Here is a 72,089-nt window from a genome sequence, read left to right as displayed (position 1 = left end):
GCATACACTATGCATGTTTATTTCATTCTAGTTATTTTTATTTTATTATTGGCACCACTAAGCAGTATTGCTTAGCACGTTGCTTTTGCCATGCGTAGGTACTGGAGATACGGAGCAGGAGCCCAGTAGACCCCATATTAGGTGAGAGTCAGATTTGCTAGTGTCCTGTGTCACCTCTCATCGACAGTGTATTTTGGGTAGGGCACTAGAATTCTCTTTTGTATTTTTGTCAATTGTGTTTTGTATTTAGATTTTCATGTTATCATGTAAATTATAAACACTTGTATTATTTTGTAAATGTGTAAATTAATGAAATTAAGTATTGCCTTCATAAATTTGAGTTCGAATTTAATAATATATGATATAAATTGAATGAATGAAAATTGTTGAGAAATTGTTGAGAAATGTTGAGAGGATGTTGATTATTTGGAGTTGAGAATGATTGGGAATATATTTGGAAGTGTTTTCTATAAGTTTCGAAGAACTGTTTTCTCCATTTTTAGCCGGCATTTTATCGAATTTTCTATAAAATTTTTGGAACCTCAATTTAAATTATAATTTCAATAAATGATATAAATTTCATAAATTTTACTTGGTGACCCATAAATAAATAAATTAAGAAATAATAAATATCAATGAGATAAAATGTGGTGCTTCGGCATACTGTGGCATATCTTACTCGGCTACTCTGTAGACGGGTAAGGGGTATCACATTTAGTGGTATCAAAGCATGGTTTAGTCATTTCTGGGTCTAGATAGAGTCCATACCATGCATTGCATTTGTAAAAGTCGAGGTGACACTAATACAGATCCATTTGTTTTCTTATTTTGATTAGGATAGTACCCCACATTGTAGAGAACAGTCGATGAAGAGGTGAAGAGTCATGCTCCACCAGTGGTTGAAGCTGGAGGCAGAGGGGAACCTACTCCACTAGCACTAGAAGTGCCTGTACAGCCTCCGCCGGCTATGTTTCAGCAAATGGCGAAATTCTTTAGACAAATGGTCGGAGTTGTGCCACCGCCACCATCTCCACAGCAGAAATCTCACCTGGAAAAGCTTAGAAAGTTTGAAGCTGTGGATTTCTTGGGTAAGAAAGAAGATGACCCAGTGGCAGTGGAGAATTGGCTAAACTAAACCATATGGGTACTAAAACAACTCCATTGCGCCCCAGAGCAGAACTTGGAGGGTGCTGTGTGCCTGATCCAAGACGATGCCTATCAGTGGTGGGATATAGTATCCAACGAGGTGCAGCCAGAGTAGATCACCTGGGACTTCTTTCTCACTGAGTTCAGAAAGAAGTATGTGGGTAGTGTGCATTTAGAAGAGAGAAGAAGAGAATTCATCAGTCTGAGGCAGAGGCAGCTATCAGTGGCTGAGTATGAGAGATAATTCATCACACTAAGCCCCTACGGAAGGGAAATAGTCCCCAATGAAGCTGAGAGGTGTAAGAGGTTTGAAGAAGGACTAAATGATAACATCAAGATAATGATCACTACTTTGGGGATTTCAGACTTCACAAAATTGGTTGAAGCTGCATTGAAGGTTGAAAAAATTAGAATAAATGTGACGCCCCTTACCTGTCTACTGTATAGCCTAGCAAGAAGTGCCACATTCGGTGTCGGAGCACCCTATCTTGTCTTATCATATCCATTGTGAAATTTGTAATATCATTTAAAAACAGGTATTCCATATATGGAAACTTTTTTTTTTTTATAGATAGCTTATTTCTATGGAGACCCGAACAGAGCCTCCTTTGTTTTATTAGCATCTGGCAGGTTTCACTAATCACCTATTAACATGTTCATATTCATTTCATACATTTTCATATCATATTCTCTTTTATCATATCATTCACAACTATTTGTGAGATCTCAAAATGAAGTATCATCTATTGCATTCATATAGAAATTCATAGATAATAAATTACAAGTTTTCATTATAATCTCAAAGTTTAATTATAAGTCCAAAATGAAATACATCATAAACTAGTAATTACATCGTGATTTGACATAACGAACTAAAATACTAGTCTATACATGGGCGCTACCAAAATACAAAAGACTGGTGAGGTGACTCTGGATGGTGGCAGATCTGGTCGGAGCTCTGTCTGAACACTACTGTGGCGGCTGCTAATCTCCAGTACCTACGCGATGGAAAACAAACGCTAATCATAACGCTTAGTGGTGTATAATTTATAATAACAATAACTAAAAAATTTAAATAATAATTCTATATATGGCAAATTTCATAATTTCTAGATATTTTACATTTTTAATTTTCACTTTGGAAACAATTTAAATTATCGAGATTTTTTCTGTTTATTTATTGTATATTCAGTCTTAATTAATTATTATCAGTGCCCAACAAACCTATAACAAACTATAAAAGCTGGATACACGAGAGTATGCGAGTTAGACAGCCATATGTCTATCCTGTATGCATCTGTCAGGCACGAGGCTAGCTGTTAGGCTTGTAAAGCTAGAAATAAAGTTTGGCACAATTGCCAGTAAGTAGGCATATAGCCTGTAGAACAATCATACCAGACATATATTATCAGTTCATGATTTTCTCTGTAGGCAGTACTACTATCTGTAGTCCTTAGTTGGTATACCAATCGATCCAAACTAAATAAATAAGTCTAGGTATATTATGGACAATTACACATTATGACATGTTTATTTGAATGTTTATATCACTTTATAGTGGGAAAATAGATCCCACATACCCCTTTCATGTGGTTTAATGTTTAATAGCTTATTAGGGTTAAATTCCCTACCATAAGGCAATTTATCTCATGGACCTTTTTTTAGTTTCAGTTTTTGTGTCTTAACTTTACTTTTCCATACAATTAGTTTGTGGCCACTGTTTGGCCACACTTCCTTCATGGAAGTTGTTCCTCTATGTCTTATCTTTATTTTCTATTTTGAATCATGTCAATTTGATTTTTATAACTCAAGTTATGGTCGAATAACTATAACTGACTCATTTCTAGATTCTGGTTCCTTAACTAGGCAGCTTTTGGACTTAAAGTTTTCCTAATTAATGGAACATATTGCAGTCACTTTTAGGCATGGTGATCTGCACAAAAATTGTTGCCCTATGTCTTATGATCATTGAGAAATTTGTATCACTTTTAAAGTTTTTTGGAATTATTTACGGCCAATTAATTGACCTGGGCTCATGTACCCTGTGCCAACAGGAGCTCAATTCAGGACAGTGACTGCAGGTCACTTTTTGAGGTTCTTACAAGCATAATTTGAGGAAGGTTTCTAAAATAAAGTTGTATCCCTATCTCTCAGGTTTCTGAAAAGGTATTTTTCATCCCAATTGGATTTTTCTAGTGGGAGATATGACTAAAAGATTATTCTGAGGTCAAATGAAGTTTGGTCAGATTCCAGGTTTTGATGTAGTGATTTGTTCTAACTATTTGACCTAGTTCTCTTGATTTCTGGGTTTTGGTCAGAATACTAATTTTTGTAGATCTGTGTCTTGTGGACTTTCTGTCACTAGTTTCATTACATTTGAGTTCTTGTAGACCAGGTTATGGCCATTTTGCCAAAACTGGTCGGGTAAGTTTATGTCCAGCAGTTTCTAGACAACCTAATTATGGGCAGTTTTGTAACCCAAGTTGGGCCAGCAATTTGGTTTGGTTTTTGGCATTTATGATTTTAGTGGTCTTCATGAAAATTGTAGCCCTATATCTAATCTTTCCAATGGTATCAAATTCAGGTCATTTGGACCAATATAGAGAGAGTTATGACCAAATGAATATGTACTATTCATTTGGTCATTTTTTGGGTTTTGCACAGGGTCATTCAGATTTGGGCAGTATTTAGGTCAAGTTTTGTACAGAATTTAGGCATGGTTTCTTCATAGAAAATGGGCTATTTTGGGTCTAGTTTCACCTCTAATTGGCTTCATATCAATTGGAGTCACACACAATCAGTTATGGTTCAACAAACACACTGGACTCATTGAGTTCCAACCTACAGAAAAATGACACTCCCAAAATTCAATCTCCTCCAACTTCCTTACTTCAATTGGCATGCATAACACTTATATAAGCAACAATCTCAACTCAATAGGTCAATTTCAAGCATTTACATAAAGTCCTCAAATCATGTACACAAACCCTAGTTTCAAAGTTCCAATTTGCACAAACACTACACAATCAAACTCTCAAACATATTAACTTATCAAACATTCTCATGGAACCCATTTTCATCATTTAAAATCATCAAACCTCAAGATTCCATGGCTGCCAAAAATCATGTCTCCCTTTTCTCAAGTTTTTCTTTTGATTTTCATGAATTTTATACTTAGTTTAGCATGCTTCTTATACTTATAGAAGAAAGAATGGTAGTTAGAGCACTAACCTTTTGGGTGTCTTGTTAAACTTCAATTTCCTTACTTCTTATGAGTATCTATAGCTTCCTTATGAAGTGGGGAGGGATTTTTGTGAAGTGAGCTATGGGTTTTGTCTGGAAGAAGCTTGGAAAATCAAGCTTGAAGCTTGGATAATAATGGTGGAAGGGAGAGAAGCCAGCCGGCCAAGAGAGAGTGTAGTGGAGAAGAAAGGTTGGTGGGATTTTGTCTCTTGTGGTATTTTTGTATTCTAATTTTTGTACTTTAATTTTTTTTTTAAAATTTTCCTAAGCCTTTTTTTCTTTTCTAATTTAATTTATAAGTTTTAATTCATATTAATTATTTTAATTCTCTCAAATTTCAAATTTTTGACACTTAGGTCAAAATTCACCTATGGGGGTGAAATGACTAAAATGCCCTTCAAGGTGCTCATCAGGTTATTATTATTATTTTATATCAATCAATAAATTCTCTAAATTTTTATTTTATTTTTCTTAACATTTATTCCATCAATTTATGCCTCCTCACTATAGTTTAAGTATAGTTCCATATCTTTTGACTATCCGACCAGACATTAGTTGTTGGAACCATAAAATGTACGGACTACCTATGGTGAGGGCATTACAATTCTTTCCCTTTAATAAAAATTTTGTCCTCAAAATTTACCTGATGTGAAGAGCTGAGGGAACTGCTGCCTCATCATCTCCTCGCTCTCCCATGTCGCTTCTTCTGTGTTGTGGTGTCTCCATAAGACTTTTACTAGTGGGATCCTCTTGTTTCTGAGTTTTTTCATTTCCCGTGCCAAGATTCTGACTGGTTCTTCTTCATATGTCAAATCAGGTTGCACAAGTATCTCCTCTGCTGAAATGAGATGTGAAGGATCTAATCTGTATCTCTTGAGCATTGACACATGGAATACATTGTGAATCTTGTCTAGCTCAGGGGGTAAAGCTAGCCTGTAGGCTACTGGACCCACACGTTCAATGACATCGTATGGACCAATAAACCTAGGGCTTAACTTACCCTTCTTACCAAACCTTAGCACTTTCTTCCAAGGTGATACCTTGAGAAACACCTTCTCACCAACCTCATACTCTATATCTTTTCTCTTCAGGTCGACATATGACTTATGTCTATTTGAGGTGACTTTCAAATTGTCTCTAATGAGTTTCACTTTTTCCTCAGTCTACCTCACCAAGTCTGGGCCCACTACCTTTTCTTCACCCATTTCTGTCTAGTATAAGAGAGTCCTGCATCTCCTCCCATACAATGCTTCATATAGAGCCATTTTTATGCTGGCTTGGTAGCTGTTATTGTAAGCAAACTCTACCAAAGGAAGATACTTCTCCCAACTTCCTTCAAAATCAATGATAGAGCTTCTTAACATATCCTCCAATACCTATCATATCATATAATTCATATCATTAATGTTAGGTCATTATTATCATTCCTTTAACGATTATAGCAATTCATTAAGTTCTAAGGGTTACCTAAATCACCCTTTCTGACTATCTATCTGTCTGTGGATGAAAAGCCGTACTAAAGTATAGTTGAGTGCCTAAAGACTCCTGTACCCTTCCAAAATCTCAAAGTAAATCTCGAGTCTCAGTCAGATATGATCGATGTTGGCACTCCATGTAGCCGGACTATCTCATCTATGTAAATCTCTGCTAACCTCTCCAGTGAGTAGTTGGCTCTAACTGGTAGGAAGTGAGCTGACTTGGTCAATCTATCCACAATCACCCATATAATATCATGCTTCCTCTGTGTCAATGGTAGCTTAGTAACAAAATCCATTGTGATGCTCCCATTTCCACTCTAGTATGGATATAGATTGCAACAACCTTGATGGAACCTGATGCTCAGCCTTAACTTGCTAGCATGTCAAACATCTAGTCACAAAATCACCAATCTCTTTCTTCATTCCAGGCCACCAATAATGTGTCTTCAAGTGTTGGTACTTCCTGGGTGCATAGCATGGAAGCCACTGTGTGCCTCTTTCAAGATATTTTTCTTCAGTTCCTCATCTCCTGGTACACAGATTTTGCCTTTATAATACAAGCAACCATCTCCTTTCAACTCATAGTCAATCTCCTTCCCCTCTTGAGTTTTTCCCATAATAGTTAGCAACTTTTCATCCCTTAGTTGTGCTTCTTGTATTTGTTGTAACAAGCTTGGCTTCACAAGCAACTCAGCCAAAATGTCCCTATCCTGTGGTAAAGATAACCGAGCATTCAGTGCTCTCAAAGCCATCATGGACTTCCTGCTCAGTGCGTCGGCTACTACATTTGCCTTCCCAGGATGGTAGTCGATCACATAGTCATAATCTTTAAGGAATTCAATCCATCTCCTCTGTCTCAGATTGAGTTCCTTCTGGGTTGGCAAATACTTTAGACTCTTGTGATCCATATATATGTAGCATTTCTCACCATATAGGTAATGCCTCCATATCTTCAATGCAAATATTATTATCGCAAATTTCAGATCATGAGTTGGGTAGTTCTTTTCATGTGGCCTTAGCTGTCTGGAAGCATAGGCAACTACTTTCCCTTCCTGTATCAGAACACACCCAAGTCCATTGTGATAGGCATCACTATAGACCACATAGTCTTTCTCTGACTCTGGCTGTGTCAACCCTGGAGCTTTTGTAAGCATAGCCTTCAGCTTGTCAAAATTGGTTTGACATTTATCATTCCAATCAAACTTTGCATTCTTATGCAGTAACTTAGTTAGTGGGGCTGTAATAAGGGAAAATCCCTTCATAAATCTCCTGTAGTATCTAGCTAACCCCAAAAAGCTTCTAACCTTTGTTACATTTCTGGGAGGCTACCATTCAACTATTGCTTCAATCTTCCTTGGATCTACCCTGACCCCATCTATTGATACAATGTGTCCAAGGAAGGATATCTCATCCAACCAGAAGTCACACTTGGACAACTTAGCATACAACTGCTTTTCCCACAGTGTCTGTAGTACTACTCTTAGATGTTCATCATGGTCTTCCCAGTTCTTAGAATACACCAAGATATCATCTATAAAGACCATAACAAACCGATCCAAGTAGGGATGACAGATGCAGTTCATTAGGTCCATAAAAGCTACTCATGCATTTGTCAGCCTAAATGGCATCACTAGAAACTCATAGTGCCCATACTGGGTCCTAAAAGTAGTCTTAGGAACATCTGTCTCCTTCACTCAACTGGTGATAGCCTAATTTGAGATCTATCTTGGAGAATACTCCAGCTCCCCTCAACTGATCAAACAGGTCATCTACCCTAGGTAAAGTGTATTTATTTTTCACTGTCACCTTATTTAGCTGCCGGTAGTCTATACATAGCCAAAGGGTACTGTCCTTCTTCTTCACAAATAGCATTGGCACTCCCAAGGGTGACACACTAGGGCATATGAAACCCTTGTCGAGTAGCTCCTATAACTGAACTTTTAACTCTCTTAGTTCAGTAGGTGCCATCCTATATGAAGCAATGGACATCGGTGCAGTACTCGGCATAACCTCTGCAGTAAACTCCACTTCTCTATCAGGTAGCAAACTTAACAACTCTTCTAGAAACACATCCAGAAATTCACATACTGTGGGGATCTCCTACATGCTTGGGCTAGTCTTCCTAATGTCGACACATGTGCTAAAAAAGCCTCACAGCCCTTTCTTATCATTCTTCTGGCTGCTGTGGCTAATATGATAGTAGAAAGACAACCCATTACTTCACCCACAACTGTAATCTCATCCCCATCTGCTGTCTGCAATGACATCCTCTTTAGCCGATAATCTACCATTGCCTGATGACGTGATAATCAATCCATTCCCAATATCACATCAAACTCATGGAATGGTAGCTCAATCAAGTCAGCTGGAAACTCATAACTCTGTATCCTAAGAGGACAACCCTCGTAGACCTTTTTCACCATGACACTATGGCTTAAAGGGTTTGTGACTTGTATGTCCTCCTCTAACTCCTCTACTTGTACCCCTCTGCCAACAGCTGGGGTAATGCACACATAAGAATGTGTGGAGCCAAGATCAATCAATGCACATACAAATAGATCATAAAGTAAGAAGGTACCCCTTATGACATCAGCTAGCTCTGGCTCATCTCGAGCTCTCATAGCAGAGGCACGAGGTGCTACTCTAGTCTCCTGCCTCTGAACTATTTTTGCAGTAGGCCTTTGTGATGTACCAACTGTGTCCAGCCTCGCAGGTCTTCTACCCCTCTGTGCTACTGGGGCAGACCTCTCTATCTGGGGTGGAGCAGTGGGAACACTAGCATTCCTTTGTGGACAATCCTTCAGGAAGTGATCCGTAGACCCACATCTGAAACATCCATTAGTCAACAATCTGCACTCTCCTTTGTTGGGCCTGCCATAATGTGTGCAACCTGGTGGTGGGGCTGATCCCTGTGTAGTTGAACCCGAAGAACTACCCACTGATGCACCAGACTGTCCTCCTCCTCTCCTTGGGGCATATCGGGATCTCTGCTTCTTACCTAGACCCTGAGTCTGACCCTTAGACTCCTTGGGCCTTTTATTACCCATGTCTGCTGAATCGGACTGACCAAATCTAGAACTCCTCTTGTGTTGCTTGTCCTTTCTAGACTGCTCTTCATTTCTGACTCTCTCCACATCAAGGGTTGATGCTACCAACAGAGAGAAATCAGTGAAGTGATGAGATGTCACTATCATCCTGATGTTATCATTCAGTCTGTCCTCAAAGCTTCTGCACTTATCAGTTTCGGTGGGCATCAACTCCAATGCATATCCGCTAAGTCTCACAAATTCCCTCTTTTGTTCGGAGATTGTAAGCTGCCTCTGTCTCAGTGCCAGGAATTCTCTCTTTCTGGCCTCCAAGTACACATGACTGATGTATTGCTTTCTGAATTCAGCTAGAAAGAACTGCCAAGTGATCTGTGCAGGTTGTACCACTTTAGATACTGTCACCCACCATCTATATGCATCCTCCTATAGCAGTGACAGAGCACACTCCAACTGCTACTCTGGGGTGTAGTGCAACTGCTGTAATACCCTCTGTGTCCTCTCAAGCCAATACTCTGCTGCGGCTGGATCATCCTCCTTCTTACCCCTGAAGTCAACTGCCCCATACTTTCGTAGTTTCTCTAGTGGGGATTTGTGTACAGGTTACAGTTGTGGGGGTGGCGGTGGTGGCTGTACAGGTGGTGAGGGCTGTGGCTGTGGCTGTGGCTGTAGAGGTGGAGGTGGCATTGGCTATGGCTATAGACGTGGAGGTGGCTGTGGTTGAGGTATAGCTCTAGTGACCTAACGGAGCAGTTAAGTCATCTGTTCTAGGAAGGCCTGCTGTGCTCTCCCTGCAGTACCCCGGGACAACTTAGCTCCACTGCTTCGCTCCCTACTAGGAGCAAGTATGGGTGCGTGACTCTTTACCTCCTCCTCTATCGGTCATGAAGGTCCTTGTTATGAAGGATTAGATGCAATCGATCCTATAAAACAAACAAAGAACATATCTGCATTAGTTCACCTCGAATTTATTTAAAGGCCCATGCATGTGATGCACTCTATCTATTTCTAACTATTTAGGTCTAGGACCGCCTAAACCTATGCTCTGATACCATTAAAATGTGACACCCCTTACCCGTTTACTGTATAGCTGAGCAAGAAGTGCCACATTCGATGCTGGAACACCCTATCTTATCTTATCATATCCATTGTGAAATTTATAATATCATTCAAAAATAGGTATTCCATATGTGGAAATTTTTTGTTTTTTTTTTTTATTTTTTTTTTTATAAATAGCTTATTTCTGTGGAGACCCGGATAAAGCCTCCTATATTTTATTAGCATCTGGAAGGTTCCACTAATCACCTATTAACATGTTCATATTCATTTCATACATTTCCATATCATATTCTCTTTTATCATATCATTCACAACTATTTATGAGATCTCAAAAGGAAGTATCATCTATTGCATTCATATAGAAATTCATAGATAATAAGTTACAAGTTTTCATTACAATCTCAAAGTTTAATTACAAGTCCAAAATGAAATACATTATAAACTAGTAATTACATCATGATTTGACATAATAAACCAAAATACTAGTCTATACATGGGCCCTACCAAAATACAAAATATTGGTGATGTGACTATGGACGGTGCCAGATATAGTCGGAGCTCTGTCCGAACACTACTGTGCTGGCTGCTGTGGCAGATGCTGATCTCTAGTACCTACGCAATGGAAAACCAATGCACTAAGCATAATACTTAGTGGTGCATAATTTATAATAACAATAACTAAACAATTTAAATAATAATTCTATATATGGAAAATTTCATAATTTCTAGATATTTTACATTTTTAATTTTCACTTTGGAAACAATTTAAATTATCAGGATCTTTTCTGTTTACTTATTTATATTCAGTCTTAATTAATTATTATCAATGCCCAAAAAACCTATAACAGACAATAAAGCTGGATACACAGGAGTATACGGGTTAGACAGCCATACGTCTACCCTGTATACATTTGTCAGGCACTAGGCCAGCTGTCAGGCTTGTAAAGCCAGAAATAAAGTTTGGCACAATGACCAGCAAGTAGGCATATAGCCTGTAAAACAATCATACCAGACACATATTGTCAGTTCATGATTTTCTCTGTAGGCAGTACTGCTATCTGTAGTCCCTAATTGGTATACCAATCGATCCAAACTAAATAAATAAGTCTAGGTATACTATGGGCAATTACACATTTTTACATATTTATTTAAATGTTCATATCACTTTATAGTGGGAAAATAGGTCCCACATACCACTTTCATGTGGTTTAATGTTTAATAGCTTGTTAGGGCTAAATTCCCTACCATAAGATAATTTATCTCATGGACCTTTCTTTAGTTTCAGTTTTTGTGTCTTTCCTTTACCTATCTATACAATCAGTTTGTAGCCACTATTTAGCCACACTTCCTTCATGAAAGTTGTTCCTCTATGTCTTATCTTTATTTTCCCTTTTGAATCATGTCAATTTTATTTTTAGAACTCAAGTTATGGTTGGATAACCATAACTTACTCATTTCCAGATTCTGGTTCCTTAACTAGGCAGCTTTTGGACTTAAAGTTTACCTAATTAATGGAAAATGTTGCAGTCACTTTTAGGCATGGTGATCTTCATAAAAATTGTTGCTCTATGTATTATGATCATTGAGAAATTTGAATCACATTTTTTTAACTCTTTTGAAATTATTTATGGCCAATTAACTGACCTAGGCTCATGTACCCTATGCCAATAAGGGCTCAGTTCAGGATAGTGAATGCAGGTCACTTTTTAAGGTTCTTACAGGCATAATTTGAGGAAGGTTTCTAAAATAAAGTTGTATTCCTATCTCTCAGGTTTCTAGAAAGGTATGGCTCATCCCAATTGGATTTTCCTAGTGGGAGATATGACTAAAAGAGTGTTCTGAGGTCAAATGAAGTTTGGTCAGATTCCAGGTTTTGATACAGTGATTTGTTCTAACTATTTGACCTAGTTCTCTTGATTTCTAGGTTTTGGTCAAAATACCATTTTTGTGGGTCTGTGTCTTGTGGAAAGTTTTCCACTGGTTTTATTACATTTGAGTTCTTGTAGACCAAGTTATGGCCATTTTTCCAAAACTGGTTGGGTAAGTTTATGTCCAGCAGTTTCTAGACAACCTAATTCTGGGCAGTTTTGTGACCCAAATTGTGCTAGCAATTTGGTTTGGTTTTTGGCATTTCTGGGTTCAGTGATCTTCATGAAAATTGTAGCCCCATATCTAAGCTTTCCAATGGCATAAAATTCAGGTCATTTGGACCTGTATAGAGGGAGTTATGACCAAATGAATATGTACTGTTCATTTAGTCATTTTTTGGGTTTTGTGCAGGGTCATCCGGATTTGGGCAGTATTTAGGTCAAGTTTTGGATAGAATTTGGGCATGGTTTCTTCATTGAAAATGGGCTATTTTGGGTCTTGTTTCACTTTCAACTGGCCTCATACCAATTAGAGTCACACACAATTAGTTATGGTTCAACAAACCCACTGGACTCATTAAGTCCCAACCTGCAGAAAAATGACACTCCTAAAATTTAATCTCCTCCATTTTCCTTACTTCAATTGGCATGCATAACACTTCTATATGCAATAATCTCAACTCAATAGGTCAATTTCAAGCATTTACATAAAGTCCTCAAATCATGTACAGAAACCCTAGTTTCAAAGTCCCAATTTGCATAAACACTACACAATCAAACTCCCAAACATATCAACTTATCAAACATTCTCATGGAACCCATTTTCATCATTTAAAATCATCAAACCTCAAGGTTCCATGGCTGCCAAAAATCATGTCTCCCTTTTCTCAAGTTTTTCTTTTGATTTTCATGAATCTTATACTTAGTTTAGTATGCTTCTTATACTTATAGAAGAAAGAATGGTAGTTAGAGCACTAACCTTTTGGGTGTCTTGTTAAACTTTAATTTCCTTACTTCTTATGGGTATCTATAACTTCTTTATGGAGTGGGGAGGAATTTTTGTGAAGTGAGCTATGGGTTTTGTGTGGAAGAAGCTTGGAAAATCAAGCTTGAAGCTTGGATAACAATGGTGGAAGGGAGAGAAACTAGCCGGCCAAGAGAGAGGGAGAGAAGAGAGAGAGGGGTGTGGAGAAGAAAGGTTAGTGGGGTTTTGTTTCTTGTGGTATTTATATATTCTAATTTTTGTACTTTAATTTTTTTTTTTAAAATTTTCCTAAGCCTTTTTTTCTTTTCTTTTCTTTTCTTCTTCTTTTCTTTTCTAATTCAATTCATAAGTTTTAATTCATATTAACTATTTTAATTCTCTCAAATTTTATATTTTTGATACTCAGGTCAAAATTCACCTCTGGGGGTGAAATGACTAAAATGCCCTTTATGGTGCTCATCGGATTATTATTATTATTATTTTATACCAATTAATAAATTCTTTAAATTTTTATTTTATTTTTCTTAACATTTATTCCATCAATTTATGTCTCCTCACTATAGTTTAAGTGTAGTTTCAGATATTTTGACTGTCCGAACAGACATTAGTCGTCGGAATAGTAAAATTTACGGACTAGCTATGGTGTGGGCATTACAATAAATGAGTAGACTAAAAGAGATAGATAATAGAAAAGAGGCCAAGGTCAGACTAGCTCATCTTCTGCCCCCAGAAAGAAGTTCAAAGGTCCACCTGTTCAGAGTTTAAGTCAGCCTCAAGGTCAGGGCCAGTTCCAGGGGCCCAGACTACAATTCACACCTAGGAGAGGCCAGTCTACACCATCAGTGGACAACTCTCTTGGGACAGTGTTCAGAGGACCAGCCCCAATAGCTTCTGCAGCCTGTCTCCACTGCCAGAGGTGGCATAAGGGGGAGTGTTAGTGAGTGACCGATGCTTGCTTACGGTGTGGGTCTATAGAACATTAGATCAAAAATTGTCCGAAGAGGACTGCTACAGCTGCCCCAGCATAAGCAGATAAGCCTGCCCCTGCACCTCAAAGGGGTAGAAGGTCCAATAAATCTGAGGCAGCTAGTACATTACAGAGGCCAGCATTAGAGTCAGCTGAGAGGCTAGAGGCAAGGACACCAGCCAGAGCATATGCTATGAGAGCTCAGGAGGAGCAGGATGCTCCAAATGTCATCAGGGGTATGTTCTTCCTCTATAACTTGCCTGTGCATGCATTGGTGGATCCAGGATCTACCCACTCATATATATGCATCAAACTACCCGTAGAAAGGGGAATCTCAGTAGAGGAAAGTGACCAAGACATTCTAGTCACTAATCCACTAGGCCATTATGTAGTAATGAATAAGGTGTACAAAGGTTTCCCATTGAGGTTTTAGGGGAAAGAGTTCTCGACAGACCTAATTGAACTACCTTTTCATGAATTTGATGTGATTTTGGGAATAGGCTGGTTATCACATCATCAGGCAATAGTGGACTATAAACTGAAGAGAATTTCTCTAAAAACTTATGAGAATGAAGAGGTGACTGTTGTGGGTGAAAGGACAGATTTCTTGTCCAATGTCATCTCAAACATAGTTGCAAGGAAATTGATGAGAAAAGGCTGTAAAGCCTACCTAGCACACGTGGTTGATACTAGGTAGGCTAAGCCAGACTTGTGTGACATACCCACAGTAAGAGACTTCCTTGATGTATTCCCTGAAGAATTGCCTAGTTTGCCACCAGAAATGGAAGTCGAATTTGCTATTGAGGTACTGTCGGGTACAACACCAATCTCCATTGCTCCTTATAGGATGGCACCCACTGAATTAAAAGAGCTAAAAATCCTATTATAAGAGTTACTGGATAAGGGGTTCATACGCCCCAGTGTGTCACCTTGGGGAGCTCTAGTGCTGTTTGTGAAAAAGAAGAATGGGACTTTGAGGCTATGTATCGATTACCGACAGCTAAATAAAGCAACTGTGAAGAACAAGTATCCATTGCCCAGAATTGTTTATTTGTTTGATCAGTTGAAGGAAGCTAATGTATTTTCAAAAATTGACATTAGATCAAGATATCATCAGCTGAGGATAAAGGATGCAGATGTGCCAAAGACTACATTCAAGACCCGGTATGGGCATTATGAGTTCCTGGTGATGTCGTTTGGGTTAACAAATGCACCGACAACATTTATGGACCTTATGAACCGTATCTTTTATCCATACTTAGATCAGTTTGTAGTGGTCTTTATTGATGACATTCTGGTGTATTCCAAGACTAGGGAAGAACATGATGAATATTTGAGGATTGTTCTTCAAACCCTGAGAGAAAAGAAGCTGTATGCGAAGCTGTCCAAGTGTGAATTCTAGTTGAGTGAGATTGCCTTCCTTTGTCACATAGTATCAGCTGATGGAATTAGAGTAGATCCCAAGAAAATCGAAGCAGTGATGGAATGAAAGTCTCCCAGAAGTACAACTGAAGTCAGAAGTTTCTTGGGGCTAGTTGGGTATTATAGAAGATTTATGAAGGATCTTCTCTGATAGCTGCTCCAATGACCAAGTTATTACACAAGAATATGAAATTCAACTGGAATGATAAGTGTCAGGCTAGTTTTGAGAAGTTGAAGGCTATGTTGACAAAGGCACTAGTGTTAACATAACCAGTGTCGGGAAAGGACTTTGTGGTCTACAATGATGCCTCACATAATGGGTTAGGGTGTGTATTGAAACAAGAGGGGAAAGTGGTCGCTTATGCTTCCAGGCAGTTAAGGCCACATGAACAGAACTACCCTACTCATGATCTGGAGCTAGTAGCAATTATCTTCACACTTAAAATATGGAGGCACTACTTATATGGAGAAAAGTGCTACATATATACAGACCACAAAAGTCTAAAGTACTTGCCAACCCGGAAGGAGCTCAACCTTAGTCAGAGGTAGTGGATTGACTTCCTAAAAGACTATGACTGTGTAATTGACTACCATCCTGGGAAGGCAAATGTAGTTTCTAATACCTTGAGCAGAAAGTCCATCACAGATTTAAAATCACTAAATGCCCTTCTGTCTTTAGCTCAAGATAGAGCTATTTTGGCTGAGTTGCAAGTAAAGCCAAACCTACTGTAGCAGATACAAGATGGGCAGAAGGCAAATGAAAAATTAATGGCTATTGTGGGTAAAATCTCAGAGGGGAAGGAAACTGATTATGAGGTGAAAGCAGATGGGTGTCTGTACTACAAAGCAAGAATGTGTGTACCAGATGATAGGAAATTGAAGACTAGTATTCTAAAAGAGGCGCACACTAGCGCTTATGCTATGCACCCGAAAAGCACAAAAATGTACCATGATTTGAAGCCTCATTACTGGTGGCCTGGAATGAAGAAGGATATAGCTGACTATGTTACTAGGTGCTTGACATGTCAGCAAGTTAAAGCAGAACATCAAGTTTCATCAGGATTGCTACAACTTATAAGCATACCTGAATAGAAATAGGACCGGGTCACTATGAATTTTGTCAGTGGTTTACCTCTCACCCAGAAGAAGCATGATGCAGTATGGTTAATAGTGGATAGGTTGACCAAGTCAGCACAAATCTGCCAGTTAGAACTGATTACTCACTGGAGAAGCTAACAGAGTTGTATATCAGTGAGATAGTTATATTGCATAGAATCCCACTTTCCATCATATCTGATCGAGACCCATGGTTTGCATCGAGATTGTGGAAGAAGTTGCAAGAATCCTTGGGCACACAACTCCACTTTAGCATAGCTTTTCATCCTCAGATGGATGGACAATCAGAAAGAGTAATCCAAGTCCTTGAGGATATACTGAGGAGTTATGCCATTGAGTTTGAGGAAAGTTGGGATAGATATCTCCCACTGGCAGAATTTGCATATAATAATAGCTATAAAGCTAGCATCCAAATGGCTCCATATGAGGCACTGTATGGGAGGAAGTGCAGAACCCCAGTGTGTTGGACTAAATTTGGCGAAGATAAACTGGTAGGACCAGACCTAGTGAAACAGACTGAGGAGAAAGTAAAGTTAATCAAAGCTAATTTGAAGGTTGCCTCGGATAGACAAAAATCTTATGTCAACTTGAAGAGAAAAGAGATAGAATATGCATTTGGCGACAAAGTGTTTCTCAAAGTGTCACCAGGGAAGAAGGTACTGAGGTTTGGAAGAAAGGGTAAGTTAAGCCCTAGGTTCATTGGTCCATATGAAGTCATTGAGCATGTGGGACCAGTGGCCTACAGGCTAACTTTACCACTAGAGCTGGATAAGATCCATAATGTGTTTCATGTGTCCATGTTGAGAAGGTACAGATTAGATCCTTTACATGTCATCTCTATGGAAGAGATTGAAATTCAACCGGATTTGACATATGAAGAAGAACCAATGAGGATCCTGGCTTGGGAAGTGAAAGAACTGAGAAACAAGCAGATTCCATTAGTGAAAGTACTTTGGAGGCACCACAACACTGAGGAGGAAACTTGGGAAAGTGAAGAAATGATGAGGCAACAGTTCCCTCAACTTTTTGCATCAGGTAAATTTCAAGGATGAAATTTAAATTAGAGGGGAAGAGCTGTAACACCCTCACTTTAGCTAATCCATACATTCTACTATTCCGGTGACCAATGCCGGTCCGGGCAGTCAGAATATCTGGAACTATATTTAGATTAAAGTGAGGAGTTATAAATAATTCAAATAATGGTAAGAAAAATTTAGGAAAAATTTTAAAAACAAAATACAACAAAGTTAAATGAGCAATAGCCCTAGCGATGGGTGACCTAATGGGAAGTTGCTGTATTCATAACTAGTTGCCCTAAACCCAAGAGAAATTTCATGAAATAATTTTTGGGGCTCCAGAGAAGAGTCATTGAAGTTTCGATGGCATTAGAATGCCAAGAAAATGCTTAGAGAATTTATTTAATCGGTATAGACAATTTTAGCTCAACAAGCTAAATGAAAGGCATTTTTATCATTTCACCTTCAGAGACGAATTTTGACCAACTTGTCCAATTAAGTAAGTGAATTATATAACATAAAATATGAATAAAAATTTATGAAAATTAAATTAAAAATGAGTAGAAAAGAAAAGAAAAGAAAAGAAAATGAATTAAAACTTGAATTATGACATCACTATAATGCCATTAAAAGGCCCCCACCAATCAAATTTCAAGAAGCTATCATAAACCAACTTAAAAAGAGTTAAATGGGAAAAAATTAAAAAGGAAAATCTGTATCCCCTACCTCTCTCAACCCAGCCAAAACCTTCCCTAACCTCAAACCTCCATTAAAGCTTCATTAAGCTTTATACCCCACTCCATTTCACCTCACTACCCCTCACTCCCTTCACTAAAATTCTTCCTCACCCCTTAAACTATCTCTAGGCAGCAAAAAGAAGAAGAAGAAGGTTTTTCAAGCTTGGGATTTACCTCTAACAAGGTTAGTGACCAATTCTTTTCTCTCTCTCTTGATTTATAGTTTGGTACTTAATTTAGGTAGGGAATTGCAAGAAAATTGAATGAAAACCACTTGTTATGCCCTTCCCTAATTTTGGCAGCAATGAACTCATTAGGGTTTTGATGATTTCTTTGAATTAAAGTGATGTATTAGCTGCCCTTGATATGAATATTATGACTAGAACGATAATTGGGGGCTAATGTATGAATTGGAAACCTTGATTAATTAGGGTTAGGGTTTTGAACCAATAATTGGGGGTTCATGAAATTGAGCATGAATTGTTGTTTTAGTAGTCAATTAATGATCCTTTGGTATAGTTTGAACTGAATTTGGAACGACTTGTGACACTAACTAAGGCAATGGTTAGGCTGCCTCATGGATGCATTCTGGACCCTTTAAGTCTAGTGTGCTCTTGGGGTTATAACTCAAGCTATGCTACTCTAATTGGTACAAGGACAATTGGAGGTTAAACTATACACAAAATGAAACAATTTTGATGAATAAACCTGGCCCATAAAACCAAACTAAGTTGCCTTAAAAATTGACCTATTATGGGTAATACACATTCTGCCCTGAGCAAAATGATCAAATGAATAATATTTGTTCATTTAGTCATAACTCAGTGTAAAAAAGTCCAATTGATCTAAAATTTATATCAATGGAAAGCTTAGACAATTTAGGACAACTTTCATGAAAAACACAACTCCAAATTCTTACTAGAACTTAATAAACTGCCCACCAAAATCAGGACACCAAAACTGCTAAAATGGGATTTTGGCCAGAAATTATGTGTAGATACCAATCTAGCCAGCCCTGCTAAAATTAGAATAACTTGAGCTAGAAAACTTCAAATGGAGTGATTCAAGAAGGGAATTAAAGAAGATACAATAAGAAACAACTTTGATGAAGAGAATTTTTCCAAATTTCCACTGTAGCAATGATCAATGGAATAGTAAACTTAAAGCATGAAATCTGAAAATTTTAAATAACATACAATAAGCTTTGAAATGGTATTGGCAACAAATGCCAATAATTTTATAATATAAAATGTGGTATATTGGTGATATTAGAACTAATATACCTATTGTCTATGAAAAAGTCAATATTTTAGTTGACTAATAGGATGAATAGTAATTATTGAACTTCAATTGCAAAAAACTTCACATTTAAATTTGTAATATGCCCTAGTAGGCCTAGTGTGATTAGTTTGGATAGGTTGGCATGCCAATAGGTTTTTGATAGCAATACTGCATATGGCATCATGTTATTCTGTGATTCATGGCTTATGTGGCCATTTCGTGATTTTATGGCTTTTAGCCATTCTGACACTATTGTGATACTTGGCCTTGTGCTCGATTTCTGTGATGGCTTATCAGCTGTTCTATTGCATACCGGGAGACACATTGTGATCGATAGTGTGACGGCTCGAGGTATTTGGTACCCAATGTTAGTTTACCTGTTTATCCAATCCAGTCAACTAGTATAAGTTACTTGGGCATCCAAAATTAATTTTAATAAATTTTAATCAAATAATTAATATAAATAGTGCAAAATTTATAATGCTACAAATAATTACTTGAAACTTGTCCGTATGAAATATCAGTATACACTTTGCATTTTTATTTCATTCTAGTTATTTTTATTTTATTATTGGCACCACTAAGCAGTATTGTTTAGCCCGTTGCTTTTGCCACATGTAGGTACTGGAGATACGGAGCACGAGCCCAGTAGACCCCAGACTGGGTGAGAATCAGATCTGCTAGTGTCCTGTGTTACCTCTCATCTGCAGTGTACTTTGGGTAGGGCACTAGGTTTCTCTTTTGCATTTTTGTCAATTGTATTTTGTATTTAGGTTTTCATATTATCATGTAAATTATAAACACTTGTATTATTTTGTAAATGTGTAAATTAATGAAATTAAGTATTGCCTTCACAAATTTGAGTTCGAATTTAATTATGTATGATATAAATTGAATGAATGAAAATTGTTGAGAAATGTTGAGATGATGTTGATTATTTGGAGTTAAGAATGATTGGGAATATATTTGGAAGTGTTTTCTATAGGTTTCGAAGTACTGTTTTCTCCATTTTTAACTGGCACTCTGCTGGATTTTCTATAAAATTTTCGAAACCTCAAATTAAATTATAATTTCAATAAATGATATAAATGATATAAATTTCATAAATTTTACTTAGTGACCCATAAATAAATAAATTAAGAAATAATAAATATCAATGAGATAAAATATGGTGCTTCGGCACATTGTGTGGCATATCTTACTTGGCTACTATGTAGACGGGTAAGGGGTGTCACAACGCATGAAGTCTATCCCCCACACATCAAACAGCTCTACTTCAAGTATACCATACAATGGTATTTCATTCCTTCTTAAGATGTTACCTATTCTTTGGCATTGATCACAAGCTAGCACGTAGGATCTCACATCCTTAAATAGATTAGGCCAATAGAATCCTGCTTGCAAAAGTTTGGTTGCTGTGGTGCCAAAATGTCCTCCATATGGTGATGAATGGAAATGCTGAAGAATGCTCTCTATATCTTCCTTCGATATGCATCGTCTTATCAACCCATCATTACATCCCTTGTACAACTGAGGTTCTTCCCATGTATAGTATCGCACGTCATGCAGGAATTTCTTCCTTTGCTGGTAAGACATGTAGGGTGGCAAAACCTTGCCTGTAAAAAAATTCACAAAATCAGCATAACATGGGGCTTGGGATAAGGCTAGTAGGTATTCATCTGGGAATGAGTCATCTATTAGTAGCTCTTCAACTTCTTTTAAGTCCTCTTGTCTCAGCCTTGAAAGGTGATTAGCTACCACATTCATGGTCCCCCTCTTGTTCTTGATTTCAAGGTCAAATTCATAAAGGAATAAGATCCATCGAATCAACCTTGGCTTGGTTTCCTCCTTGTTCAAAAGGTACTTGATAGCAGCATGGTCTGTGTATACAATGACTTTTGATCTAAGAAGATAGGATCTAAATTTGTCGATTGCAAACACTACTGCTAGGAATTCCTTTTCTATGGTAGCGTAGTTGATTTGCGCATCATCAAGTGTTCTGCTGGAGTAATAAATGGCATGAAGCTTTTTATCTTTCCTTTGTCCTAGTACCGCTCCCACAACATAGTCACTTGCATCACACATGATTTCAAATGGTAGCTCCCGATCAGGTGGTTGCATAATGGGTGCTGAGATTAAGGCCTCTTTTATCCCGTTGAAAGAGGTAAGGCAATTTTCATCAAAATCAAAGGAAACATCTTGACTTAATAAATTAGTAAGTGGCTTAGCTATTTTGGAGAAGCCTTTAATAAATCTTCTGTAGAAGCCTGCATGTCCTAAAAAGCTTTGCACTCCTTTGACTGATGTTAGTGGTGGCATCTTTTCAATGATATCAATTTTTTCCCTGTCAACTTTAATCCCTCTTTCTAATATCAGATGGCCAAGAACTATGCCCTCCCTTACCATGAAGTGACATTTTTTCCAATTTAGAACTAGGTTTGATTCTTCACATCTTTGCAATACTTTAGACAAGTTAGCTAGGCAATCGTCAAAAGTAGTTCCATAGACAAAAAGATCATCCATAAAACTTCTATGATATTTTCAATATAATCGGAAAAAATGGCTATCATGCATATTTAAAAAGTAGCAGGGGCATTATAAAGATCAAAAGACATTCTTCTATATGCAAAGGTTCCATAGGGGCATGTTAATGTGGTCTTTTCCTAGTCTTCTGGGTGAATAGAAATTTAGAAAAATCCTAAATACCCATCTAGATAACAAAAGTATGAATGTTTTACTAGCCTTTTGAGCATTTGGTCTATGAAAGGGAGAGGAAAATGGTCTTTTCTGGTGGCACTATTCAACTTCCTATAATCTATGCACATGTGCCAACTAGTGACTACCCTAGTAGGGATCAGTTCATTGTTTGCATTTTGAATGACAGTTGTCCCCCCTTTCTTAGGCATTACATGAACTGGACTAACCCATTTACGATCAGAAATTGGGTGTATAATACCTGCAGCTAATAGTTTTAGAATTTCTTTCTTAACTACTTCTTTCATGTTTGGGTTAAGCTTTCTTTGGTGTTCAATAGTTGGTTTACTGTTTTCCTCCGTAGGTATCCTATGCATGCAAATTGAGGGATTAATCCCTTTTAGGTCTTCTATATTATACCCTATAGCTTTGCTATGGATCCTAAGCACCTTTAACAATTTTTCCTTTTCTATTTCAGATAGGCTAACATTGATAATAATAGAATATTTAGAGTTTGAGTCCAAATATGCATACCTTAGTGAGGAGGGGAGAGGTTTAAGTTCTACCTATCTAGTGTTGTCCTCCAGTTTTTTTTCAGGTCGCTCCTCCTTTAGCTCCTCTACCTTGAAAGCTTGAGCTAAGTGCATGGGTGGATTAGTTGCCAAAGATTGTGCATAGGCTGCACCCTCTGTGTTCTCATTGTCTGCTGTGTGGCTATGCACAATGCATGCTTTAAAAGGATCTTCAGGATGTGCTTTATGGAATTCCTCTTCAACTTGCTTATCAACTATATCAACCTTAAAGCATTCATAAGGTTCAAGTTTGTATTTCATCGTGTTAAACAAGTTGAATTCCACCTCTTCATCTCCCACTTTGAGAGTTAACCACCCATTTTTAATATCTATGTAACAAGTTGAATTACACCTCTACCTCTTCATCTCATAGTCTTCCAGTGTTCTTTTCTTTGAAAGAATCTCTTTAAGGAACTTAGTATAGGATGGCATATGAGAAAGTGCTTCTGTGAAAGGAATGTTAATGTAGAGTTTTTCCAAAACTTCTAGAAACTTTCCAAACTGCTTGTCTAATTTGGCTTTTTGGAATCTCTGAGGAAAAGGTAAAGGAGGCTGATATAGCTCTGGTAGTTTCTTCTCTTCTTTGCTTCCTCTTCCTGGTCTTTTTTGGCTTCTTCCTCTTTCTCCTCTATTTGTTTTTCAGATTTATCAGGGGTTTTCTCGATTGATTCTTCCTCTAACTATTCTAAAACTCTTCCACTCCTCAATGTAATTGCCTTATAATTTTCCTTTGGGTTCATCTCCGGTTGACTAGATAGCTTACTAGTAGTCTTGCTTAAAGAACTTGCCTGCTGAGTAATTTAATTTTCAAGCATCTTATTTTGGGTGGCAAGTTGGTCCATTCTGGAAGCTAGTTGCTTGATCATTTCATTCTGCTGTTGTTGGACTACTAGGAAGCCTTCCATCATGGATTCCATAGTCAACTTTGGTTCAGGTTGTTGAGCTTGAGGAGGTGATGGTGGCTGTGCAAAGTTTTGTCCTCTGTTCTAAAATCTAGGGGGTGCTGGTGGTCTGTGCCCTTGATGCTTATTCATGGGTTGATTCTACGAGTTAGAGCATGAGAAATTAGGGTGGTTCCTCCATCTAGGGTTGTAAGTATTTGAATATGGGTTGTTAAGCTACCTCTGGTTAAATTTTCCTCCATTATTCACATAGTTCATCTGTTCTGTGGAGGATTCGTTGAAGTTATTGCATTTCGAAGTCATATATCCTCCTCCACAGCTGTCATAGTGTTGATTGCTTATTCTAATAACGTTGGCTTGCATTCTGGCAAGCCTCTTCGTAAGCTGGTCAAACTAAGCATTTATCATACTTAAGGCATCCACTTCCAGGATCCCTATTGCTCTTCTTGTATTCCCCCTTTCATTTGACCAAGTGTTTGTGTTACCGTTTTCTCCATTAGGTCACCTTTTGCAACTGAATCTATTGTGCTCCTTGTAGAGAGTAATAGCTCATTATAGAAATTCTGAACTAGGAGCCAATCCTTTATGCCATGGTGTGGACATTCCCTCTGCAGGTCTTTGTACCTCTCCTATGCGTCATAAAGTGATTCACCTTCCTTTTGTCTAAAGGTGTTGAGTTCAACTCTTAACTTTGTAGTCTTTACAGGTAAGAAAGACCTTGCTAGAAAAGCTTGTGAGAGGTCTTCCCAAGTGGTGAATGTTCCAGCTAGTTGAGAAAGTAACCACTTCCTTGCTCTATCTCGAAGGGAGAATGGAAATACTCTGAGTCTTATAGCTTGATCAGAGACTCCATTCATCTTGAATGTGTCACATAGGGTAAGAAAGCACTGAAAGTGGTAATGTGGGTCTCTATTAGTGAACCCCCAAACTGGGTTTATTGACTCATCTAGAGCCATGCAAGTTTTAGTTCAAAATTATTGGCTTCCACTGCGGGTTTTATAACACTGGGTTAGAATCCTTATATAGATGGAGCTCCATAGTCTCTCAGGAGTCTTGGCCTATTATTGTTGTTGTTGGCCATGATTGGAGTTTCTAGATTTCCTTGATTTTGTTCTTAGTGTCTCCTTTCTCTCCTGATGGCTCTCAGAGTTCTATCTATCTCAGGATCCAAGTCCAAAACTTCCTCCTCTGGCTTTGTTCTGGTCATGCACCAAACCAAATACCTAAGAGAAAATAAAAGAATTAATTAAGTAAATTTAAACAATAATAATAAATGTCTAAATCAGTTAAAGTGCCTATTGCCTAATATTGCAAAAAATAAATTTCCCGACAACGACACCAAAAACTTATTTGTTGGTTTTACAACCACTGCTAGTGCACGGATCGCTAAAAGTAATAAAGTGATGAGTAGAGCATCGTTCCCACGAGGACCATGTTGAGTACCAAACTATAGTGATTTTAATTATCTAGATGATCAAATTGTATAGAAATCATGATTAAATCTAAATTAAAAGAAATAAAGTCTAACAATTAACTAAACTAAAATAGTAATGGATGAAAACAACCCAGAGTTAAGGGTTCACACTTCAATCAATTATAGAATCAATCTAATTCATTCAATAAATGGGAGATTATTACATTGATGGAAATTAATCCTAAGGTATCCTAGATCCTCTCTCAAGGTATCTAAGGTATATTTCAATTAGAGCTAAACCCTACTTTCATTGGTGATTAGTCCTAATCAAAACCCTTTAAGATCTATGATTAATTTTGGAACTCCACAAAGGTTATCAGTCTATCTCTAAGTTAGATTTTGTAGGTTCAAAATCTCGATTTTCTAATATTAACCTTCACCTTTCAGTCCTTCAATTAATAGCTGTAATCAATGCTAAGTGGATACTAACACATAGCATGCATTAAGATCACAAGAGATTGAATTAAAGAATAAAATACCCAATGTATTAAATAAAATCAAACAAGATCCATAATGAAATTGAGAGTGCTACACCCTAACCCTGGAATAAAGAACCTACTCACTTATGTTGAGTTTTACAATCAAGTTTATAAAAAGATAAAGAGAAGACATAAGAAGAAAATAGAGTGAAAGAACCCAGAAAGAGAGTTGCAACCTTGGACTTTTGGAACTTCAACTGCAAATCTCTTCTAGCAATGTTGCAGATCTTGTTTCTCCCTTACCTCCCTTGAGGTTGATGTGCATCATTAAATGTAAAAATTGGCTTCTGGTATGTTAATTCTCTCTTCCCTCAATTCTTGACTTGTTATATTTATATCTGGTGTAAAAACCCTAATTTCAGAGTCCTAGAAGCATTAGGAGTCCATCCGGGTCAAGTTGGAAGTGAGAAAAGTCGCATCAAAGTTGTTGTTAGAGGACTTTACACGGGCCGTGTAGTGATACACGCCCCGTGTAACTTTCTGCCACTTTTGTTTTTCAAGTTTTCTCTGTCCATAAAGTTGCACGGGGTCCAGGAAATTACACAGGGCAAGTTACATAGCCCGTGTAACGCTTCTGGCCTTGTATTCTTCATGTTTTGACCTTCAAATCTCTTCCAAACTTGTCTTTAACTCTAGAACCACATAAAAACACCTGATAAAATATAAAAAATAATGAATTGAGTTGGATTAGCATGTTTTCTATAATAATAATAAAAACACATAAAAATAAACATAAAAGGAGATAAAATGCTAACAAAATGCAATGAATGTTAACCTTAAATGTCTATATAATTTGATTTAATCAGATCTTTGCCCCATCATGTCAATTCTTGTTCATTGCTTAAAAATGAGGTTTTATTTATGCCTAAATCAATGCTTTTGTTTTATCTTGTTCTATTTTTTATACTAGTATATTTGTTTTGACAATAGGGATAGCCATATTTTTGAAAACATTTACTTTTCTCGTGTACTTTTCTAGAGAAACAAACGGGCTTCAAAAGAGTACTTTCTTGGTGTAATGGCTGATTACTGGCAGAGAATCGATCCTCTGACACTTTATTACCCATAGAAAAAAAAATGAAGAGAATGTGGCATACGTTTTAAATTTGCAATAGGACAAGGACATTGAGTATTGGGGTATTAACTTGCAGTTTATAATAAAAAGATGTCAAGAACTTGGAATTTGTCGTATCAGGTGTTGGGAAAATTTATCAATTGGCCCAAAAATAAATATTGTAGCAAAGAAATAAAAGAGATACAATTTTTAATGTGGTTTGGCTAAATACTAGCCTGCATCCATGGATAGTAATAAATTGTATTTTTCACTATATGAGAATAATAATAAATATAAATATTGTAATGACCCCTTGAATAATCCCCACTCAATATCTCTCATAATGATTTGCATGCCCCTCAAATAAAATAAAGACTCTGTTATCTCCACCCAGTGTTTAACCCACTCCACTGAAGTATTGCATCCTTTAATACCTAGAGCAAAACCCAAGAATAAATCTCATTCTCACTCAATGTTTAAGCCAGCCTGGTAGAGCAAAATATCCTCTAACACCTAGAGGGAAACTAGATGGTAAATAACACTCTCACTCAGTGTTTAAGCCACCCCACTAAAGCAATACATCTTCTAATAACTAAAGGGAAGCCCGAGAGTAAATCCTACTCTCAGCCAAAGTTTAAGCCACCTTATTGAATCAATACATCCTCTAATACCTTTTGAGAAACCCTAGAGTAAATTTTAATCTCACCCAGTGTTTAAGCCACCCCACTAAAGTAATACATCCCTTGATACCTAGAGGGAGATTTGAGAGTAAATTCTGCTCTTAAACCTAAACCTCTAGCTCTCCCCAACTCTTGTTTTTTTTTTTTTTTTTTTTTTTTTTTTCCACTAAGCTCTATAGCTCGTGATAGCTACTCAACTAAGCTCTAACCCAAATGAAACATTCCTCCCATATTTATAGACAAATGGGTAATCTTGGCACTAACTCGGTACCAATTGGCATCTTACCTTCATTGGACTACTAATCTCACGACCACTTTTGTTAACTATAAATTTTGTTTCTACATGGCCAAATTGGCCACTTGCTTAGACAGTAACCTCTTTTCTTGACTTTTCCTTTTTTTTTTTTAATTTCTTTTTGATCTTAACAATTCTCCACCTAAAAGAAATAAAAACACTCACACATAAAATGGTCTTTTCATTTGCTTGCTTCGCAAATTAAACTTTCTTATGCCACGCTATAGTGAAATTCATCCCAAGTTGATATCTCATCACCTAGTACTACAAAAAACTCGCAGTGTTCCTCCACCTCTTGACACCCCTCTAGATCTTTCTTAGGAGTATTATCACAGACTCTCCCTTGTTGTGCTCCAGCAGCACTTCAGTCATCCTTTATCTGGATGCCCTTGGCCTTACACCCATTCTTGCTCCTATGTAAGCAATATTACTATAGCCCCTTTTGCCTTGACTATGCCATACCTGTTGGACATTTTGCTGCGATTGTCCCTTTGCAAAGTCCACCTTACACCTTGGTGGAAGCCCTTTCAGCCACTTTGTTGTGTCCTCCTTTTGAATTTTTTTTTGTATGTGTGGGCAGTAACACTCGTATACAAATGTTGTATATAATACAGTTACAAATTAGGCTCAGAACTCATCCTCTTGAACCTTTGGTTCTAAACTCGTCCCTCTTGAACCTTTGGCTCTGATATGGTCCCTTATGAATGTTTTGCTTTGAACTTATCCCTCCTAAACCTTTGGTTCTGAGTTGGTCCCTTATAAATGTTTTGCTTTGAACTTATCCCTCCTAAACCTTTGGTTCTGAGTTGGTCCCTTCAGAACCATCGGTTTTCAATTGGTCCCTCTTGAACCTTCCGCTCTGATACCACTTGTCAGAAAATTTTACTAATTGGTCAAAAAAAAAATACTATAACAGAAAAATAAAAGAGACATAATTTTTAACCTGGTTCGACTAAATACCAGCCTATGTCCACAAATGGCAATAAATTTTTTTTTTTCAATTTTTTGAGAATAATAGTACGTACAAGTATTGTAATAATCCTTGAGTAATCCCCACTTAATATCTCTCATAATGATTTGTATACCCCTCACATAAAATAAAGACTTCGCTATCTCCACCCAGTGTTTAAGCCATTCCACTGAAGCAATACATCCTCTAATACCTAGAGGGGGAAACTAGAGAGTAAATCCCACTCTCACCCAGTGTTTAAACCACCCCACTAAAGTAATACATCCTCTAATATCTAGAGGGAACCTGAGAGTAAATCCCACTGTCATCTATGTGCTTAAGCCACCCCACTAAAGTAATACATCCTCTAATGCCTAGAGAGAAACTCGAGAGTAAATCCTACTCTCACCCACTATATAAGCTACCCCACTAAAGCAATATATCCCTTAATACCTAGAGGAAAATTCGAGAGTAAATACCATTCTCCAACTTGGAGCTCTAGATCTCCCAAGCTTGAGTAATGTTTTTTTTGTTTTTTTGTTTTTTTTTTTTTCACTAAGCTTCATAGCTCTTGAGAGCTACTTAACTAAACTCTAACTCAAATGAAACACTTCCTCCCATACTTATAGGCAAATGGGCAATCATGGCACTAACTCGGTACCAATTAGCATTTTACCTTCATTGGACCACCAATCTCGCGGCCACTTTTGTTAACTATGGCCAATTGGTAAATTTTCCTGACAATGTGGCAGCCTGTAAGGAAACATTAGTCATTTGAAACATAGAAAATACTCCAAATTCGGATGAATTCTTATTTCTTGAGCTTTCTTATTTTTGTGTATATGGTTATATTCAATGTTCTGCCAATTATTTTGTTGGTGCTTACTAAATGAATTTAGAAAATTATTTTCTTTATTCAAGCCAAAGATTTTGATCCATATTCCTTGAGAAGTATGTTACCTAAGGCTGTTTCATCATTGGAATGGGCCATTTCTGAGGGGAAAGGTAGAGAGTATATGTGCACTGCACTGTTGGACTGGGAAGTGCCTCTGCTGTTGCAATTGCTTACTTGTTTCGGTTTCAGGGCATGAATGTCTGTCCTCTTCAATTATTACTTTTCTGCTAATTATATCAATGCACTTCATGGTTTATAAGAAAATTTAAACTGCTGGAAGCTTATTATCCTATTCCCTTGTCACAATTGTTTTTCTATTTATCTAGCTAATTGATTCTCGTTCTTCAACATATACTTTCTTCTTAACATTTATGGTTATGGAACAGCTGAACACAGCATATGGTAACCTAACTTCAAAGCAACCTTGTGGACCCAATAAAAGATCAATGCGAAGAGCAATTTATGATCTTGCCAAGAATGATCCATGGAAGGAGCCATTTGATAATATTCCAGAAGTGCTTTTGAAGATATAGCAGACTGGGAGAGGAACTTGATTCATGCCTCTGTTCATTCTCTCCGTGGAACATGAATTCAAGTAAGCATTTGTTGATTGTCATCTTGCGTGAAACAACAATCGAAAACTTCTTGATTCTTGGAGCTGATTTCTCTTGGGGATTTTTCACGTCAAACTAATGAAATATATGATGAATGAATCAGCATGCTTACTGTTTTTGTCACACCTTACCCCTCCGTAAGGCATAACATGATCCCATAGAATACTTAATGAACTACCGAACTTCGCCTACCGATAACTCATTAAGTACCCTACAAGGGATTTTAAAACAATTTTCTTACATTTTGGAAGTGGTGAGCATTTTGGTAGAAATTAAAAACCATTTATTCAAAGTTTAAATACTAGTAAAAATTTTGTCCATTTAAATTTTGCATAATTTTATAAAAATTTTGACAGAGTTTCCTCTGTATTTTGAGAAACCAGTTCTTTAAAGACCTGTAAAAAGCACTTCCAAAAATATTTCACAACTCCCAACCACCAATAATTCTCAAATCAACTCAATCAAGGCACTTCAAATAATTTCACAATACAAATCAAGATTTCTCATCTCAAAGTATTTAATATCTTCATTTACAAAACATAAAGTAGAAAATTCATGTTTACAAATATTAAATTTACAGAAACAAACCCAAAATAATATTATTACAATTTATTTACAACTGCTCAATTTACATTGATACTTATGGCATTCTGATATTTACATCAAAATAACCATAAGGGTATAAAACAATACCCGTACAAAAGCTTGATGTGATCTTCAACTCAGTAGCAGCTCACTCTGCTGCTTTTTCCTTGTTCTTATCTGCGACAGTAAATTAAACTATCGCTGAGTATAAACATACTCAGTGGTGCACAATAAAGATTTAAAATGTGATACATAAATCATTTATTGATGAAACATAATTTGAATACTTCACAATCACATTTCACAAATATCAAGCTCATAACAACTCATTTTGTCAAATCATATATTAAACAACAGTTTAGTCAAACAATTGCGTAAACACAGTGTTGCCAAAGTCATACACAACTTAAGCCATGACACAAAATTTCCGATCAATGCCGTGTTGTACACCACGACAAAGCAATCTCAACCCCATTAATCGAAACCAATGAGGGAGGTGGCTAGCTAGCTAATGAGTACTCATCCGATCTACAACCTCAATCGGCAAGCGGAGAGGGAGGAAAATAAACGATCTCAACCCCATAAATGGAGGAGGAAATGTGATACTGTCATGCTAAGTGTGAACATAAAATCCATTTCAAACATTTCATTCAAATATTGCATACAAAAATCAAATCAATTTCCAAAGTTACAATTTGATCACAAGGTGGCAACACAAAAGTTCATATGTTCATAATGCATGCTAAATCAATTTTTCAAGAGTAAAATGCTTAAATAGGGTTTATTGTGCACAAACCTCAAGCGAGTCGTCCCTTAGCCTCGACTCGTTTCCTCGGGTTCCTTCCCGATATTCTTTTCAACTGAAACACAAAATTTTACAATGTTTCAGTACTAGAACTTAACATAAATCCCAAAATAAATTTTAACTTCGCATTTACTTAGCTCTAACGTGTTAAATTCGACGTTCTCGAAATTTTGTGTTTCGGGTTACTATTCACTGCACTATTCAAGTCAAATAATTGACTTTCTAAGGATTAATAGGTATGGGAACTTCAACTTCACCCACATACCACATTTTGTTCATTAAACTTGTTGGTTTTGGTCACTTTTTCAAAGCATAGGTCATTTTTGGCAAAATTGCCAATTTTCGGTTTTGTGATCTGAAGTTGCACTATTCCATTGGTCGATCTACTGTTGGAATTTGACAAAACTTCCTTCATAGAAAATGTTCCTTATTGTCTTAAGGGTATTCTCATTTTTGAATCACCCCAATCGGAGTTTTGTAGCTCAAGTTATGGCCAAAATAAGTTTACTGTTCACGTGCACTGTTCATACTGCAATTTAGGTGCTGGCAGATTTTTGGTCCAACTTTGGTCAGTAATTTGATCAAGTTAAGTTCATAATTTGGTCTAACTTTCTTCATATGAAATATTCTACTACGTCTTAGGTTTCCATCGGTTCAAGAATCGCCTAAATCCGAGTTTCATAGAAAGAGTTATAGCCATCCAAATATTGCTGCTCAATGAAAATTCTGCAGAGTTTCAGTACAGTAATTTTAACTTTGCTCAATGATTTGAATGAGTTAATGGCCTAATTTTGGTTGGTGTTCTTCATGAAAGTTTTAGGTCTATATCATATCTAATTGCTGGTAAAATTTCAGGTCAATTTGACCTACCTAGCTCGAGTTATGACCAAATGAACAGTTACTGTTCATTTGGTCAGTTTGGTGCAGGGCAGCCTGCTATCAACTCACTTTGGTCAATTGTTTCACCAAGTTTTAGTCAGTTTTTGGTCATGGTTCCTTAATGAAAGTTGTGCTCTTTTATGTCTATTTTCATCTCCAATTGGTGGCATATCCATTAGGCTTGTAAAATTTGAGTTTTGGTCCTTCAAAGTGGGTTTGGTCATGCTGCCAGCAGCATGACCATTGACCTACGAATTTGGTTTAGTTTTCTATCATTCCCACACAAGTTATTTGGTCATAATTGACCATTATTTCACTTCACAATAGGTCCAAGATATCATTTATGCATTTCTCCAAAATTTTGCCTCAAAACCCTAACATTCAAACCCTAGCTCTTCCATCTCATGCATTAAATCACAACTAGTGCACTTAACCTTAACCATTCACTAATCAAAGCTTTTAAACTTATTCTAATGCATCAAATTCATGTAAATCATACTCCTCTCAAGCTGCCCAAATTTCAGTTTGGTCCTTCTACCATGTTTTTATTTCATTTCATAACTTCTAAGCTCATGTCAACCATTGCATATGCATTTAAAGAAGTAATATAATGAGTTAACACACTAACCCTTCTTAAATCTTCAAAACCCTAACTTTTGTTCTTCTTTCTTTCTTTCTTTCTTGCTCAATCCTCTTCTCAAGTTGCCTAGATAAGCTTTAACTATGGTGGCTAATTTTTCTATGGTGAAATTTTATGATATACAAGCTCAAAATTGAGCTTTAATGGAGTTTGTGGAGATGGAGAGTTAAGAAAAAGAGAGAGATGAGAGAGGAGATGAAGGTTGACGGAAATGAAGAAGAAAAAAAAACCAATTTCTTTTCTTTTTATTTTGCTTATGGAAGACCACAAAGTCACAATTTAATAATTCATTTAAATAAATTCTTTTATGATATCACCTTTGACTTTTCTAACTTCTTTCTTTTCTCTTTTTTTTTTCTATTTATTTTTTTCTATTAGTTCTTTAATTTAATTCTCGATTCCGAAATTTTCTTCTCTCCGATTTTATTTGACAGTTAGGTCAGGAGTCAGCTCTCGGGGTCAATTGACCAAATCGCCCCTCGCCGGTTCATCCCGGTTTGCAAATAATTCCATATTTCTTCCGGCTCCCTGACGTAATTATTTGACTGACTTAACAGTTCTTTTTCGTGATTTTCTCTTTTCCACTGTGTCCATAAGGGTCTTAAGGACCGCAGCGTCACTTTTTACGGTTCGAAATTTGAGTTTAAAACGACTTCGCAGTCGTTCCCGAGGAGGTCACTCATCGCTGTGACTCTCGGCTCGTTTAACCTCTTATGTTCTGTTTTTCTTATTTATAGTTAACTAATTAAACATTACTAATTATTTGTGTTTATGGCTTCTCAAATTGTCTTAAGTGTGGCCCTAATCCCATTAATTGTCCGGACTGACACCGGTCTCCGGAACAGTGAAATATACCAGGCTATACAACGGGGGTGTTACAATTCTCCCCCCCTTAAGTAAATTTCGTCTCGAAATTTTACCTGGTATCAATGTCTGAATAGCTGTGGGTGCTGTCTCCTCATGTCCTCCTCTCGTTCCCAAGTAGCCTCCTTTCCCGAATGATGGTTCCACAGTACTTTTACCAACGGTATTTGCTTGTTCCGTAGCTGCTTCACCTCATATGCCAGAATCTCTATGGGTTCTTCTTCATATGTGAGGTCTGGATTCACTTCAATTTCCTCTACTGGTAGTACATGAGATGGGTCTGATCGATACCTCCTCAACATAGACACATGGAAGACATTATGTATCTTCTCCAACTCTGGAGGTAGTGCCAACCGATAAGCCAAAGGACCCACTCTTTCCAGAACCTCATATGGCCCGATAAAACGAGGACTTAGTTTTCCCTTTCTGCCGAATCTCATAATCCTCTTCCAAGGAGAAACCTTGAGGAAAACTTTCTCACCCACTGCATACTCAATGTCCCTTCTTTTCAAATCAACATAGGACTTTTGACGGTCTGATGCAGCTTTAAGTCGATCTCTGATCACCCTGATTTTCTCTTTAGTCTGTTGAACAATTTCGGGTCTGATCATCTTTCTTTCACCCATGTCATCCCAACACAACGGGGTTCTACATTTTTTTGCCATACAAAGCTTCATATGGAGGCATCCCAATGCTTGATTGGTAGCTGTTGTTGTAAGCAAACTCAATCAAAGGCAAGTGTGTATCCCAAATGCCCTCAAACTCAATCACACAAGCCCGTAGCATATCCTCCAAAATCTGAATTACCCTCTCAGACTGGCCATCTGTCTGTGGATGGAATGCAGTACTGAAGTTCAATCTAGTTCCTAGGGCTCTCTGAAGACTACCCCAGAATCTAGAAGTGAACCTAGGATCTCTGTCTGATACGATAGATACTGGCACTCCATGCAATCTCACAATCTCATCGATGTACATCCTTGCCAATCTGTCCAAACTGTAGTCCATTGATTTGTGAGAAAATGAGCGACTTGGTTAGTCATCAACAATGACCCAAAGCGCATCATGACTCTTACGTGTCTTGGAAGTCCCATCACAAAATCCATTGTTATTCTCTCCCATTTCCACTCTGCATGCGGTAGTGGATGTAATAACCAGTGGTACTTGATGCTCTGCCTTTACTTGGCGACAAGTTAGGCATTTAGAAATAAACTCGCCACATCTCTCTTCATACCCATCCACGGTAATGCTCCTTTAGCCCTCTATACATTTTTGTGCCACCGGTGCATGGCAAAAGGAGACTCATGTGCTTCCTTCAAAATGATCTGCCTCAAATCAACATCATTAGGAACACATATTCTGCCCTGGTGTAATAGTAAACCATCATCTCTGATTGAGAATTCTGGTTTCTTGCCCTGTCGGACTTCTTCCATCAATTTCTGATACTTTTGATCATTCTGAGCAGCCATTCTTATCTGATCAATTAACACTGGCTGTACATGCCATGCAACTGCTGCCTGCCCATCATCATTAATCTCTAAACTGGCATGTAATAACCTCAACTCATGTACCAAAGACAAAGGAGTAACCCGTAGACTTGCCATAGTCTTGCGACTTAGGGCATCAGCCACAACATTAGCTTTCCCTGGCTGATAGTCTATCAGACAATCATAGTCTTTTATCAATTCTAACCATCTCCTCTGTCTCAAATTCAACTCTTTCTGGGTGCCCAAATACTTCAAACTCTTATGATGCATGTAAATGTAACACTTCTCCCCATACAAATAATGTCTCGGATCTTAAGAGCAAACACAATAGCTGCAAGCTCCAAGTCATGTGTTGGATAATTCCTCTCATGCGGTTTTAGCTGGCGTGATGCATAGGCAATAACATTTCGATCTTGCATCAACACACAACCTAACCCATTGTGAGAAGCATCGCTATAAACTGTGTACTCTTTACCCGGAGTAGGTAAAGTCAGGACTGGAGCCTCTGTCAAACATCTTTTCAATTCATCAAAACTTTGCTGGCATTTGTCCGTCCACTGAAATTTCACATCCTTTCTAAGCAGCTTGGTCAATGGAGATGCCAACATGGAAAATCCTTCACAAATCGACGGTAGTATCCATTAACTTGACTGCGAATCTCGTGACATTTTTGGGTGGCTTCCAATTGGGGCGACTTCAATCTTGCTAGGATCTACCTTAATGCCCTCTTCGACACTACATGCCCCAAAAGGATATCTCCTTCACCAAAATTCACACTTTGACAATTTGGCATATAGTCATTTCTCCCTCAAAGTTTGCGGTACAATCCATGAGATGTCTATCATGCTCTTCTGCATCCCTCGAATAGACTAATATATCATCGATAAATACCACAACAAACTGGTCGAGGTATGGTCTGAAAATAGTGTTCATCAGATCCATAAAAGCAGTCGGAGCATTGGTTAACCCGAATGGCATGACTAGGAATTCATAATGGCCATAGCGGGTTCTGAAGGCAGTTTTAGAAATACTCTGCTCTTGTACTTTCAGCTGATAATAACCTGATCTCAGGTCAATTTTGGAGAATACAGCTGCACCCCTCAACTGATCAAACAAGTCATCAATACGGGGTAATGGGTATCTGTTCTTTATTGTCACCTTATTCAACTGCCGATAGTCAATGCATAGCCGGAGAGTGCCATCCTTATTCTTTACAAATAATACTAGCGCTCCCCAAGGTGACACACTAGGGCAAATGAAGCCCTTATCAAGCAACTCTTGCAACTGCACTTTCAATTCTTTTAGTTCTGCTGGTGCCATTCTGTATGGCGTTATGGAGATTGGGTCCACACCAGGCATAACATCAATTTCAAACTGCACTTCTCTTTCTGGAGGTAATCCTGGCAATTCTTTAGGAAATACATCCGGAAAGTCACATACAGTAGGAATGTCCTCCAATGCTGGACTCCCCACTTGGGTGTCTATCACATGTGCCAAGTACACCTCACACCCTTTTTTAATCATTTTTCTGGCCAGTGCAGCTGAAATGATATTTGAAGGCAATAACTGTCTCTCCCCATGTATTACTACATCACCATACTGAGGGAGACCAAAAGTGACATCTTGATCTCTGATCAATCATGGCGTGATGCCTGGCTAACCAATCCATGCCCAAGATAATATCATAATCTCTGAAGGGCATTTCAATTAAATCAGACAAAAAAGTGTGTCCTTGGATCACCAAGGGCGATCTCTATCTGACCTATTTACCACGACCTCTGGCCTAATGGACTAGTTACTAACACATCATAGTCCATTGGTACACGGAATAGTAGTAGAACACATCACACTAGCACTAACATACGAATGTGTGGAGCCAGATCAAATAACACATGCACATCTTTGTCAAGGATGGAGAAATTACCGGCTACAACATCGATGTTTGACCTCTTCCCTTTGACGCATGGTATATACTCTAATCAGTGCGCCATCGATCTTTGGCTGGTTAACAGTGCTCTTACTTCCAGGGGTGTTACTAGGACCCCTACCTCTGCCTCTGCCTCTAACAGCTGACTGTGACCCTCTGGGTGCAGAACTTGGGCTGATCCTTCAGATGTAGTGAAAGATCCAGACCAGCGTGGACTAGTGCAATCCTTAGCGAAATGTCCGCTTCCTCCACAGTTAAAACATGCACCAGTAGCCTTGAAACAAACCCCACCATGTGTTCTACCACACGTTTCACACTGCCGGACCGATAGAGATCCTCGGGGTGCTGCTGGTCTGTGACTGCAGGGTGGTCTTTGGCCGAAAAATCTGCCTCTGCCTCTAGGGGAGCTAGATCCCCCAAAATGTTTCCTGTTCCCAGAACCACTTCGGATGTTTGTTGATAATCTTTTGATTTTCTCTTTCTCTTGTGAACCCTTCTTCACTGCCCCTTCAGATTCTATCCTTTCTAATTCCAAGGCTTGTGAGATCAATTCAGCAAAATTCTGATGTCTGAAACCCACAACTTGCATTCTCAGACTCTGTCTTAGCCCAGCCTCAAACCTCTTGCATCTGTCTCTAGGGGTGGAGACTAAGCTTCCAGCATAGTGGCTTGGTCTTGAAAAATCTCTCTCATATTCTGCTACAGTTCGGTTCCCTTGTTTCAAACTCAGAAATTCTTGCAACTTCATGTCCACATATGCATCGGGAACCCATTTCTGTCGGAACTCCCTCAAGAAGTCTGACCAGGTTAACACAGGTGGCTCCACCAGGCTGTGGGGGATGGTCTTCCACCATTCATAGGCATCCCCATGTAATAAGGAGACAGAATACTCAAACTTCATTTCTTCTGTACACTGCAGCTTCCTAAAAACTCGTTCCATTCTTTCCAACCACCATTACGCCTCGGTGGATCCACGGTGCCTTTAAACTCGGTGGCCCCAAATTTCATCAATTTTTCATCTTTAGTGAAATTTGTGGTTGGGCTACAGGTATTGGCATCTGAGCTTGGGGCGGCACATTACCCGCCATTTGCTGAAAGAAGGCAGCCATCTGCTGCATAAATTGACCGAAAGCTGCGGTCTTTGGGCGAGGCCGGAGTGGTGACCCACTCACATGCAGGTCTTTGGGGCTTCCCCTTGAACCTCAGCCTCAACAGATTGTTCTTCGGAATGATCTCCTCCTTCCATTCCGTTTTTCACAATTTTCTACTTCCTGAGATCAAACACAAGGAGGTTGACCTCCGTTAGTGCATATTTATGATGTAAATACGTCATATGTATCAATTAAAGACACTTGAGCAGTTGTACTTATCAAAGAAATATTCACATGCATAGTCAAAATTTATTGCAGAACCATGCTCTGATACCACTAAAACATGTCACACCTTACCCCTCCGTAAGGCATAACATGATCCCATAGAATACTTAATGAACTACCGAACTTCGCCTACCGATAACTCATTAAGTACCCTACAAGGGATTTTAAAACAATTTTCTTACATTTTGGAAGTGGTGAGCATTTTGGTAGAAATTAAAAACCATTTATTCAAAGTTTAAATACTAGTAAAAATTTTGTCCATTTAAATTTTGCCGCAATTTTTATAAAAATTTTGACAGAGTTTCCTCTGTATTTTGAGAAACCAGTTCTTTAAAGACCTGTAAAAAGCACTTCCAAAAATATTTCACAACTCCCAACCACCAATAATTCTCAAATCAACTCAATCAAGGCACTTCAAATAATTTCACAATACAAATCAAGATTTCTCATCTCAAAGTATTTAATATCTTCATTTACAAAACATAAGTAGAAAATTCATGTTTACAAATATTAAATTTACAGAAACAAACCCAAAATAATATTATTACAATTTATTTACAACTGCTCAATTTACATTGATACTTATGACATTACAGTATTTACATCAAAATAACCATAAGGGTATAAAACAATACCCGTACAAAAGCTTGATGTGATCTTCAACTCGATGTGACTCACTCTGCTGCTTTTTCCTTGCTCTTATCTGCGACAGTAAATTAAACTATCGCTGAGTATAAACATACTCAGTGGTGCACAATAAAGATTTAAAATGTGATACATAAATCATTTATTGATGAAACATAATTTGAATACTTCACAATCACATTTCACAAATATCAAGCTCATAACAACTCATTTTGTCAAATCATATATTAAACAACAGTTTAGTCAAACAATTGCGTAAACACAGTGTTGCCAAAGTCGTACACAACTTAAGCCATGACACAAAATTTCCGATCAATGCCGTGTTGTACACCACGACAAAGCAATCTCAACCCCATTAATCGAAACCAATGAGGGAGGTGGCTAGCTAGCTAATGAGTACTCATCCGATCTACAACCTCAACTGGCAAGCCAGAGAGGGAGGAAAATAAAAGATCTCAACCCCATAAATGGAGGAGGAAATGTGATACTGTCATGCTAAGTGTGAACATAAAATCCATTTCAAACATTTCATTCAAATATTGCATACAAAAATCAAATCAATTTCCAAAGTTACAATTTGATCACAAGGTGGCAACACAAAAGTTCATATGTTCATAATGCATGCTAAATCAATTTTTCAAGAGTAAAATGCTTAAATAGGGTTTATTGTGCACAAACCTCAAGCGAGTCGTCCCTTAGCCACGACTCGTTTCCTCGGGTTCCTTCCCGATATTCTTTTCAACTGAAACACAAAATTTTACAATGTTTCAGTACTAGAACTTAACATAAATCCCAAAATAAATTTTAACTTCGCATTTACTTAGCTCTAACGTGTTAAATTCGACGTTCTCGAAATTTTGTGTTTCGGGTTACTATTCACTGCACTATTCAAGTCAAATAATTGACTTTCTAAGGATTAATAGGTATGGGAACTTCAACTTCACCCACATACCACATTTTGTTTATTAAACTTGTTGGTTTTGGTCACTTTTTCAAAGCATAGGTCATTTTTGGCAAAATTGCCAATTTTCGGTTTTGTGATCCGAAGTTGCACTATTCCATTGGTCGATCTACTGTTGGAATTTGACAAAACTTCCTTCATAGAAAATGTTCCTTATTGTCTTAAGGGTATTCTCATTTTTGGATCACCCCAATCGGAGTTTTGTAGCTCAAGTTATGGCCAAAATAAGTTTACTGTTCACGTGCACTGTTCATACTGCAATTTAGGTGCTGGCAGATTTTTGGTCCAACTTTGGTCAGTAATTTGATCAAGTTAAGTTCATAATTTGGTCTAACTTTCTTCAGATGAAATATTCTACTACGTCTTAGGTTTCCATCGGTTCAAGAATCGCCTAAATCCGAGTTTCCTAGAAAGAGTTATAGCCATCCAAATATTGCTGCTCAATGAAAATTCTGCAGAGTTTCAGTACAGTAATTTTAACTTTGCTCAATGATTTGAATGAGTTAATGGCCTAATTTGGGTTGGTGTTCTTCATGAAAGTTTTAGGTCTATATCATATCTAATTGCTGGTAAAATTTCAGGTCAATTTGACCTACCTAGCTCGAGTTATGACCAAATGAACAGTTACTGTTCATTTGGTCAGTTTGGTGCAGGGCAGCCTGCTATCAACTCACTTTGGTCAATTGTTTCACCAAGTTTTAGTCAGTTTTTGGTCATGGTTCCTTAATGAAAGTTGTGCTCTTTTATGTCTATTTTCATCTCCAATTGGTGGCATATCCATTAGGCTTGTAAAATTTGAGTTTTGGTCCTTCAAAGTGGGTTTGGTCATGCTGCCAGCAGCATGACCATTGACCTACGAATTTGGTTTAGTTTTCTATCATTCCCACACAAGTTATTTGGTCATAATTGACCATTATTTCACTTCACAATAGGTCCAAGATATCATTTATGCATTTCTCCAAAATTTTGCCTCAAAACCCTAACATTCAAACCCTAGCTCTTCCATCTCATGCATTAAATCACAACTAGTGCACTTAACCTTAACCATTCACTAATCAAAGCTTTTAAACTTATTCTAATGCATCAAATTCATGTAAATCATACTCCTCTCAATCTGCCCAAATTTCAGTTTGGTCCTTCTACCATGTTTTTATTTCATTTCATAACTTCTAAGCTCATGTCAACCATTGCATATGCATTTAAAGAAGTAATATAATGAGTTAACACACTAACCTTTCTTAAATCTTCAAAACCCTAACTTTTGTTCTTCTTTCTTTCTTTCTTTCTTGCTCAATCCTCTTCTCAAGTTGCCTAGATAAGCTTTAACTATGGTGGCTAATTTTTCTATGGTGAAATTTTATGATATACAAGCTCAAAATTGAGCTTTAATGGAGTTTGTGGAGATGGAGAGTTAAGAAAAGGAGAGAGATGAGAGAGTAGATGAAGGTTGACGGAAATGAAGAAGAAAAAAAAACCAATTTCTTTTCTTTTTATTTTGCTTATGGAAGACCACAAAGTCACAATTTAATAATTCATTTAAATAAATTCTTTTATGACATCACCTTTGACTTTTCTAACTTCTTTCTTTTCTCTTTTTTTTTTCTATTTATTTTTTTCTATTAGTTCTTTAATTTAATTCTCGATTCCGAAATTTTCTTTTCTCCGATTTTATTTGTGATTAGGTCGAGTCGACTCTCGGGGTCAATTGACCAAATCGCCCCTCGTAGGTTCATCCGGTTTGCAAATAATTCCATATTTCTTCCGCTCACGACGTAATTATTAGGCTGACTTAACAGTTCTTTTTAGGTATTTTATATTTTCCACTGTGTCCATAATGGTCTTAAGGATCGCAGAGTCACTTTCTGGTTGAAATTTGAGTTTAAAGCGATTTGTGATGCGTTCGAGAGGTCACTTATCGCTGTGACTCTCGGCTCGTTTAACCTCTTATGTTCTGTTTTTCTTATTTATAGTTAACTAATTAAACATTACTAATTATTTGTGTTTATGGCTTCTCAAATTGTCTTAAGTGTGGCCCTAATCCCATTAATTGTCCGGACCGACACCGGTCTCCGGAACAGTGAAATATACCAGGCTATACAACGGGGGTGTTACAGTTTTGAAGTGGTAAACAATTCCATTCTGATGATTTAACTTAAACTATTTCCAAAATTTTCTAGTTTAGAATGTAAAGAAGTGAACGATGTTGACTTTTGGGATTTGTTTTTACAGCTACTGTGCTTACACAACACTTGTGAATCTTCTGTTTTTCTTTGGTTGATTAGTGGAACCTGAAGATTTTGGGGTTTGCACATTCTGTAATTGTAATTTTCTAGTAAAGGCTAATAGTGATTAGTATTGGGAGTTTGATTTTTGTGCGATTTATGTGGTATAACCGGTAGAGAAGTTACAGATCATGTTGATGCCTTGACTTCTAGGAAGCAATGTTTGCTTTTTAAAAAGATGGCCACAATTGCATAACTGGCTCTCGACAATTAATAGCCAAAAGATTTTAACCGATGTACCTGTTAGTCTTGGACTGATCATGCATGAGGAGAGGTCAAAGAGGCATTGTTGCTGAATTTTATGCGGTACCAAGTACCACCACTCCTGGAGTGATATTTGAGTGACTGGAGCAGTTATTTAAATATTACTATAAATATATTGCTCTGCTTCAAAAATAAAATTATTTTTTTTGGCTTCTGGGTTCCTATATCTATCAAAATTAATTGGCTAGGTTGAACTAGATTTGAATCAATGACTATGAGGACATATATTGCTGATGAATCTATAGTAATGAGAGAATAAGAATTGTGCTTGTGACTTTGTTGTGAATGAGTGTTAGGGTTGCTTGGAAAAAGGTGATGAATAAGCATTGTGCCTGAAATTCGATTGAAATCAATCCATCCATTATTACGATTATGATTATTCCAGTTTTCTATTATGCCATGAACTTTTCAAAAAGAGGTCCACTATAAATACTAGCCATGGAAAATGGATTGAAAGATGATGGTAGGTCCATCTGTTGCATTTTGCTTAATTAATTATTATCTATACTGGACTTCGATTATTCCATTAGTTTAATCATTAGCTCCTTTTATTCCTCTAATTTCTTCTAATTAATTATTTGAAATATGAACTTAGAGATTTTGAGTTGAGAAATTACTGGAAATAATTGGGTCAATTCACATCAAGCTAGTGGAATTGGAATTGCATTACTCAGATGTACTAATGGTTTATGACCCTAAACTTGTAGTATTTGACAGATTGAACTCCACTGCAATGAAATAAAATAAACATTTTCTAGGTAGGAATCATTTCTTAGAATCAAGTGAAAAATGACAATTCATCCAAGCGGGCATCATTGGAAAAACAATTATAATTAAAGCCATGGATTTGCATGAATAGAGCTAATGATTGTTGTCTTAATTTCATCTATAGTAGCTGTGCTTGTCATTAAATTTCAATGCCATTGCTAAACATTATACCATATAAAAACCACTCAACTCAACTCTAACTTGTTTATAATGAGGTCATTTTGTAAAAATTCACTTGAAGTTTGAATATTATAGTTCGATAATATTATTTTTCTAATTCTATGGTTATCATGGGCTATCTATTTTATAAATCCTCTTGGAGGTTTGATGTCTAACTCTGATTTTATCTTTTTTTTGTTTGTCAGGCCACAAGATATTTCTTTTTTTGCTGTATCGATCATGGTTAATAGATCAAAACTATTTTTCATGTTGCTAATTACTACCTACACTATGATGTGCATTTTCCTCCAATTATTGCTTTGGGATGAATTCTTGAGACGTCTTCTGAGTGCTTTGGGATGACTTCTATGGTTGGGAGAAAGTTACATGAACCTTTAGCAAAATGCCCATACCGTGGATTCATACTTTTATATCTTTTTCTTTGACTTTTAACTTTTGGATTTTAGTATGTTCTATTTTACTGATATGGATTTATATTTACTTTCTTACATATATGCAATAATTCTAGTCCACACCTTACTGTTCCTTCTACATAAGCAACTTGTTGACAATTTTCAGAGGAAGATGAACTTACTAGCATGCTTTGATCTTCCATCTTCTTTGCAAGCACATTTGTACAAGCATCAAATTTGGCATTGATCATGTTGAATGGATCAAGCTCATTCATTCCTGCAGCTTGCTTCTTTTGTAATGGAGCTAGATCTCTTGGACCACTTCACAAGTGAGTGCTCATTGCTATTTTCTCCAACTCATAAGCTTTAATCTCATGCTTCATTATAAACTCCCCTCTAGTCTGAGCATCTATTATTCCTCTTGTCGACATTAATGTAGAAATTCTGATTGAACATCCACTTAGGAATAGCATGATGTGGGCATTGTCTCTCCAATTCTTTCTGTCTTATCAAGATTCATAGAGGGTTTCATTTTCTCTTGGTCTAAAAGCCGTCTTTTGATTCCTCAACTCTTGAGCTTTTCCAGGTGGGAAGAATTGAGCTTAAATGCATCGGTAAGCTCTTCCCAATTTGTGATAGAATTGTGAGGTAGGGAATCAAGCCAATCCAATGCCCTACCCTTCAAGGAAAAAGGAAAGAGTTTAAGCCTTGCTGCATCATTAGACACTCTCGGTTATTTATGCATATTACATATCATAGCAAACTTTTCATGATGGTTGTGAGGATTTGCTGAAGGATGACCCCCAAACTAAGAGTTTTGAATCATTTAAAGTACCTCAAAATCCATCTTGTAACTGCTTGTATCAATTGTAGCTCGTGCAATAGTCTTCCTCAAGTCATCAAAATGTAGGAATGCATGATCCATCATACTTCCCCAAGGCAAATTAGCATTGACATTTTCCTCCTTATGACTATCATTCTCAATATTCTCTAAATCTCCACCATTCCTACCAATGTGAACTCATTCTTTAGCCATTTCTGTTTCTATTTCAGTTGTTCTCAAAGCTTCTTTCCTCCTTTTGGATTCTTCTTTTTTGTTCTGCAAAATTTCTCAATTTTATGATTATATAAGAGATATGTAATCACTAGTACTTTGAGCTAATCTGATACAAGATCAGAAATACCTAAAAAGAAAAATCAAACATAAAGTGAAAAGATAACAAAAATAAAATCTTTAAATAACTAAAATAAAAAAAAATCAATCTTAAACAAATTACTTCTTGATAACGGCACCAAAAACTTGATACATGCTAGCCGCAAGTACACAAGTCGCACAAGTAATATAGACATAGATATCGTTCCCTTGAAGAGTTGAGTTTTTAATTAAATTTTTGATTCAAAACAAATTATGTTAAAATTGTATTTTAATCAAACAATTAAAAGAAATTGGAAATTTGAAGTTTAAAATATGAAAATGCAAAACTCAATTTAAACAATTAACTAATTTAATAATTGACTTAAATTAAGAAAATAAGATATTCTTAATGAAATTGGCATGATAAGATTAACTAGAGCATTCAAAACTAAAATTTCAAGCAAAAATTGGTAAAAAGTCAATTCCATAGTTAAAAGGTAATATTCAAGTTAATTTGGGATTTTGTGTGATGCCCCTTACCCGTCAACTGTATAGCCGAGCAAGAAGTGCTACATTCGGTGTCGGAGCACCCTATCTTATCTTATCATATCCATTGTGAATTTTTAATATCATTTAAAACAGGTAATTCATTTATAGAATTTTTTTTTTTTTGTATAACTTGTTTCTGTGGAGACCCGGACAGAACCTTCTCTGTTTTATTAACATCTAGCAGGTTCCACTAATTACCTGTTAATATATTCATATTCATTTCACACATTTTTATATCATATTCTCTTATATCATATCATTCACAATTATTTATGAGATCTTAAAAAATATCATCTATTGTATTCATATAGAAATTCATAGATAATAAATTACTAGTTTACCTTACAATCTCAAAGTTTAATTACAATCCAAAATGGAATACATCATATGTTTATGTACAATGGACAAAAGAATAAAATCTAGACATACATGGGCCCTACCAACAAAATACAAAAGACTGAGGTGACTTTGGACGGTGGTAGATCTAGTCAGAGCTTTGTTCGAACACTATTGTGGCGGCTGGTGCTGTAGCGGCTGCTGATCTCCAGTACCTACGCGATGAAAAACTAACGCGCTAAGCATAATGCTTAGTGGTGTATAATTTATAATAACAATAACTAAACAATTAAAATAATAATTCTATGTATGGCAAATTCATAATTTCTAGGTATTTTACCTTTTTATTGCACTTTGAAACAATTGAAATCTATCGAGATCTTTTCTGTTTACTTATTGTTTATTCAGTCTTAATTAATTATTATCAGTGCTCAAGAAACCTATAACAAATTATAAAAGCTAGATACACGGTAGTATACGGGTTAAACAGCCATATGTCTACCCTGTATACATCTGTCAGGCTTGTAAAGACAGAAATAAAGTTAGGCACAATGGCCAGTAAGTAGGCATATAGCCTATAGAACAATCATACCAGACATATATTATTAGTTTATGATTTTCTCTGTAGGCAATAATGCTATCTGTAGTCCCTAATTGGTATACCAATCGATCCAAACTAAATAAATAAGTCTAGGTATACTATAGGCAATTACATATTATTACTTATTTATTTGAAATGTTCATATCACTTTATAGTGGGAAAATAGGTCCCACATACCCTTTTTATGTGGTTTAGTGTTTAATGGCTTGTTAGGGTTAAATTCCCTACCATAAGATAATTCATCTCATGGACCCTTCTTTGGTTTTAGTTTTTGCGTCTTACTTTTGCCTATCCATATAATCAGTTTGTAGCCATTGTTTGGCCACACTTCCTCCATGGAAGTTGTTCCTATATGTCTTATCTTTATTTTTCCTTTTGAATCAGGTCAATTTGATTTTTAGAACTCAAGTTACGATTAGATAACCATAATTGACTCATTTCCAAATTCTGGTTCTTTAACTAGGTAGCTTTTGGACGTAGTGTTTACCTAATTAATAGAACATGTTGCAGTCACTTTTAGGCATGGTGATCTTCATAGAAATTGTTGTCCTATGTCTTATGATCATTGAGAGAATCACAATTTTTCAAGTTTTTTGGAATTATTTATGGCCAATTCTTGACTGACTCATGTACCTGTGCAACAGTGTTCGATTCAGTCGGTGATATGAGTCACTTTTTGAGGTTCTTAAATTCATAATGTGAGAAAGGTTCCTGAAACAAAGTTTTAGCCCTGTCTCTCAGGTTTTTGGAAAGGTATATTTCATCTCAATTGGATTTTTCTATTGGGAGATATGACTAAAAGACTGTTCTGGGGTCAAGTGAAGTTTGGTCAGATTCCAGGTTTTGATGAAGTGAATTTTTCTAACTATTTAACCTAGTTCCCTTAATTTCTGGGTTTTGGCCAAAATACCAATTTTTTACGTCTGTGTCTTATAGACATTTTTCCACTGGTTTCATTACATTTGAGTTCTTGTAAACCAAGTTATGTCCATTTTACCAAAACTGGTCAGGTAAGTTTATGTCCAGCAGTTTCTAGGCAACCTAATTCTGGACAGTTTTGTGACCCAAATTGGGGGCCAACAATGGTTTAGTTTTAAGCATTTCTGGGTTCAGTGGTCTTCATAAAAATTGTAGCCCTAAATCTAAGCTTTCCAATGGTATCAAAATCAAGTCATTTGGACTAGTATAGAGGGAGTTATGACCAAATAAATATGTACTGTTCATTTGGTCATTTTCTGGGTTTTGTGCAGGGTCATCCGGATTTGGGCAGTGTTTAGGTCAAGTTTTGGACAGAATTTGGGCATAGTTTCCTCATAAAAAATGGGCTATTTTGGGTCTAGTTTCACCTCCAATTGGCCTCATACCAATTGGAGTCACATAAATTCAGTTATGATTCATCAAACACACTGGACTCATTGAGTCCCAAACCTGCAAAAAATGACGCCCCAATATTCAATCTCCTCCAACTTCCTTACTTCAATTTGACATTCAAGGCACTTCTAAATATCATCAACACATCTCAACAATCCCAATTGCAAGGTATAATACAAAAGTACTAAAGGTCAAACCCTAACTCACAATTTTAATCTCATGAAATCTCAATGCAAATCAACTTCTAATACTTATAAATGCATCAACCAACATCATTAAATCACTTTATATACATTAAAGTCATTAAAGATCATCACTTACCATGGGTAACGAAAATTCACTTCCAAAATTTCTCACCAATTTCTTTTAATTTCTTACAAATTTCACTTTATCCTAACCTTATTTCAAAGATTAATAAAGCGAGAAAGGAAAATTAGGCACTAACCTCTTGTGACCCAACTTCAAACTTCAACTTTTCTTCTTCTTATGGGTATCTAAAGCTTTCTATGGAGTGGGGAGGATTTTTTGTAAAGAGGGCTATCGGTTTTAGTGAGGAAATGAGGTGGGATTCAAGCTCAAAGCTTGAACAATAATGGTGGAAAAGAAGAACCAAGGTGCCAGCTCAGAGAGGGAGAGAGAGAAGAGGGGGAGTGGAAAAGATGGTTGGTGGATTTTGTCTCTTATGAGTATTTATATATTCTATATTTTGTATTTAATTTTTTTTTTTTAATTTCATAAGTCTTTCTTTTCTTTTCTTTTCTTTTCTTCTTCTTCCTAATTCAATTCATAATTTTTAACTTATGTTAATTATTTCATTCTCCAAATTTTTAATTTGATATTTAGGTCAAAATTCACCTCTCGGGGTGAAATGAACAAAATGCGCTTTATAGTGCATATCGGGTTATTTTTATTATTTTATACTAATTAATAAATTCTCTTAAATTTTATTTTATTTTCTCTAAACTTTTCTGTAACACCCTCCCAGTAGCAACTCCGTACATTCTACTATTCCGGTGACCAGTGTCGGTCCGGACAGCTAGAACGTCCGGAAAAATATTTAAACTAAAGTGAAGAACCATAATTAACTTAAATATTAATAAGAAAAATTTAGGAAAAATTTTAGAAATAAAATACAACCAAGTTAAACGAGCCGGTGCCCTAGCGATGGGTAACCCAGAGGGAAGTTGCGGTTCTCGCAACTAGGAGCCCTAGACCTGAGAGAAAATTCATAAAATAATTTTTGGGACTCCAGAGAAGGTCATTGAGGTTCCTATGGCATTAGAATGCCAAGAAAATATTTAGAAAAATTTTTCAATCGGTACAGACAATTTTGACCCGTTAAGCCAAACGGAGGGCATTTTGGTCATTTCGCCTTCAGAGGTGATTTTTGGCCGACTTGTCCAGTTAAGTAAATAATTATTATGACATAAAATATGAATAAATATTACTAAAAATTAAATTGAAAATGAGTAGTGATGAAAAGAAAAGAAAAATCAAAATAAAGCAAATTATGACATATGATGATGTCATTTAAAAAGCTACCACCAATCACATTTAAACAAACATTTAACTAACTAATAAAAAGAGATAAATATAACCAAAACAATTAAGAAAAACCAGCTGCCTTCTTCCTCCCAAACCAGCCGAAACCCATGCCTAGCCAAACCTCCATTGATTTTGCAACCAAAGCTTCATTTCTCCCTTTATTTCACTACTAAACCCTGAACCCCTTTCATTAAAACTTGTCCACTCATCTTGGGAAAGTGTTTGGCAGCCTAGAAGAGGAAAGAAAGTGAAGTTTGAGCTTGGAAAATTCTGCCCTACAAGAGGTTAGTGCACATATATACCTTAAACTCTTTATTTTCATGATTAGAGACTTGAATTAAGTAAGAAATTGTAACTTAAATGAATAAGAAATTTTGTGTATATCCACCATGAATTTCGGCAGCCCTAAGGAAGGGATAGGGTTGATTGTTTTGATGGATTTAAAGTGGACTAGAGATCATGTTTAAAGCATGTATGTATGTGGTTAGTGAATGAGTTAGTAAATTAAGGCATCTTGTGTGAATCATATTGGGAAGCTAGGGTTTTGAGAGTAAAATTTTGACTTGGCTGATGAAATTGTTAAAGAACATTTTAATGGTCAATTAGTGACCATTTGAGGTAAGTTGACCATAATTTGAAGTGCATTAGAGGGTTACAAAGAGTTTTGGTAGGCTGCCTAGTGACAGCAGCAGGGAGGCTGTGAGTCCAGCCTGTTTGGACTGCCATATCTTTGGCTGTGTAGGTCCAATTGGTGTTTGGCCAATTGGACATGAAACTAGACTTATAATGGCACAATTTTGCTGAAGAAACCATGTCCAAAAGACCAAAGCAAGTGGACCAAAAATTGGCCCCAATCCGGATACCCTGCAAACAGGTTCTGCAAAATGACCAAATGAACAGTAACTGTTCATTTGGCCATAACTCACTGTAGAATGGGTCAATTGACCTGAAATTTTTACAGCAACAAGTTAAGACAGAGACAAACAACTTTTATGAAGGAACCTACCCCAAATTATGACCAGAACCTATCCAACAAGGCACTCAAAGTTACTGTTTATGGTACTGTAGATTTGGTAAATTCTGCAGATTTGAAATCCGGCCAGCTGTGGTTTTTAGACCATATCTGGAGCTACAAAACTCCAAATGCAGTGAGTCTAAAAAATAAATTCAAGTAAACAAAATAAGGAACAACTTTCATGTTTACCATTTCCTCAAATTCCCACTGCAACAGTGCCCAATGGAACAGTAAAATTGGGTTACAAAAATTGAAAATTCTGCTTCCCTTGTTTTAAACTTAGAAATGGTATTAATGCTTAATGCCAACAAGTTTTGAATGCAAAATGTGGTATGTTGGGAGTGTCAAAACCAATGTACCTATTTTCTATCAAAAAGTCAATATTTTTGTTGACCAATGAGGTGAATAGTGACACCAAAACTTGAAATTTAAAATTTGAAGAATTCAAAAGTATTAAATACCCTAGTATACCTAACAAGATTGGTTTGGATAGTTTGGCATGCCAATAGGGTTCAGTTAGCAGTACTGCACATGGCATTATGTCATTCCGTGATTTTATGGCTTTTAGCCATTTTGATATTGTGTTGAGACTTGGCCTTGTGCCTAATATTATTTACAGCTTGTTAGCTGTTCTGTTGCACACCAGGAGATACATATGTGACCGATGGTGTGACGGCCCGAGGTACTTGATACCCAGTGCCAGTTTACCCGTTTATCCAGTCCAGTCATTCAGTATAGGTTACTTGGGCAACCAAATGAATGAAAGTGGACAAAGTTAACGAAATAAATGGATATACAAATACAAAACAAATAAGACATATACATTCAATGCATATTTATTTCTGTTATTTCTTTCTATTTTATTATTGCACCACTAAGCATCATTGCTTAGCGCGTTGCTTTTGCCACGCGTAGGTTCTGGAGATACTGATCGTGAGCCCAGTAGACCGCAGACTGGGTGAGTCCATCCTGCAGCTCTGCACAGTGTCCGTGTCACCTCACCTTCTACAGTGCATTGGTAGGACACTAGGTTTCATTTTGGTGTTTTGTAACTAAATTTTTATTTTCTCATATGTATTTGGATTTATGTAATGTATTTTGATGCTCATGTAAATAATAAAAATGGTGTTGGTGAATGAAAAAAAAAATGAATATCTATGTGTGACTTGTACATGATTATTACATGAGCTGAATGATTGAGAAACGAAATTGAAAAATATTGAGATTTTGATATTGGAGTTTGAGAGTGATGAGATATGATTATAGAAAGTGTTTTTCACAGGTTCCGAAGAACTATTTTCTCCATTTATAGCCGGTACTCTGTCGGATTTTCTTTAAAATTTTCGAAACCTCAAATAAATTATAATTTCAATAAATGACTTAAATGAATTATATTTCACAAGTTATATTCAAAACTATGATAAAAATTAATTAAGATAAAATAGAGTGTTCCGGTACACCATGTGACATATCTTACTCGGATACACTGTAGACGGGTAAGGGGCGTCACATTTTCCTATATTTTCTTAGCATTTATTCCATCAATTTATGCCTCCTCACTATAGTTCAAGTGTAGTTCTATACATTCTATAACACCCCTATGTTCGGTAGTGCGTTCTTCTGTTCCGGTGGCCAGTGTTATCCGGACAGCTAGGATGCCTAGAACCACACTTCGTTATGAGGGAGGAGACATAAAATAATGAAATACAAGAAAAGAAAATACAAGAAAAACAAAGGAAAAATAATAGCAAAGAAATGTAACCAAGTTAAGCGAGCCGAGAACCCTAGCGATGGGTGACCACACCGGGAAGTCACGGCGTGGACCGTTGATTAGCCCTGGACTGCGGGGAACCCTGGAAAATATTTTTAGGACTTAAAGAGACATCAATTGAAGTAGGAATATCATTAGAAATATCAAAGAAAAATTAAATTATTAGTACAAGGAAAAGTGAGAAATCGAAAAACAGACAAAACCTGGTGTTACCGAAAAATCAGGAATGTAACCCGAACAGGGGCATTATGGTCATTTGACATCCCAAATTGTCTTTTGACCTAAATTTCCATTAAAAATAAATAATATTACACTTGGAAAATATAATGAAAAATTAATTTGGTGGTACCTAATGTAAATAGCAAGAATTAAGGGTTTAATGTGGAATAAAAGGAAGTTAAACATATTATATGATTTAAGTTAAGTAAGTGGACCGCTAAGGATTTTAATATGGATTAAAAATAAGCATAAGTGGGCAGATTACTCCCACTCAAGCATCATCTCCTTCATTTTCTCAACCTTGCCGAAATGGAAAGCTAGGGAAAACTCCATAGCCATTTTGCATGAGCTTGATCCATTCCCTCATTTCACTTCTAATCACCTAAGTTTCTTCACTAAGTTTTATCCTCACATCACAAGGAAGAGTTTGATACTAAAATCAAGAAGTTTAGTCAAGGTTTAACAAGTCCCAACCAAAGGTAAGTTTGTATTTTTGAATATTTCTTTGATAAAGTTTGTATACATGTTATGGGTGTTTGAATTGTGAAGAAAATTTTCAAGTTTGAAGAGTTCTTGATATATCCATTTTTGGACAGCCATGGAGTTGTATGTGTAATGAAATATTCATGCATATATTTGATGAGAAATTATGTTGATTAGGGTGATTTAATGTCCTAGTAAATTATTCCACATGTATATGGTGATTGTGCACTTGGAATGGAAATTGATGAATTGTAGGACACGTTGGCATTGTGGAACAATTAGGCAGCCTTGGGACTCTTTGATGAATGCATGAATTCATGAAGATATTGGCAGAATTATGACATTGAGGATTGATGGATATGTATATAAATTAGTGGTGTAAAGTGTATGTGATAATGAGTAGTGTTTATGTGTATATGTGGTTTGTAATTGGACTTTGTAAATTAGAGTTTTATTTGGTGTGTTAAGGATGTTTGTAATCTCCCAAAGTGACTTTAAAGTGAAGTGGTGTATGGTTTTGGTAATGTACCAAAACAGAATTGGTAAGGGAAGTGGACATATAGTAAGGTAAATGTGTCATTGATGTATGTTTAAGCAAGGTAATTAAGGGCAGCATGCATTTTAACCTATAACTTTAAATGTGTAACTTCAATTGGTATGAGACCAATTGGAGGTGAAACTAGGCACAAAATGTGCCAACTTTCATTGAGAAAGCATACCAAAATTCTGCTTGCAAGGTGACATGAAAAATGACCAATTCGGATTAAGTGCAATTGAAACCTGAAAACTGACCAATTTGGCAGCAGTTAGTGTTTAGGCCATAACTCACTCAAAACAGGTCCAATTCACCTGATATTTTAACCATAAATAGTTAAGACCCATACCTACAAGTCTTATGAAGACACCAAAGCCCAGAAATGACCATAAGCAAGTCAAACAGCTTGCACAAGTTCGGGTCCAAAAACTGGCCGAACCAAAGTTGACCAAATTGACCTAAAATGACCTAATTTGATGCCATTTGACCAGCAATAGTAAAATGACCATAACTTGGTCTACATAACTCAGAATGACCTGAAATTTTGCCATGCGTGCAATAAGACATAGATCTACAAGTTTGTAGTTTTGACCGAAACCCGAAAACCGAGGGAACTAGGTCGTCCGACTAGGTCAAACTAGTATCCCGGAATCCAGCAAGTTGCATTAAAATGCACTAAACAAGGAAATGAGTTTGGTAAAACGTACCAACCCTAAAACCCTATCGAATGTGACATATTAATGACACAAAAACCTAATTTACCTAAAACGCATCGAAGGTCAGTATATTAGGTGATTAAGCAAATAATAGCCTTCAGTGAATTACTTATCGAACATTATCGTTAGAGATAATTTAATTTAGTACTGAAACACTTCAAATTGTGTTTCTCAGTTACCAAAGACTCAGGAAAAGGGAAGGTAACACTGAGTCCAGACCAGGAGATAGTCATCAGAGGTTTGTGCACAACTAGTTTTCAACTGATTTTACTCTGAATAAGATTTCATATGATTAATTGTATGTTATTGATTTAAATTGTGTTTGTGCACAACATTATTTCTTTTGAATTTTTCAATTGAAATGAATTATGACTATTTGTACATTATTGTTTTAAATTGTGGAAATGTGTTTGAATGGATATTTATTGCTTGAAAAGCATTGTAAATGATTTGATGGATACTATTGATTGAAAAGCACTGTAAATGGTTTTTGTGAAAATTAAAGATAATTATGAATTGTGTTGCCATTTTGTGAATGAAATTATAACTTTGGAAATTTATTGGATTCTCACAAATCATTTGAATAAAATGTTTGGAATTGATTTTGTGTTCACACTTAGCATGACAGTATCATATCATTCCTTCTCCATTTATGGGGTTGTGATCGTTTATTTTCCTTCTCCATTTATGGAGTCGTGATCGTTTATTTTTCTCCCTCTCTGGTTTACCAGTTGAGGTGATCGGATGAGTACTCATTATATAGCTAGCTCCCTTCCTCATTGATTTCGATTAGTGGGGTTGTGATTGCTTTGTCGTGGTGTACAACGCGGCATTGATAAGAAATTTGTGTCATGGCTTAAGTTGTGAATGAATTGGCAACACTGTATTCTTAAATTATTCGACTAAATTGTGTTGTTATGCGATTTGATAATTTGTGAAATGAAGTTTAAATTCTTATTGACATTTACTGTCTTTTGAATTTAACTATGTTTTGATTTCTGAGATTTATTGTGATATTGTGTTAAATTCCTTATGACAGTATTGTCTTGAATTTAACTATGGTTTTTAAATATCCACTATTTATTTGAATGATGAATTGTGATTTAAATTTGTATTTGGTTAATGTTGTGCACCACTGAGACACTGTCTCAGCGATAGCTTTTTATTGCCGCAGACAGAGCAGACAGGCAAGAGACTAGGCTGCTAGTATCTCCAGCGAGAGACTACCGGGTATAATGAGTATACCAATATTTTGTATTTTGTAATGTAATGTATGTTCACTGTATGTACATATTGTCACACCCTACCCCTCTGTAAGATGCAACATGGTCCCGTAGTATACCTAATGAATTATCAACTCCGTCTACTGATAACCCATTAAATACACTACAAGGGATTTTAAAAACTTTTCTTACTTCTTTCACAGTGGTGAGCACTATTTACAGGTGTTAAAAACTTTTGTGAACTGAAGTGATAGAACTAACACATTTGACTTATTTGGAATTTCTGTAAAAATTTTGGCAGAGTGCCATCTGTATTTTGGATAAAACAGTTCTTTAGAAAACCTGTAAAAAGCACTTCAATATTTTTCCAAATCTCAACTCCAACAAAATTCAACACAATATTTTTCTCAACTCAATCCACAATAATTTTTTCAGTATTTTCAAAGGATGAGATAAAAGAAATATAATACAAATTTTACAAGTCAAAATAACTCATAATTTACTTTACAACTTAAATGTACAAATTTTAATTTACAACTGCTCAAATAATTTACATACATATTATTACATGCATACATCAGACCTATGTACATGGGTATGCCTATAATATACCTGGAGCTGATCTGAAAGTGTCTTCAAAGAAACTTACTCACTGCTCTATGCTCTTCTTACCTGCGACAGCATACAAAGCTATCGCTGAGTGGTGAACTCAGTGGTGCACAACTATAATTTAAAACATAGTACAATATACATTGACAAAATTTACAGTAAACAATTTGGAAATCTGAATACTCATCAAATTCCAAAACTCGAAATATTCATTTCCAATAATGTAAATCATTTGAATATGACTTTGATCACGACATTCAATTTATCAAATCATGACTAACCATTTAAGGTAGTTCCAACAAAATCAATTATACATAACCCATAATTGAAATCGCAATTCTTTACCATTCAAAAGCCATTCTGTATCTCAAAAATTATTATGTATCTCAAAAATCAATCTTTATCTCAAAACAATGTTGTATCTCAAAAACCACGCTGTAGCTCAAAAACCATGCTGTATCTTAAAAATCATTCTTTATCTCACTAACTATGCAAGACTAATCCGATAGGGCCATCTTCAATGTGATTCTAACTCCCTATGGTCGGGGAGGTCGAATCATCGTGCACAGTACCATCACAATAATGAATCTTCCGCAAGGGCCATAACGATAAAATAACTTAGATCTAACCTCAAATCAGAGGAAAATCTAAGCCTGTGCACGTACCATGGTAATCAAAACACAACTAACTCCATTGTCTTCTCAACAAATGAGAGAGACGGGTAATAACCTAGTCAAGCATCTATAGTGAGATACAAAACAATATCACAATCCTTTTAGTGAGCATAAATCACAATATAATTCAATTCAAATTCAATTCCAATATCCAATAATTTTTATGCTCATCACAATTCAAATTATAAATTTGCATTTTTCCATGAAAATTACCATCACAATTCAAAACATGTTCTATCACAATTTTCCAAAACATAATTTATTCAATCCATAACAATGCTTAATACTTATGGAAATACCATTTCACAAAGCTAAATTCATACATACTATAACAATTTCAATAATCATTGAATTAAATCCAATGCTTATTAAACATAATACATAAGAAAAGTATGTTATTTAATCATATGAAATATTCAAACAAAATCAGTTAAAAACTAGTTGTGCACAAACCTCTGATAACTGTCTCCTGGTCTGGACTCAGTATTTCCTTCCCTTTTTCTGAGTCTTTGCTAACTGAGAAACACAATTTGAAGTGTTTTAGTACTAACTTAAACTGTCTCTATCAATAATATTTGACAAATAATTCACTGAAAGCTATTATTTGCTTAATCACCTAATATACCGACCCTCGATGGGTTCTAGGTAAATTAGGTTTTAGTGTCATTAATATGTCACAATCGATAGGGTTTTAGGGTTGGTACGTTTTACCAAACTCATTTCCTTGTTTAGTGCATTTTCTTGCAATTTGCTAGATTCCGGGACACTAGTTTGACCTAGCCGGACGACCTGGTTCCCTCGGTTTTCGGGTTTCAATCAAAACTACAAACTTGTAAATCTATGTCTTATTGCACGCGGGGCAAAATTTCAGGTCAATCTGAGTTATGTAGGCCAAGTTATGGTCATTTTACTATTTATGGTCAAATGGCATCAAATTAGGTCATTTTAGGTCAAATTTGGTCAACTTTGGTTCGGCCAGTTTTTGGACCCGAACTTGTGCAAGCTGTTTGACTTGCTTGTGGTCATTTCTGGGCTTTGGTGTCTTCATAAGACTTGTAGGTATGGGTCTTAACTATTCATGGTTAAAATTTCAGGTCAATTGGACCTGTTTTGAGTGAGTTATGGCCTAAAAACTAACTGCTGCCCAATTGGTCAGTTTTCAGGTTTCAATTGCACCTAATCCGAATTGGTCATTTTTTTATGTCACCTTGCAAGCAGAATTTTGGTATGCTTTCTTAATGAAAGTTGGCACATTTTGTGCCTAGTTTCACCTTCAATTGGTTTCATACCAATTGAGGTTACACATTTAAAGTTATAGGCTAAAATGCATACTGCCCTTAATTACCTTACATATACATGTATCCATTACACATTTAATTGCTATATGTCCACTTCCCTTACCAATTCTGTTTTGGTACATTACCAAAACCACATACCTCTTCACTTTAAAGTCACTTTGGGAAGATTACAATTATCCTCAATACACCAATTAAAACTCAAATTTACAAAGTCTAAGTACAATCACATATACACCTAAACATTACTCATTCTTACATACACTTTACACAACCAATCTATATACACACTCATCAATCCTTAATGTCACAATTCTGCCCATATCTTCATGAACACATACATTTATCAAAGAAACCTCAAGGCTGCCTAAAAGCTTCACCATGCCAAAGTGTCCATAATTCATCAATTTCCATTCCAAGTGCATAATCACCATTTACATGTGGAATTAACTACTAGGACATCAATTCACCCTATTCAACATGAATTCCCATCAAACATATGTAAAATAAATCATCAAATATACAACTCCATGGCATGGCTGCCCAAAATTGATATATTAAGAACTCTTCAAACTTGAAAATTTTCTTCACAATTCAAACACCCATAACAAGTATACAAGCTTTAACAAAGCAAAGTTCAAAAACTAAAACTTACCACTTTGGAAATTCTTCAAAACCTCACCAAAACTCTTCTTTCTTGCTTGCTATATGCTGCCCAATGTGTGTAGATAAGAATTATTGAAGGAACTTATGTGGAATCAAGGCTTGATCATGTGGAGAAAGAGCTTAAAAAGTGGTCGGCCATGGAGGTTTCTTTAGAAATGAATTCGGCAATGAGGAAGAATGAGGAAGATGAAGTTGAATCTGTCCATATTGGGTTTATATATGTCCACCTATGTCCACTTAGTGCTCCACTAATGTTGATTAAAAATTAAATTAATCCAAGGTTCCTTTAATTACAATTATGCCCTCATTCTTTCACTTTTTATATAATATACCACAATTTAATTTTTCATGATATTTTTCAAGTGTAATATTATTTATTTTTAATGGAAATTTAGGTCAAAAGACAATTTGGGATGTCAAATGACCATAATGCCCCTGTTCGGGTTGCATTCCCGATTTTTCGGTAACACCGGGTTTTGTCTGTTTTTCGATTTCTCACTTTTCCTTGTACTAATAATTTAATTTTTCTTTGATATTTCTAATGATATTCCTACTTCAATTGATGTATCTTTAAGTCCTAAAAATATTTTCTAGGGTTCCATGATCCAGGAGCTAGTCAACGGTCCACGCCGTGACTTCCGTCATGATCACCCATCGCTAGGGTTCTCGGCTCGCTTAACTTGGTTACATTTCTTTGCTATTATTTTTCTTTTGTTTTTCTTATATTTTCTTTTCTTGTATTTCATTATTTTATGTCTCGTCACTCATAACGAAGTGTAGTTCTAGGCATCCTAGTTGTCTGGACAGCACTGGTCACCGGAACAGCAGAACGCACTACCGAACATAGGGGTGTTACACATATTGTTGTTGGTTTTGAGCAGTTGTAAAATAAAATTGTACATTGAAGTTGTAAAATAATTATGAGTTATTTTGGCTTGTAAAAATTTGTATTATATTTCTTTTATCTCAGTCTTTGAAAAATCACTGCAGATTTGAGTTGAGAAATATGTTGTGTTGAGAAAAATGTTGGAGTTGAGATTTGGAAATATAATGAAGTGCTTTTACAGGTTTTCTGAAGAACTGTTTTATCCAAAATACATATGGCACTCTGCCAAAATTTTTACAGAAATTCCAAATAATTCAAATATGTTAGTTCTATCACTTCAATTCAAAAAGGTTTTTAATACCTGTAAATAGTGCTCACCACTGTAAAAGAAGTAAGAAAAGTTTTTAAAATCCCTTATAGTGTATTTAATGGATTATCAGTAGACGGAGTTGGTAATTCATTAGGTATACTACGTGATCATGTTATGCCTTACAGAGGGGTAGGGTGTGACATGTTTTAGTGGTATCAGAGCTAGTTTTTAAATTTTCTTTTCACCTGTTATTTGAATATTCTTTCTTCATAGTACAACTACTCAATATCATTGTTTGATATATACAGTACATTACATTATAAATATGCACTAACGGGAGGAAATCTCCTTGTGTTATTTGATCCGGGTTCTACCCATTCTTATGTGAGTGCAAGCACCATTGATTGCATTGCTGTTCCATGTACACAAATGGACTTTGAGGTGCTAGTAACAAGTTCGCTAGGACAGGAGGTCAGGGTTAATGGAATATATAGAGATTGTCTTTTGGTGATCCAAGGACACACTTTCCTGTCTGATCTCATTGAAATGCCCTTCAGAGATTATGATATCATCTTGGACATGGATTGGTTAGCTAGGCATCATGCCATGATTGACTGTAGGCTGAAGACAGTCACTTTTGGCCTTCCTCAGTACAGTGATGTGGTAATACATGGGGAAAGGCAGTTATTGCCATTAAACATCATTTCGGCTGCACTAGCCAGAAAGATGATCAGAAAGGGGTGTGAAGCCTACTTGGCACATGTGGTAGACACCCAAGTGGGGAGTCCAGCATTGAAGGACATCCCTACAGTACATGACTTTCCAGATGTGTTTCCTGATGAATTGCCAGGATTACCTCTGGAAAGAGAAGTGCAGTTTGAAATTAATGTTATGCCTGGTGTGGATCCAATCTCCATAACGCCATACAGAATGGCACCAGCAGAGTTGAAGGAGTTGAAGATCCAACTGCAAGAACTACTTGAAAAGGGCTTCATCCGCCCTAGTGTGTCACCTTGGGGAGCACCAGTGTTGTTTGTTAAGAAGAAGGATGGTACTCTCCGCTTATGCATTGACTACTGACAGTTGAATAAGGTGACAATAAAGAACAGATATCCATTGCCTCGCATTGATGATCTGTTTGATCAGTTGAAGGGTGCAGCTGTATTCTCCAAAATTGATTTGCGATCTGGTTATTATCAGTTGAAGGTGCAAGAGCAGAGTATTCCAAAAACTGCTTTCAGAACTCGGTATGGCCACTATGAGTTTCTAGTATTGCCATTCGGGTTAACAAATGCTCTAGCTGCTTTTATGGATCTGATAAACACTATCTTCAGACCATATCTTGATCAATTTGTGGTGGTATTTATTGATGACATTTTGATATATTCAAGGAATGCAGAGGAGCATGACAGACATCTGTGGATTGTACTGCAGACTTTAAGGGAGAAACACTTATACGCCAAATTGTCGAAATGTGAATTTTGGCTGAAAGAAATCTCCTTTTTGGGACATGTTGTGTCAGCTGAAGGGATCAAGGTAGATTCCAGCAAGGTAGAAGCTATCCTTAATTGAAAGCCGCCCAGGAACATCACAGAAATTCGTAGTTTTCTGGGTTTAGCTGGATATTACCACAGGTTTGTGAAGGGGTTTTCTATGTTATCTTCTCCACTGACCAAGCTGCTTCGGAAAGATGTAAAATTTCAGTGGACTGATAAATGTCAGCAGAGTTTTGATGAGTTGAAGAGGTGTTTAATTGAAGCTCCAGTTCTCACTTTACCTACTCTGGGTAAAGAATACACATTTTATAGTGATGCTTGTCACAATGGGCTAGGCTGTGTACTGATGCAAGATCGGAATGTCGTTGCTTATGTATCACGCCAGCTGAAACCGCATGAGAGGAACTACCCAACACATGATCTGGAACTAGCAGCTATTGTTTTTGCTCTGAAGATCTAGAGACACTATTTGTATGGGGAGAAATGCTACATTTTTACGGATCACAAGAGCTTGAAGTACTTAGGCACCCAGAAGGAATTGAATTTGAGGCAGAGGAGATGGTTAGAACTCATTAAAGATTATGATTGCTTAATAGACTATCAGCCAGGGAAAGCAAATGTGGTGGCTGACGCCTTAAGTCGCAAGACTACGACAAGTCTCAGAGTTTCTCCTTTGTCCATGGTATATGAATTGAAAGCACAACATGCCAGTTTAGAGATTGATGATGAGGGACAGACAGTAGTTGCATGGCATGTACAACCAGTGTTGATTGATCAGATCAGAATGGCTGCTCAAAGTGATGAAATATATCAGAAGCTACTGAAAGAAGTCCAGCAGGGCAAGAAACCTGAATTTTCTATGAGAGATAATGGTTTATTGCTACATCAGGGCAGAATGTGCGTTCCTAGTGATGTGGAATTGAGACAAATCATTATGAAGGAAGCACATGAGTCTCCATTTGCTATGCACCCTGGTGGAACTAAAATGTACAAAGGGCTGAAAGAGCATTACTGGTGGATGGGTATAAAGAGAGATATAGCTGAATTTGTTTCCAAATGCCTAACTTATCAGCAAGTAAAGGCAGAACATCAAGTTCCAGCTGGTTTGTTACATCCTTTGTCAGTACCAGAGTGGAAATGGGAACGAATAACTATGAATTTTGTTACAGGACTTCCAAGGACACAGAGTAGTCATGATGCAGTATGGGTTATAGTTGACAGATTGACCAAGTCTGCTCACTTTTTGCCAGTTCGGATGGACTATAGCCTGGAAAGATTGACCAAATTGTACATATATGAGATTGTAAAATTGCATGGAGTGCCAGTATCAATTGTGTCTGACAGAGATCCTAGGTTCACTTCTAGATTCTGGGGTAGTCTTCAGAGAGCCCTAGGAACTAGATTGAACTTGACAAACATTCCACCCACGCAGACGGATGGCGATGCGAAAGGGTTATTCAGATATTGGAGGATATGCTACGAGCTTGTGTGATTGAATTTGAAGGTAGTTGGGATACACACTTTCCTTTGATTGAGTTTGCTTATAACAACAGCTACCAATCAAGCATTGGGATGCCTCCATATGAAGCATTGTATGGCAGGAAGTGCAGAACTCCCTTATGTTGGGATGAAGTAGGTGAAAGGAAGATGATTGGGCCAGAAATTGTTCAGTAGATAGAGGAAAAAGTCAGATTAATTAGAGACAGACTCAAGGCTGCATCAGACCGTCAGAAGTCCTATGTTGATCTGAAAAGAAGAGATATTGAATATGCAGCGGGTGATAAGGTATTCCTCAAAGTTTCTCCTTGGAAGAGGATTATGAGATTTGGCAGAAAGGGGAAACTGAGTCCTTGTTTCATCAGATCATATGAGGTTCTGGAAAGAGTGGGTCCTTTGGCATATCGGTTGGCATTACCTCCAGAGCTAGCAAGGATACACAGTGTCTTCCATGTGTCCATGTTAAGGAGGTACAGATCTGACCCATCTCATGTACTATCAGTTGAAGAGATTGAGGTAAAACCAGACCTCTCATATGAGGAAGAACCCATAAAAATTCTGGCTTATGAGGTGAAGCAGCTGAGGAACAAACAGATACACTTGGTTAAAGTGCTGTGGAACCATCATTCAGGCCAGGAAGCTACTTGGGAACGTGAAGAGGATATGAGGAGACAGCACCCACAGCTGTTCAGAGACTAATACCAGGTAAAATTTCGAGACGAAATTTATTTTAAGGGGGGGAGAATTGTAACACCCCTATGTTCAGTAGTGCGTTCTACTATTCCGGTGGCCAGTGTTATTCGGACAGCTAGGATGCCTAGAACCACACTTCGTTATGAGAGAGGAGACATAAAATAATGAAATACAAGAAAAGAAAATATAAGAAAAACAAAGGAAAAATAATAGCAAAGAAATGTAACCAAGTTAAGCGAGCCGAGAACCCTAGCGATGGGTGACCGCAACGGGAAGTCACGGCGTGGACCGTTGACTAGCCCTGGACTGCGGGGAACCCTGGAAAATATTTTTAGGACTTAAAGAGACATCAATAGAAGTAGGAATATCATTAGAAATATCAAAGAAAAATTAAATTATTAGTACAAGGAAAAGTGAGAAATCGAAAAATAGACAAAACCCGGTGTTACCGAAAAATCGGGAATGTAACCCGAACAGGGGCATTATGGTCATTTGACATCCCGAATTGTCTTTTGACCTAAATGTCCATTAAAAATAAATAATATTACACTTGGAAAATATAATGAAAAATTAATTTGGTGGTACCTAATGTAAATAGCAAGAATTAAGGGTTTAATGTGGAATAAAAGGAAGTTAAACATATTATATGATTTAAGTTAAGTAAGTGGACCGCTAAGGATTTTAATATGGATTAAAAATAAGCATAAGTGGGCAGATTACTCCCACTCAAGCATCATCTCCTTCATTTTCTCAACCTTGCCGAAATGGAAAGCTAGGGAAAACTCCATAGCCATTTTGCATGAGCTTGATCCATTCCCTCATTTCACTTCTAATCACCTAAGTTTCTTCACTAATTTTTATCCCCACATCACAAGGAAGAGTTTGATACTAAAATCAAGAAGTTTAGTCAAGGTTTAACAAGTCCCAACCAAAGGTAAGTTTGTATTTTTGAATATTTCTTTGATAAAGTTTGTATACATGTTATGGGTGTTTGAATTGTGAAGAAAATTTTCAAGTTTGAAGAGTTCTTGATATATCCATTTTTGGACAGCCATGGAGTTGTATGTGTAATGAAATATTCATGCATATATTTGATGAGAAATTATGTTGATTAGGGTGATTTAATGTCCTAGTAAATTATTCCACATGTATATGGTGATTGTGCACTTGGAATGGAAATTGATGAATTGTAGGACACTTTGGCATTGTGGAACAATTCGGCAGCCTTGGGACTCTTTGATGAATGCATGAATTCATGAAGATATTGGCAGAATTATGACATTGAGGATTGATGGATATGTATATAAATTAGTGGTGTAAAGTGTATGTGATAATGAGTAGTGTTTATGTGTATATGTGGTTGTAATTGGACTTTGTAAATTAGAGTTTTATTTGGTGTGTTAAGGATGTTTGTAATCTCCCAAAGTGACTTTAAAGTGAAGTGGTATATGGTTTTGGTAATGTACCAAAACAGAATTGGTAAGGGAAGTGGACATATAGTAAGGTAAATGTGTCATTGATGTATGTTTAAGCAAGGTAATTAAGGGCAGCATGCATTTTAACCTATAACTTTAAATGTGTAACTTCAATTGGTATAAGACCAATTGGAGGTGAAACTAGGCACAAAATGTGCCAACTTTCATTGAGAAAGCATACCAAAATTCTGCTTGCAAGGTGACATGAAAAATGACCAATTCGGATTAAGTGCAATTGAAACCTGAAAACTGACCAATTTGGCAGCAGTTAGTGTTTAGGCCATAACTCACTCAAAACAGGTCCAATTCACCTGAAATTTTAACCATAAATAGTTAAGACCCATACCTACAAGTCTTATGAAGACACCAAAGCCCAGAAATGACCATAAGTAAGTCAAACAGCTTGCACAAGTTCGGGTCCAAAAACTGGCCGAACCAAAGTTGACCAAATTGACCTAAAATGACCTAATTTGATGCCATTTGACCAGCAATAGTAAAATGACCATAACTTGGTCTACATAACTCAGAATGACATGAAATTTTGCCCCGCGTGCAATAAGACATAGATCTACAAGTTTTTAGTTTTGATCGAAACCCGAAAACTGAGGGAACTAGGTCGTCCGACTAGGTCAAACTAGTATCCCGGAATCCAGCAAGTTGCATTAAAATGCACTAAACAAGGAAATGAGTTTGGTAAAACGTACCAACCCTAAAACCCTATCGAATGTGACATATTAATGACACAAAAACCTAATTTACCTAAAACGCATCGAAGGTCAGTATATTACGTGATTAAGCAAATAATAGCCTTCAGTGAATTACTTATCGAACATTATCGTTAGAGACAATTTAATTTAGTACTGAAACACTTCAAATTGTGTTTCTCAGTTACCAAAGACTCAGGAAACACTGAGTCCGCATCAGAGATACCATCAGAGGTTTGTGCACAACTAGTTTTCAACTGATTTTACTCTGAATAAGATTTCATATGATTAATTGTATGTTATTGATTTAAATTGTGTTTGTGCACAACAGTATTTCTTTTGAATTTTTCAATTGAAATGAATTATGACTTTTTGTACATTATTGTTTTAAATTGTGAAAATGTGTTTGAATGGATATTTATTGCTTGAAAAGCATTGTAAATGATTTGATGGATACTATTGATTGAAAAGCACTGTAAATGGTTTTTGTGAAAATTAAAGATAATTATGAATTGTGTTGCCATTTTGTGAATGAAATTATAACTTTGGAAATTTATTGGATTCTCACGAATCATTTGAATAAAATGTTTGGAATTGATTTTGTGTTCACACTTAGCATGACAGTATCATATCATTCCTTCTCCATTTATGGGGTTGTGATCGTTTATTTTCCTTCTCCATTTATGGAGTCGTGATCGTTTATTTTTCTCTCTCTCTGGTTTACCAGTTGAGGTGATCGGATGAGTACTCATTATATAGCTAGCTCCCTTCCTCATTGATTTCGATTAGTGGGGTTGTGATTGCTTTGTCATGGTATACAACGCGGCAATGATCGAAAATTTGTGTCATGGCTTAAGTTGTGAATGAATTGGCAACACTGTATTCTTAAATTATTCGACTAAATTGTGTTGTTATGCGATTTGATAATTTGTGAAATGAAGTTTAAATTCTTATTGACATTTACTGTCTTTTGAATTTAACTATGTTTTGATTTCTGAGATTTATTGTGATATTGTTTTAAATTCCTTATGACAGTATTGTCTTGAATTTAACTATGGTTTTTAAATATCCACTATTTATTTGAATTATGAATTGTGATTTAAATTTGTATTTGGTTAATGTTGTGCACCACTGAGATATTGTCTCAGCGATAGCTTTTTATTATCGCCGCAGTAGACAGACAGTGGCAAAGAGACTAGGCTGCTAGTATCTCCAGCGAGAGACTACCAGGTATAATGAGTATACCAATATTTTGTATTTTGTAATGTAATGTATGTTCACTGTATGTACATATTGTTGTTGGTTTTGAGCAGTTGTAAAATAAAAATTGTACATTGAAGTTGTAAAATAATTATGAGTTATTTTGGCTTGTAAAAATTTGTATTATATTTCTTTTATCTCAATCTTTGAAAAATCACTGCAGATTTGAGTTGAGAAATATGTTGTGTTGAGAAAAATGTTGGAGTTGAGATTTGGAAATATAATGAAGTGCTTTTACAGGTTTTCTGAAGAACTGTTTTATCCAAAATACAGATGGCACTCTACCAAAATTTTTACAGAAATTCCAAATAATTCAAATATGTTAGTTCTATCACTTCAATTCAAAAAGGTTTTTAATACCTGTAAATAGTGCTCAGCACTGTAAAAGAAGTAAGAAAAGTTTTTAAAATCCCTTGTAGTGTATTTGATGGATTATCAGTAGACGGAGTTGGTAATTCATTAGGTATACTACGGGATCATGTTATTCCTTACAGAGGGGTAGGGTGTGACACATTCTGGCTGTCTGAATAGACGTTAATCGTCAGAACAGTAGAATGTACCGACTACCTATGGTGAGGGCGTTACAATTCTTCCCCTCTAAATAGAAATTGTCCTCGAAATTTACTTGATGTGAAGAGCTGAGGGAACTACTGCCTCATCGTCTCCTCGCTCTCCCATGTCACTTCTTCTGTGTTGTGGTGTCTCCATAAGACTTTCACTAGTGGGATCCTCTTGTTTCTGAGTTCTTTCACTTCCCGTGCCAAGATTCTGACTGGTTCTTCTTCATATGTCAAATTAGGTTTCACAATTATCTCCTCTGCTGAAATGACATGTGAAGATATGATCTGTATCTCCTGAGCATCAACACATGGAATACATTGTGAATCTTGTCTAGCTCAGGGGGTAAAGCTAGCTTGTATGCTACTGGACCCACACGTTCAATGACATCGTATCGACCAATAAACCAAGGGCTTAACTTACCCTTCTTACCAAACTTTAGTACTTTCTTCCAAGGTGATACCTTGAGAAACACCTTCTTGCCAACCTCATACTCTATATCCTTTCTCCTCAAGTTGGCATATGACTTCTGTCTGTCTGAGGCGACCTTCAAATTTTCTCTGATGAGTTTCACTTTTTCATCAGTCTGCCTCACTAAGTCTAGGCCCACTACCTTTTCTTCACCCATTTCTATCCAGTATAAGGGAGTCCTGCATCTCCTCCCATATAATACTTCATATGGAGCCATTTTTATACTGGCTTAGTAGCTGTTATTATAAGCAAACTCTACTAAAGGAAGATACTTCTCCCAACTTCCTTCAAAATAAATGATGCAGATTCTTAACATATCCTCCAATAACTATCATATCATATCATTCATGTCATTAGTGTCAGGTCATTGTTATCATTCCTTTAACAATTACAGCAATTCATTAAGTTCTAAGGGTTACCTGAATCACCCTTTCGGACTGTCCATCCGTCTGTGGATGAAAAGCCGTACTAAAGTGCAGTTAAGTGCTTAAAGACTCCTGTAGCCTCTTCCAAAACCTCAAAGTAAATCTTGGATCTCGAGCAGATATGATCGATGTTGGCACTCCATGTAGCCGGACTATCTCATCTATGTAAATCTCTACTAACCTCTCCAGTGAGTAGTCAGCTCTAACTGGTAGAAAGTGAGCTGACTTGATCAATCTATCCATAATCACCCATTTAGTATCATGCTTCCTCTATGTCAATGGTAGTGCAGTAACAAAATCCATGGTGATGCAGTCCTATTTCCACTCTGGTATGGATATAGGTTGCAACAACCCTGATGGAACCTGATGCTTAGCCTTAACCTGCTGGCATGTCAAACATCTAGTCACAAAATCACCAATCTCTTTCTTCATTCCAGGCCACCAATAATGTTTCTTCAAGTCTTGGTACATCTTGGTACTTCCTGGGTGCATAGCATGGAAGCTACTGTGCACTTCTTTCAAGATAATCTTCTTTAGTTCCTCATCTCCTAATACACAGATTTTGCCTTTATAATACATGCACCCATCTCCTTTCAACTCATAGTCAGTCTCGTTCCCTTCTTGAGTTCTGACTATAACAGTTAGCAACTTTTCTTCCCTTAGCTGTGCTTCTTGTATTTGCTATAACAAGCTTGGCTTTACCAGCAACTCAGCCAAAAGTACCCCATCCTATGCTAAAGACAACCGAGCATTCAGTGCTCTTAAAACCATCATGGACTTCCTGCTCAGTGCGTCAGCCACTACATTTGCCTTCCCAGGATGATAGTCAATCACACAGTCATAATCTTTAAGGAATTCAATCCATCTCCTCTATCTCAGATTGAGTTCCTTCTGGGTTGGCAAATACTTCAAACTCTTATGATCCGTATATATGTAGAATTTCTTACCATATAGGTAATGCCTCTATATCTTCAATGCAAATATTATTGCTGCCAATTCCAGATCATGAGTTGGGTAGTTCTTTTCATGTGGCCTTAGCTGTCTGGAAGCATAGGCAACTACTTTCCCTTCCTACATCAGAACATACCCAAGCCCATTATGAGAGGCATCACTGTAGATCACATAGTCTTTCTCTAACTTTGGCTGTGTCAACACTGGAGCTTCTATAAGCATAGCCTTCAGCTTCTTAAAAATAGTTTGACATTTATCATTCCAGTCAAACTTTGCATTCTTGTGTAGCAGTTTAGTCAGTGGGGCTGCTATAAGGGAAAATCCCTTTACAAATCTCCTGTAGTATCCTGCTAACCCTAAAAAGCTTCTGACCTCTGTTACATTTCTAGGAGGCTTCCATTCAACTATTGCTTCAATCTTCTTTGGATTTACCTTGATCCCATCTACTGACACAATGTGTCCAAGGAAGGATATCTCATCCAACCAGAAGTCACACTTGGACAACTTAGCATGCAACTGCTTTTCTCGCAGTGTCTGTAGTAATACTCTCAAGTGTTCATCATGCTCTTCCCGGTTCTTAGAATACACCAAGATATAATCTATAAAGACCATAGCAAACCGATCTAAGTAGGGATGAAAGATGCAGTTCATTAGGTATATGAAAGCTGCTGGTGAATTTGTCAGCCCAAATGGCATCACTAGAAACTCATAGTGTCCATACCGGGTCCTGAAAGCAGTTTTAGGAACATCTGTCTCCTTCACTCTTAACTAGTGATAGTCTGATATGAGATCTATCTTGGAGAATACTCCAGCTCCCCTCAACTGATCAAACAGGTCATCTACCCGAGGTAAAGGGTATTTATTTTTCATAGTCACCTTATTCAGTTGTCGGTAGTCTATACATAGTCGAAGTGTACCATCATTCTTCTTCATAAATAGCACCGGTGCTCCCCAGGGTGACACACTAGGGCGTATGAAACCCTTATCCCGTAGCTCCTGTAACTGAACTTTCAACTCTCTTAGTTCAGTGGGTGCCATCTTATATGGAGCAATGAAAATTTGTGCAGTACCCGATATAACCTCTATAGCAAACTCCACTTCTCTATCAGGTGATAAACCCGATAACTCTTTCGGAAACACATTTGAAAATTTACATACTATGGGGATCTCCTGTATGCTTGGGCTAGTCTTTCTGGTGTCAACCAAATGTGCTAAGAAAGCCTCACAACCCTTTCTTAGCATTCTTCTGGCTATTGTGGCTGATATGATAGTGGAAAGACAACCCGTTCCTTTACTCACAACTGTAATCTCATCCCCTTCTGCTGTTTATAGTGACATCCTCTTTAGCCGATAATCTGTCATAGCCTGATGACGTGATAACCAATCCATTCCCAATATCACATCAAACTCATGGAATGGTAGCTCAATCAAGTTAGCTGGAAACTCATAACCCTGTATCCTCAGAGGATAACCCTTGTAGACCTTTTTCACCATGACACTATGGCTTAAAGGGTTTGTAACTTGTATGTCCTCTTCTAACTCCTCCACTTGTACCACTCTAACAACAGGTGGGGCAATGCACACATAAGAATGTGTGGAGCTAGGATCAATTAAGGCACATACAGGTAGATCATAAAGTGAGAATGTACCCCTTATGACATCCGCTGTCTCTGGCTCATTTCGAGCTCTCATAGCATAGGCACGAGGTGCTACTCTAGTCTCCTGCCTTTGAACTGTCTCTACTGTAGGCCTTTATGTTGTACCACCTGTATCCAACCTTGCAAGTCTTCTACCCCTCTGTGCTGCTGGGGCAAACCTCTCCATCTAGGGTGGAGTAATGAGAACACTAGCATTCCTCTATGGACAATCCTTTAGGAAGTGATCCGTAGCCCCACATCTGAAATATCCACTAATCAACAATCTGCAGTCTCCCCTGTGGGGTCTGCCATAATGTGTACAAGCAGGTGGTGGGGCTAATCCCTGTGTAGTTGTACCCAGAGAACTACCCACTGATGCAGCAGACTGTCCTCCTCCTCCCACAGCAAATCGAGATTTCTGCCTCTTACCTCGGCCCTGAGTCTGACCCTAAGACTCCTTGGGCTTCTTACTATTAGTGTTTGCTGAACTGGACTGACCACATCCAGAACCCCTCTTGTGTTGCCTATCCTTTCTGGACTGCTCTTCATTTCTGACTCTCTCCACATCAAGGGCTAATGCTACCAAAAGAGAGAAATCAGTGAAGTGGTGAGAGGTCACTATCAGTCTGTTATTGTCATTCAGTCCATCCTCAAACCTTCTGCACTTATCAATTTCTGTAGGCATCAACTCCAATGCATATCCACTAAGTCTCACGAATTCTCACTCATATTTAGAGATTGTAAGCTGCCTCTGTCTCAGTGTCAGGAATTCTCTCTTTCTGGCCTATAAGTACACATGACTGATGTATTTCTTTCTGAATTTAGCTAGAAAGAACTCCCAAGTAATCTGTGCAGGCTGTACACTCTCGATACTGTCACCCACCATTTATAAGCATCCTTCTATAGCAGTGATAGAGCACACTCCAATTGCTGCTCTGGGGTGTAGTGCAACTGCTGCAATACCCTCTCTGTCCTCTCCAGCCAATACTCTACTATAGCTGGATCATCCTCCTTCTTACCC

General features: G+C 36.9%; 1 non-coding gene and 1 pseudogene across 1 annotated transcript; both read left to right on the top strand.

Annotated features, from left to right (window-relative positions):
* The first annotated feature begins 24,115 nt into the window (after positions 1–24,115).
* LOC131174290 (small nucleolar RNA R71) lies at positions 24,116–24,222 on the top strand. The gene has a single exon (XR_009144538.1). It is a non-coding gene; the product is annotated as a small nucleolar RNA R71 (small nucleolar RNA).
* A 2,108-nt stretch (positions 24,223–26,330) lies between these two features.
* Positions 26,331–29,945, top strand: LOC110659144 (phosphoglucan phosphatase LSF2, chloroplastic-like; annotated as a pseudogene).
* Positions 29,946–72,089: the final 42,144 nt, after the last annotated feature.

Source organism: Hevea brasiliensis, chromosome 15 (assembly GCF_030052815.1).
Source record: "Hevea brasiliensis isolate MT/VB/25A 57/8 chromosome 15, ASM3005281v1, whole genome shotgun sequence".
NCBI lineage: Eukaryota > Viridiplantae > Streptophyta > Magnoliopsida > Malpighiales > Euphorbiaceae > Hevea > Hevea brasiliensis.
Note: the sequence above shows the minus strand (reverse complement) of the source record. Positions and strands in the feature narration are given on the sequence as shown.